Raw genomic sequence first — 72,089 nt, forward strand, 5'->3', positions numbered from 1 at the left:
AAGGTTCCTTTGAGTACTGACTTGATATTTGGCCACAATCCTCAGCCAATATGAAAAGATTCCATCACATAAATCTTCAGTTTCACAAGAAACTTTATGTTAACTCGCTGTTCACTCTCGCATGCTGACGTTTTCCAAATGAGGATTAGAAAACATCTCTATTTAAATGTCTGTCTACTCATACTGAGTGAAGTGATTGAGTTAAGCTTTGTCTCACTGTGACAGGTCAGAACATGTTCTATAACCATCTCTTTGTCTGTCCCCTCCCAATCTTGATTCCCAAGTTATAGGGTTAGTCTTGAATTTTTTGTGTCAGACCTCATACAGCTCACACTACAGAGCTCTTCAAAGAGACTCTGAATCAAACAGTTCCTTATAAGAAGTTATTGTTCTGCCTAACAGATTTATTACTATTGCTCAAGTGTGTGCCCATTGTGATCTCTTTCTGAAGTTTATTTTTTTTGCCCTCTCAAGTAATATCTGACTGAATGTTATTTTGTTTGGTTTTAGTTAGCATAGAAGTGGAGACTGAGCTCATTCCCATACTCATGGGTGAGTTCCAATTTTGTTCATGATTCTGCATCAGGGATTGATACTATTAGCAGAAGAAGCTTCTCTGACAAGAAATAAATACTTGTTCATAAACGTGGAGGTCTAAGACTAAGCTGAAGTATCACATTTTAGCTGCCATGTGCTTATCTTCAGTTTGTGCTCACTCTTCTATACAAATGCATTTCATCAAACTATGTTAGTGTTTTGACTTCTGTCATCATGCTTAGCAGGCTAAGGGCACATGGCAGTAAGGGTATAGAAGTCAACTAGGTGTAAGGTAATGAGTTGGGCAAGATGTTAGTTATTCATTTCACGTGTTTTGTTATCCTAATTGTGGCCACTACATTATGGTAGCCAGTCACAGACCAAGGCCTTAATGATCCAGTGGCTGGATACACTAACTGGTTAGCTGAAAAGAATTGAACCTAAGTGTATGTCCCACTGAATGCAGCTGACTGCAGCAGAGGCAGTATTTTGCCTTTAAAGCAAATCAGCTTTTGAACGTGTGGGAAACATGGATTTGCAAATTCTCTGTACTTTATGGAGGAAGTGTGAGGAACTGTAAATGTTTACAGCACTGCTTTTACTGTATAGTCAAAGACATGCAAATATTAAAGAAGAAACTATATCTGTAGCAACACGCGCTGCAAACCCCTGACAGATGGTAGTCACTTGTGTAATTTAATGAAGGCACATCATCATTTAGTCAAATAACATTTAAATTACAGAGTGGGATCAACTGGAAGCTGTATTTCTGTTCTAATGCTTTATGTTGTTCCTTGTAGAGTATCTCCTTCAGAACTTTGCCACTGCTGGCTATTAAATAATTCAGTTGTCACTGTTGGAGCCATTTGCAAAGCTAAGTACTGCTTAGCTTGAGACATGGTGAAACTTGTGTTGTAAGTGTGTGACTTAAATGTACACAGGTGCTTTATTTTTCCATGGACTTCTGTCTACTAATTCGTTATTAGGTGTTGCAGGTGAAATGAAACAGCAATTATCACACAATTTCTTTGAAAACGTTGATAGCATAGCATTATTGCAATATTGTTTCATTTCAAGGTGCTTTCTTTATTAATTTAATTTCAATCAAGTTTATATCAGCAAAATTAGAAAAAGACATTCTTTTTAAGAGCCAAATCAGCAATGATCCATTAGTAATTGCTATTAACAGTAGGAATTACATTGCAGAAAACAACAGACCTTTCATATAGTTACATAAACGCTACTTGTAGGAAACTGAGTACTGATTAATTTCATTGTGAAAATTTACTTTGCTTCTTATCACCATGGTTTACTTAGTACATTAGAGGGAATCTGCAGATTCATTAAAATATTTAAAGCACATTTCGCTGTTAAAAGTCATGCATTAAAACCCATTAGTTGTCTACCACAAGAAGGAAATGGATTAATTCCAGCTGAATGCCACTGTGAATTACATCTTCTGGCAGGACAGATATATTGCAGCTAAAAACACACACAAGTTCTTATTTCCATGGTCTTTTTTTGGATGTGTTGCTCTTGATGAGCAGACTATGCTCCAGATTTGCTTTGGTTGTCTGGAATTAGCCTCTCACCACTCTGCCTTTCAGTGGTTGGGGTTGCCGGTGATTGGTCAGTATGGGACAAGGTGCTTCCCCTTCAGCAGAAGACAGGATTGTGCGGAATTGAGCCAACTAAATGGATAAGGAAGGAAGGAATATATGTATCTTTACACTTTTATAGTGCATGTCAGTGAGAAATTGTTATATTTCCCAACTAACTTTTTATTGAAAAAAAGTATCATAATATTGAATTAATCCAGTGGTGAATCAGAATTTGTGATGCCACATAAGTCCTGGAATGTACAACAATCTTTGAATATCCTATTAACCCCTATATCCAACTTCAGACGCTGGTTCCATTGTGCTATCAGCTATGTAAATACATGAGGTATGAGAAATTAAAAATATCACTATTTGCAAAAGTAAAAAACAATGCCTTCAAACTAATTCAACTTCACGTTAAACATTGCTGTTTATGTTAAACTATTTGTACCTAATTTATGTGACCTATCTGTTGAATAGCCCAATTAATAACACCTTGTATGAATATTAAGGATCCTTGTAATACCCAATTCATTTCTACAAGCGTGCTTTTTATTTTCAAGGATTCAAAGCACAGAGCACTTAACTAGACTTATATGGAAAGATATTAATTCAAACACCTTTGGAAGGACAAGTGGCAATAATTAAACTGAATAAATTTCATAAGAGTGTAGAACAGAAAGCTACTTACCTTGGTAAAGCCAGTAAGGAATATTTAGCTTTTCCTACAGACCTTATTAGGAAATAGTGCAATAATAAAACAATTGGTACAACTCCTACCCAATCTACAATAATGCTGAATGGAAAACTGTATTCTGCCTCTTTGGTTTTGTGACACATCACAGAACTCCCTGCACAGGCAGGATTTTTGCTGAGATTTAATGAGAATATGAATTTTGAGGGGGAGTCTTGTAGGAATGAAGATGAGAAGAACTCAGCTTTCTGCTGGGCTTCTGCTTTGGGAAACGTGGAAGCACAAGAAAGTTCATATAAGCAAATCACCTTTCCTAGAGAAATGGAAGCACCTCCAACAATCTGAAGTCATCTTATCTTAGTTCCCACAAGACTTTGTAGGATGTGAGTGGCTTAACCTGGATGAGGCAGGATCATAATTGTTTATTAAGAGCAATAATGTGGCATAAAGGTAGATCTCATTTTACAGTAAAAATTAGACAAATAAAGCTAGTAAGTTGCAGTAATACAATGTAAAGTGAGAATTCCCCTGAAACTAAAAGACAAGATGGGTCTTGTTCCTCGTAATACTGTACCTGCTCTGAGCTTATAGTAATTGGCTCTTTTAGGATAATCCAAATGACACTCTCATGGAGGGGAGGATGAGTCAGTGAGCCGTTGTATGTCCAGTAATCCAATGATTTAGGCAGTAGGCTTGAAGGATCAAAATTAGAAAAGGGAGCTTGTTTACCCTGTGGAAGATGAGCTGGGTTAATGAAACTGATGAGTTAGACAGGATTTACATCTCAGGCTATAAGAGAGTGTGTCCTAAATCAGAGGAGGTAATTTCAAACACTGATGTTTCCTCCTAGCATCAGAGGAGAGCTGCTTGCCCTGGTGATAAGTTTGACATAGATACATCTAGGCTGGCACCACCAACAATGAGCAGAGTTATAGTTAAAAAAAAGCGAACAAAAACCAGATACCGAAGAGTACAGTCATCACTGACTGAAGAGTTATTTTGGTTTTGTTTACTTTCAAAACACTGAACTCTGTGCTCCTGAGCAAGCAAACCAGTATATGACTAACTTTTAGCTCTGTGTTAAGGCTAAAGGGAGGATGTACATGGGTGGACAATATTTGCATGTTCAGAATCAAAGTCTACATTCCTATTTAAATCCTGTGGGAGATGCTATATTGTTTTTTTAACATGCTTCACTAAAATTCAGGTTTTCAAATTCTATCTCTGCTTAGCTTGTGCCTTTGGTGGGAACAGTCACTGCTCTACAGGACAGCTGAAGAAATATGCAGTTGTCATCTTATTTCTTCTCACCTTTTCCCCCTCCTTTTACTGACGGGAACTTCAGTTTTGTTATTCTGAGGCTTGTGCTGGTGGACACCAGGGATAATTTTAAATAGACAGATAGATGGAAGCATGGGATCAGGTAGAATCAGGAACTGTGTACCCTTTGAACTTTGTAGACAAAGAGCCCATAGCTGCCTTCAGAGTAGAGCTCCAAAAATGCAAATATATCTTATGGGATCCCATAAACCCATGTCCAGGAACATGCTTTCAGCTCCCATGTCTCAACAGCTTCCTTCAGCTGAACCCTGACATTATTATGAAGTCTTCAAACATGTGGATGAGAGACCATGGAGATTTAAATTTAGCTACTCTGTATATTATCATGATCAGGCTGTGATGATGTTTACCTTAGTCTTTACTGAATCCAAGGCCTTCAAGACACTCTTCAGGTTTTCATTGCATAAGCCAAGCTATAAATAAAAAAATACATTAAAATCCAAAATACATAACAATAATTTTATTCTAACAGAGTCATGAATAGGAATTTGCTTTATAAATGTTGATTAGTTTAGCTCTGCAAACCTATTATGAATAAGACAAAAGTTAGAGCTCTTGAACAAAGAACAAGAAGTTTTGCTTCTGCTTTCCAGAGTAATGTGAACATTCATGTGAATAATCTGTGGTTCGGAAGTGTGTGATTGTTTTGATCATATGTAGTTATCACTGAAATTTGCTTTGAAAGCATTCAGAGAGATAGTGTTGCTGGTATTTTGGTTTTGGTTTTTTTGCAATGTAAATTATAAGCAGTTATATTTTATCAGTGTATAATAATACATATTCTTATTATATCTCCTTAATATAAAAAGTCCTTTAATAATGAATTCTTCTTCCTCTCCTAGATGGTTCTAAAAGGCTAAATATGTGATGTGCATGGAATCAAGATTTCTTGGAGTTCTGATTCAGAATTTTCTTTTCTGATTGATAGACAGTAATAGTACATGTGACTCAAACTGTCTTTCTGTGAAAGTTCACATTGTTGTAAATGGAGTGGAAAGCAAACACAAAAAGATGTGAGCATTTCCTGTTACAAAGGTGGATGAAACACCACAAGCTCACTGGCACTCATGCCTCTAACATACAGCTCTTCTTGAGACGTCTGTGGATTTGGGTAAAACGTCGATGTAGAAGCATGTAGGACAAAGCTGGCAACATGGGCTAAATCAGAATAAGAGACAGTTAACTCCACCAATTTAACACAGAGACATGTTTTTCCTAGTCCTCATCCACTAACTGCAGTTTTGACAAGGAAAGCGAAGAGACACACGTGTTTTCAGTATGTCAGTAACTGACCTTCAGGAAAACAGTGACAATTGCCAAGCCATCCGGCTTGTCAAAAGCCTCAGCTACATTTGAATACTTGTCCGCATTCCAGTGAACGAGATGAAGCTGAAAAGCAATTGAGAGAATCATTTTGGCTGGTTCTATTGCAAAGAAATGACACAAAAAGAGTAAAATAGTTAGAAATGCCACTCTGCATTCTTAGGGTCTGATTGCGAAAATGAGAACTTGCTTATGAATGCAAGATTTATGGTGCTCTGCTGGATTGCCCTGGCATAATCAGGACTCATACTCAGGCTTTATCTTGGGGTAGGCAGAACTGCACATATTTCTGAAAGCAGTTTAGGGGTAAATACACAGGGATGTGGAAAATCACAATTTACAAGTGACATATATTTTTCTAACTCTACTGCTAACGGTCTCCTGAGCATGCCTTCATTTCCATGTCTTTGAAAATGTAATACATTAAATAGTATTTTGAGGAGTGCAATCACTGTATTACACATGCTGCAATATTTACTCACAATAGTCCCATTTACTGCAAAAGATTGATGGTGTGGCCATGAATGTCATGGCTGTAGAGGGTTTATATTCAATACATATATATCAATAACTTTTCTTTTTTGACAGTATTTGCTTTAATAGAGTCCTGAGGAGATTTTTTTTCATCCTAGTGTGTTGCTTATTATATCTTAAGCTATTTTCTTGTGAAAGAGAAATTTCAAAAAACTTGCAGAACTTGGAAATCATTATTTTTTAAAATGTTGTCTCACCTATGAATACACTTAGCAATTCTTCAACAACTATGTGACACTATGGCAATAGCCTAGTCCAGGATGATTTGTATAATATTTCAGCAACACAGTCACAGAAAATATAAAAACAGCTTAAAACATCATGAGGAGATTCTAAATTACAGAGACGGAACATGGAAATTACAAAATAATGCACAGAATTTTACAATTCTGTTTTAAATCAGATTTTTTTTTAAAAGTTCTGTTACTTTTTAAAGTCGAATTTCTGTCTTTTTAACTTATTTAAATTATTGATTCAAAGTAGAGCAATAAACAATCATTTGCTGCTTAAACACAACATACAATCTCTTTACAGCAGAAAGCAATTCTAAAGGGACAACCCTTTTTCATCTTGGCTGTATCAAATGAGATAACTACAGCACTCTCAACAGCAGAAAATTTTGTATCAGGAACACACTTCTGGCTGTGTGTTTCTAATGCCTAAATTAAAAACACATTATCCATCTCATTAGATTGTCATGTTGTAATGTTCCTAAAATCTAAAAAGCTGCCAAAGACAACATTACATGGATTGAACATGAATTGTTTGTTGGCATGTTGATGACTACTAGCAGGACACTAAGACACCGGAAACCAAATAAAATCTTTAGAGATGAATTTTAATTTTTGTAAAACAGACTTTGTTTCATTATCTGAAGACATTTAATGTATTTGAGAGCTGCTAGGGCCCTTACTAGATAACTTTTTAACCTGTTTCTCTTCATTAATTCTCCTCTCCTCTCCTCTCCTCTCCTCTCCTCTCCTCTCCTCTCCTCTCCTCTCCTCTCCTCTCCTCTCCTCTCCTCTCCTCTCCTCTCCTCTCCTCTCCTCTCCTCTCCTCTCCTCTCCTCTCCTCTCCTCTCCTCTCCTCTCCTCTCCTCTCCTCTCCTCTCCTCTCCTCTCCTCTCCTCTCCTCTCCTCTCCTCTCCTCTCCTCTCCTCTCCTCTCCTCTCCTCTCCTCTCCTCTCCTCTCCTCTCCTCTCCTCTCCTCTCCTCTCCTCTCCTCTCCTCTCCTCTCCTCTCCTCTCCTCTCCTCTCCTCTCCTCTCCTCTCCTCTCCTCTCCTCTCCTCTCCTCTCCTCTCCTCTCCTCTCCTCTCCTCTCCTCTCCAAAAAACCACCCTACAGTGATCAGCATGCTTAGAGATTTGAGGAGCACTGACCACAACTGCCAAAATAATTATCAAAGCTATCTACATATGATTCTTTTATGTTCTAGGAATAATATATGTGACTAGACTTTGAAAACTTGACTTTGACTTTTCTCTCATTGACTCTACCTCTGAGGCATATTTCCTTCCATCCACTGTGTGCTCTGAACCTTGCTCATCCATTTGGCCCCAGTGGAAATGGAACTGCTGCAATCTGTATGTTCCAGTGAGAGGCCCACCTGTCAGCACTGAAAATGCATGAAGTAAAGTAAAAAAAAAATCAATAAAGTTTTCCCAATAGACAAGTTATACATTTCAAAGATGTTATAACTTGTAAGCAGTTTTCTCCATGTTAACATGCTCTGAAATTAAAGTATTTTTAAACATTTAAGTTAAGCTGAAGTCATTGAGCATTTTAATTGTGGGTATATAGGTGTATATATATATGACTATATTAGTTATAGGATATCTGCATGACTCCACAATATGGTTCCAAAATTCAGGTGAAATATATGTGAATACACCATCTACTCAAAAAAAAAAAAAAGAAAGAAAAAGTAATGCATAAAAAAGAGCAGTTAGACAGAATCAGTAATTGGATTTTAACAACGGCAGAAGAAATAGCCCTACCTCATGGAATTCTCTTCCCACTAAAATTTTTATTATTTATGACAGTGTTTTAAAGGTCTCTTTCTTCACAGAACTAACAGTTATAGGTACTTGACATTTTCTGAATATAGATTGTGATGCCACAGGTGTACAGAGATGTTATTGACACTGTTTATTGGTAATCATCATTAATTCTTTGCTTACAAGCACTTAAATGTGTATTGATTCCTGCTGCAGTGATAGGCGCTTGTAATTGCATGTTATGTGTAGAACTATGTGCCTGGAGTTCTCACAGCATTTGCAATATTGTACATCAGCACAGAGAAAACTCCTCCTCTGCTATCAAGGTAATACGACTCTCTGAAGAAGAAAAAAACAACTTAGTAAACGTATATGTAAATCTCCCAATGTATGTTGATCAAAAAAAGAACAATTTAATTGTGTTTAAAAACTTTCCTTCTACCTTTCTCTCTCCAAATAAGTGACCATCCTGGAGGTTTCCTACTGGGAAATTACCTGTTCATTTGCCGTTAACGCAAGAACGCTTGCCAGCAACTCCTAATTTCAAAGAACATAATTTGGCTCTTCTGTGACACTCTGAGTGTTGCCAACTAGTACAACAAAATTAGCAAGCCTCCCCTCATCTATAGAAATATTCCTGAATGGCAACTAGTCTTGTTTTCTACACAAATTAGACAAAAAGAGAATGAAAAAATACCAAACCATCTCACACCCTCCCCTCCAGATTCCCTTTTTACCAACCTGATTGACTGTCCTTATCCTCAAACTTCACATGGAATGAATGGCCAACATTGACAATCTCTTTGCACGTGGAAGGCTTCCAAGTGATCTGAAGAACCCCCAGAGATGCATCTTTTTTTACTTCCTTAGTGTTGATATCAATAGGAGATTGACGGTCTCCAGTGGCAATAGGGTACAACTTGTGCCAGTGCTCAGGTCCTAAGCAAAATAAATAATTGAATTTTTCAGTTTCTGTACCAATACTGAATTCACAACACTTCCTCTTGGAACCAACTGTATACATAACACGGGTACTTGATATGTTAATAATCCATATAATTCTGAAGAATTTTTATAAGAGAAAGAAAGAAATGCTTAATATATTATAAATAAATCTCATTTTCTATTAAAGATAGCTTTTACCATTGTTGCCTTGATAACTCCAGTTCAAACTTGCCATTTTTTTCTCCTTGCAAGGTACTGTCTTCTTTAAAAAGAAACTGCTGATGAAAGCTGTTAAGACAAGATCTCTGATCTGGTGCTCTGAATTTCTAACTTTCACCTGGGCTTTTATATGCCTGCTTAAACACTACAGACAGAAATATTTTCTAACCACCCTTTATTGATTTTAGGTGATTTGAGAATGGCATGAGAAACTATGATAAGAGAAAGGCTTGTAATAAGGAAACAGTGTGGCCTGCAATCTGTTTACTTTTTCATTCGGTGCATATATTAAGACAGATATGAGTTAGATGCCAAATTAAAATATGCATCATTCTAACTCTTCAAATGTTCTCCAAAGACCTTTGCACTAAATCTTCACATGTCAAAGGATAATTATGATATAAAAGTGCAGACTACAATGAAAGCAATGGATTCTCAGCCTTTTTGAAAGCCTCTGTGAACGATTTAAGACATCTGTGTGTGGATTTTAGAATATTAATTTTGACAGTGACTAAAAATAATTGATCTCAGTAACTTTTAATGGTGAAAAATGAATAACAACACCACTGTACAACTAAATGGTCAATAGATTATTATACATTACATTAATATGACTAGCAATGATCTCATTGATAAAAGAAGAGATCTTTTGGGAAAGATCTCAAGCCTTTCTTTGTACTGCTGGGAATCTTCAAAGCAATCTTCTTAGGGACTGATACTCAATTAAGTGCATGATTGAAGTTCAGCTTCCAAACCTTTCTCCTGAAGTAGATTCTATCTCGTAGTTCAAGAATATTTATACACAATCACCTATTTAGTCAGTAATAAATTACCATGCCCTGACCTGACACTTTGTTTTAAAGCCAAGTTCTACCAACATACAGGATTTGGTTGGCTTCAGCTCTGTCTCATACCTGCTTAAAAGCAGGATTGTATTTTTTGGTCCACATGCTCAACACGTACAGTGACATAGTTAAATAGTTGTGGTATTACCTATTTTTGTAACCATTTGAACGGAGTGTAGGGAGTAATTATTTCTATATAAAATAAAGTTCATCATAGGCTATGTAAACATTGCCTTGTCATCCTGCGTTGCAAAAATGGAACCTGTTGACATTTTCCTGTTTTTCACAGACTATTCTCAGTAATAGGAAACTACTGATATCTGCCTTTGCAGATGTCCACAGCTGACGTCAGGATTTTCAGATACCCTTGTGCGAGTAATGTTATAACCTGTAAAATTTGTGGCATTGATGCCTAGGAATATGAAAGCTTTTAGGTGTGTCTTATCTATAAGCAAATTGCAGTTTTATCTTTTTTTTTTAATTGAAAAATTAAGCTTTATCAGAATGGAAAATGTTCAAAGCAAAATTGCCACCACAAACTTCTGCTGTAAGACAGACAGTTTCACCTGCTTAGTCCCTGACCAATTTCCTGGTTGGATTACTAAGATGATATCAGTGTTTCGCTACATCATGAAATTTCTGCTTGAAGTAAAGGGTGCACAATTTATGGTCCTTGGGCAACATTGCTGTGTAAACTATGTGAGAAATGAAGATAGTAAAAGTAATAGATCAGTTAGAAATATTAGGTATGCTGGACCTAGCCAGTTATTAACTTGCTTTCCAGCAGGGAGTCTGAAGACCTCAGTAACCCGGCTTGCATCAAGCCTTCAAGCACCCTGTTGGGGCAAGGGGAACCAAGAGGCCTACCGCTGTCTTGGCTGCTACGGTCTGGAATGACTGTGGCAAATTACTGCCACATTTAGCACAGAAACAGATGCAACCTGACGTTAGAGACTAAATTTTGAAGTTCCAGAAACCAAAGCTGGCACCAGATACTAAAAAGATGCAGCCCTCTGCTGTGGAGAACAAAGTTGTATGGCAGGCAATCCACAAGCATCACAAAAAGCCACCTTTGTCCTGGGTGCTCAGGTCTTGCAGCATCTATCCTGCTGCAGGTGAAGGTTCAGGGTATGAGTCCAAGTTAAAAGGTTATTAGTTACATGGAAATGGCCCAGCTTCCTGCCTGTCTCCTAGGACAGAGGTGCCCTGGAGGGACAGATAAGCCTGGTACATTGGGGCAAAGTTGTTTATGGCTCAAGAGTTTTTCACTTTGAGAATCAGAACTGATTTGAATGTATTTGAGGGGGGATTTAGCAGCCATCCACAAAATTTATAAATTCTTTAAAGAACTGTTTTGACAAAGAATGTGTTTCTTGAAGAACAGGAATCCTGACTTTTGACCAGATCTGATGTCAATTATTATCGTTCCTTTGGAATAATATAGGATAAGTTTCTTCACTCCTACAAGAACCACAGCACCAAATCTACTGCAGTTCTTTACACTCTTTACACAGTTCTTTTCACAGGGTGAAAAAGCCAGAGACCACTCCATTCCTTGTCTGCTATCAGTCAACTGTAGACAGTGTTGGTCACTGTGAGTTATATAGACAATATCAAAGAACTATCAGCTGGACCACTTTGAAATACAAGTGATCAGTTAGATGAGACTAATTCAGAGAGATGTGAAATCGGGTTTGTGGTTTGGGTGAAACAGAGAGTGTGTTCCAGCATGATACGGGGACAATAGAATATAAAGAAATTCAATGATGGAGAATACAGAAGAGTGGGGCAAGATAATTTTGAATTTTCTATGAAAGAAAGGAATGAAGTTTTAGGAAAAATAGCCAAAGGAATTATAAATCTTGTCTTGTTAGACGGATGCAATGGGAATATAATGTGGAAAAATTGCCACAGTATCATTTGCTTGATCAGATAATGAATGTCAATTTTCTGACTATGAAAAATATTCTTTCTGTGCGAGGTGAGCATGGCAGAGATTCAGTAAAATGATCTCTTGGAAGAGGAGCCAAAATTTCAGAATTGTGACCTTTTTACTACCTCATCAGCCAGGCTCTAAAGTAATTCTAGAGGTTCGATTTAAAAGCAGCAGACTGTGTGTGACTGACACAACAACTGGTTTGCTTCTTGAAACCCAACACAACTGGCTTATGATTCCTCCCATTACATCCTTTTATACCTCCCTAAGTGCACTTCAGCTTTTAACTACAACTCTATTACTGTTTCTAAAACATAATTGCTAGTTTTTTGAATTAAAGTCTAAGCTGCTGGCTCTTACAACTTCAAACTGAAACTCTTAAAAACAATTTTAATTTTTGGTTTTTTCTACATGAATGTAAACGTAAGTTTAATGTTATGAAAGAGCTCTTGGGCTCACAAAGAAATCATGAACCAGGATTCAAATGAAAAGAGACCATTATTTCTTCAAATAGACTACTTAACCACTTTTTTAAATTCCTGAAGTTATGCTATGGCTGTAGAATCAGCCTTTCTCCAGATAAGAAAGAAATTAGATTTGACTTTAAACAAAGTCCCAGGAAATAAGGTGATGCAACTTTGGAAGGGTGGCTTATATTTTAATGCTTATTGCACAGCACTTGCCATTTACACAACTTCTTTCAGTTCTCTATTGTGTTTGACAAAATCCATTTCAAGGCTTTTTACAACTTCATGCAAGGAGGAAAGACTTCTGAACTCAAAGAGCACTGCATTTTTTTTCCAAAATCAAAGCTTTTTACAAGTTGTAGTGGGAATTGAAGTAAATTATCTATAAATGTAAATTAAATAAAATTATTTAAAGCATTTTATAATTGTATTTGTTGCTCCTGTGCATTTCTCCAGAATATTTGAAGTCCAGATGTTGTCACATTATACTAATGCATTAGAGTTACAGGAATAAAATGATGACATAGCATTCACAAAAAATGCCCCAGCAGCACAGGGCATAAGAAGGCTGAGGCTCATAGATGGCAACAGGCTTCTTAAAACAGTTTTATTTCATCAACCATGGATCATTGCCTCCACATTTTGGGCCATCCACACTCTGGAGGGCAAGCATTAGCATCTTTCCAGGAAACTGAGATTAAAGAAACATGATATCCTTGGCAAAACATTCACATTATAAATAGAAGTGGATCCCTGGTTTTCCAGATGAGCGTGGATGAAGTTTTAGTGTCTGAAGCTCTGAACATGGAAACCCCTATAGATGTATTTAACTTTATGCATGGCAGGACTTCTGTTGACCTTGTTTGCTCATAGGAAATTAAAAATAAACATGATATAGAGAGAAAAACAAAATAGTCTTATTTTAAGGACACTGGACAGAAAAAAACAGAAAGCATTTCTGGAAAATTTTAAATTACAGGAACATTCACAAGAAATTATTCATTTTTTAGGTGTCAAACACAACATAACTTGATGGTGAACTTCTTTGTGAAAAAAATACAAGTATTCAAAAATATTTCACTAGCTCTTATAGTGATCCTTTTCAGTTAATGTTTACAGAGAATCAATATATTGTTATTTGCAATACTCTAATCAAAGTTAAATAAGATGTACTATATAACCTTCCCCTATAGCTATTGTAAATAAACTAGTCAGAGGAACATTGCAGTTATGAAAGTTTTGGAGTGAACTAGAAGGAGAGCAATTCCAAGCCATTAAGCACCATTTGATCTGAGGAAGTTAAGACTCTGTTTGTATGAAGTATTGCACAGGGTGCAAGAGTTAAGGGTTGCCTTAAAAATAAAAGAATAAATAGTAAATATTGGCCTGTGGCATAAAAGCAGGAGAAAATAGGACCCCAATGGCTGTGAAAGAGCTATTGTCTCATATTACCTCTTGCCTGCTTCTTGCACTGGGCTCTACTAATGGGAGAAAGACAGCTCAGTTTGTCCATGCATGGCTGGCTATTGCGGACAAGACCAAGCCTGGCCCCTCTCTGTGATTGTGAAAAGGTCAGCTTAATTGGAGAGTTTTATCTGCTCTGGGCTACAGCTTCAGGCTTTTAATACTAACTGGGCATTTAATTTCAATTGATGAAAGGTAATACATCTCTATTTTTACTTGCAGTCAGGCCTATAAAATATAAAATGATCTATTCTATAATTCCCAGTCCCCATTACGAGAACAGCTATACTCTGAAGCAAGAAAAAAGGCTGTGTCCAAATAATAAAGTATCCATAATCTCTTCTTGCTACCAGGTGTTCTGTGAGCCTATGTAACCCATATTTTCTAGCAAATGCCAACAAAATACTACAAATGTCATCATGCACCTCATATTCAGGGAATGTATTGAACTAGAACTTACAGATTTAAATACAGGAACAGACTTGAGGGGGCAAACGAAAATCAACCTCAAATGGTGGACATGGCATGGTAATAGATATAAATTGTATTATTTGCAGCTATGCTGATACAACATTAAACAGACGTTATTTCAGAAATGATGAGGTAGTTCTGTGGGAGATTTTTCCCTTTTAATTCTGTATCTTAGTATGAAAGATGCATACACAGCTGCCACAGACTTAATTTGGTTTATAGATACAACATATGAAAGAGGACTGCTTTAATGGTATGTTTTAGTTGCCCTACATGAGGGCGTTTCAGCCCTTTCATTTCCAGGTGCTTAAACATTTACTGGCAAAGACAGAAATAATCAAAGCCCATTGAAAGCAGACTTGCCCTTCACAGTTGCCTTTCACCTTGAAATGAATCCAGGACTTGAGGGTGGAAGTTGAAAATCACATTTCTGCGCCATGAGAGAGCTGTAAATTGTTACCTGCATGACATATTTTCAGGATTTGGACCCTTAGCTGGAGCTGCTGATTAATTTGAATATAGCTTTGCCAAGAGCTATTGCTATTGCTTGTGAAGAAGTTTAAGCAGTATGTATGGAGTGACCAGTCTTCCTTGTTTCAAAGCTATTTAATGTTCAGAGTTCTGTAGAAAACAGTATGTAAATAACTATTTGAATGGTCTGTGGTAATACCTGTATACTGGAAGTTACCTCAGGCATACATAAATCTCATGATTTTGTACAAAACAGACTGGTGGATAAATAAATAAAGAAAAGTTCTTCTTTCTGAGATATTACTATCTGTGGAAAGTGCATTGTTTTAGGCAAAACATTTTAAGTAGAACGAGGCACAATCGCACAATCTCTTGCTCTGAAAGCTTTCAGCAGAGAGCTGTGCCCTCTGCTGCTTGCTTGAGTACAGTGAAGAAACAGCAGTAAGGAACTTAGCCAGTATACCTCTGACCTGAAAACTGGCTGAAATGGGACAATTCAAAGACATATGATAGAATCATAGATTCACCAGATTGGAAAAGATCTCTTGGATCATCGAGTCCAACCATTCCTATCTGACACTAAACTATGCCCCCTGAGCACCTCGTCTACTCACCTTGTGAACACCTCCAGGGATGGTGACTGCCTGGGCTCCCTGGGCATCCTGTGCCAGTGCCCAGTGACCATTTCTGTGACAAATTTTTTTCTGGTGTCCAGTCTGAACCTCCCCTGGTGCCGCTTGAGGCTATTCCCCCTTGTCCTGTCCCCTGTCACTTATAGAGCAAGGTTGTTGTCCAAAACCAATTTCTGATATTAGGATTTTTGTCAAAATGCAACAAAACATTTTGTGTTTGATTGTAAGCTGCATTGGATGGCTGGGCATATTTTTTGTTTCTAGTCTCCTGAGCAGTGAAAAAGAGGAGCAGCAAAACTTTTGCAAAGCTTTTTTTTTTTTGTTAGTGAGAAAGCATTAAAATTTATGCTTTCTTAAGAAAGAGGAGGTAAAAAAGTGCTACCTCTTCTGTCAAAACAGCAGTAGAAACACAAATGGTGTATGGCTACTGAAAAGGTTATTGTTCTTTTTATGATCGCTGAACCATTTTTCATCAAATACTGCTTAAAACATGACTCAAGACTTATTTGGTATTATTGCTGGCTGGCTATTCTGGCTTTGATTCACCATACCTTTTAATTTTACTCTTCACATCCATGATAGTCATGAGGAACAATGTCTGTGAGCCAGTTAAGCATGCAGGACTTCTGTCGCAGTTTCTCAAAACAAGTTCCTAACAAATAGATGGGGAAAAAAATTATAATTTCAGCATCAGCAGTTTTGCAAATATATTTCTCTTTCTGAGCTACTGAGCTGCTGAAAAAACACCTGCACAAATACTACATGCAAGTTCTGTTGCAAATGTGAAGCCCATACATGTACCTATGCAAATAAGCATATTTATTTACCATAGATGTAGTTTCACTGATTTCCTTTCTAAATATATTGTTATGCTAGCAATGTTCTCTCTTTTTATATTCCATGTTAAACTCTACAAGCATAGTGCAAGTTGTAGAAGTATCTAAACATATCCAGCTGTTTGATGGCACCTGGGCAGCCCAGCCAGTACACAGTGCAACTTGTCAGTATCTTTCCTTTCTCATCAGGGTGTGTTGAAACCTACTTCCACTTAACAATTGCACCTAATAGGCATATTTGTAAAGAAACAGAAGTAGATAGATACCACAGAATTCAGGAGTAAGGCAGAACTGTTAGATCAACTCTGCCACCTACAGACATGCCATTTGTGTATTTGCACTGAAAAAACCTCTACCTTAGCCCTATGTAGAGCTCTTACAGAAGTGAAACTAGCAGGCATCCCAGTTGGGACTTCCCAGTGTGTAAACCAGAAGCACAGGAATGTGATGAATGATCAAGATTTAATGCAAATTGTACAGAAATTGAGCAAGGTTTTTGCAAGAAACCATGCTTATACTCCATAACCACCTTCACCACTGGACCTTCCACTGGGCCGAAACTGAGACCTGTTATGCTAACAGGGACTAAGAGGAATTAGTTGTTTTAATAGATAAATCATTATATCTTTTCTATTCTTACATGAACAGCAGTTTTCCCATATTTCTGATAAAAGCCTGATATGCCTGAAAAGGATATGTTTGCCCTGTTTCCCCCAGTTTCTGTTGCAGTTTAGATTAAGCTCATGTTCCATGCTCCCTGACATCCTGGATTCAAATGTTGCTACCTAGTTATCCCACTCCTCTCACAGAGGCAACAAAAAAATACTCTAGTGTACTGGCAAAGGATCAGAGAGAACTGTCTGAGTGCTAGGTCAACAGAGCAGACTGCAGGTCTCTTCTCAGTTTAAAAAAACAAAAGTCTTCCAACCCTTTTCTGTGCAGAGATGGCTTTGAAAGCCTGAAACAATGTAAACAGACTGAGACAGAGGAAGGGAGCCAGGGCGTTGATCTCAATGTGACAGCACACAGAAAGCATGAGTATTACTAAGAGGAGGGAAGTGCACTATGGCACACCATGCGTTCATGCTTTCACCTCTGAAACATTAAGAAACAAAACTGAAAAACTCTCCCTATCCCTTACCATTTTCTAGCTGTTGCCCGTCTTATTGCATGTTGACAGAGAAAGGAAGTGAGATACCGTTGAAAGAGTCGCCCAGCTCTTTCACGTCAGCTCTGAAGAACATCTTTACCTGGCAGAATAGATAGCCAAATATTGCAATTATTACTTCTATGAAGAATTCATATTATGTATATTTTTTTGCAGTTTTCTCCAATTTCTCACTACTCATCAGTAGTGTCTTAAAATATTCCTACCCTTATTCAAACTGACTGTACCGTTGTAATGAAGGATTCAAACTCCTCAGATGAGCTCAATAAACAACACTATTTTTCCAAAGTGACAAGGAATTAGTTTTAAATAAAGATATCTTGGGTTCTGTGACTTAGAAACTGAACAAGAAATTGTGAAGAGCGTTGGGGGAGGCTTTAAGATGCCAACAGAAAATGGAAGACCTGCAGAAGTATTAGGGACATAGAAAAAAATCAGAGAGAAGCAGAATAAAAAGGGGCCAAACTGGAAATGAAGGCATTGGAAGATGGATAGGAAATATATGTGCTGGTGAACCTGGTGGGATAAAGGTTTTGGCCTGTGGCTCCTTCACTTACAGCCCTTGAGCATCTTTAATGCAACTGCGTAGAACAAAGCTATCTTAGCATTGCTTGATGCTAACAATAAAACATTTCTGTCCTTTATAATAATAATTCTGTACTTTGATGGAAACACTAATGTGAAGTGAAGGTTGGTCCTTCTTTTAATTTGTATTGCTTTCTGCCAAACACAGCGACCATGGACTTTCTGTTACCAGCTTTTCTTACAGATGTAATGCTCTGGATTTTCTTAATTGTCCACAAGATGCTGTTGTTACATTTGCCCTAAATTCTGCTGTCCTTGTTGGAAGGTTAATCTCACCTAATGTGAGACTTTGGACTTCAGGTATCTTATTTTCCCATGTTGTTTCACTACTAATTTATTGAACATCAGCATACAGTGCAACTGGATAGCCCTTGTACATTAACTTCACACATTTTTTTACATGGCCAAAAATGCTGAAAGTATATTTATTTAATCCAGAGACTACTGGGCCTACTAGTTCTTTTACCTTTTTCCAAAATTTGTATCAGTAAGTGAAATGAAATTTTAGCAACCGTCTTAAGAATAAATTTTGCAAGCAGATTATGTGCTAAGTGAAACTAACATATATAACTTTAATATATATTCTGAAAGATACGTAAGATACTTTGTGGAATTTGTGTAGGTGATTGGGCTAGATGACTGCCTGAAATCCTTTTGAGCATGACTGTTTTTATGGTTCTGCAACTGAAGTTTTTTCTGGAATGTTATGAAATGTTTCCCTGTCACTGTGAAAAACACTGGAACACTACATAAGAATTACACCGAGTTTCGGCAAAGATTGTTTATTTTCTGGGGTTTTTTTTATGATCAGATATAGAAATCAAAGAATGTGTTGTATAGAGAATATGTCCAGAATCAAAGATATAAAGAATCAATCAGAGACGTGGGCATTGCCTAGGGAATTTTGAACACTGTTGTGCAATGATTTTTATAATTCATTACATTTGGATTAAGATAGACATAAAAATGTGTGTTCTCTGAATATTTTCTGTGGGGAAACCAGCCATGTGAATAAAGTAAAATATTGAACAGTCCAAAACGTATTATTTTGTTAAGATAAACTAACAGAACTGGGAGTTCAGAGATGCATCTTTATAGGAAAAGCAGCGTATCCAACAAGTGACCGGGTGGGATGTTGCAAGATGGCGATAATCTCAGCTATTACAAACAGGACACTAGTTCAAAATGAAGAGGATTATAAAAGCTATAATTAGCTAATGCTTCCTAAAAGCCTATCTAAACTGCTGGGTTTTTCTTCATTCCAAAGTGCAATACCATAGTGAGATCAAGTGTCATGTAGTAAATGCAGGCAAGAGGAACAAATCTTATAAACAATATCATTTGCCATCACTTCAGGATATTGTTGTAAGCTCTTGGAAACAGATACCTTCCTTTTAATGATGCAGTGATTGCTGAAGGATTGTTTACTCACTATTTTGTAATGTAATAAGCACATCACAATTAATTGTCACCAATTTATGTTAATTTTATTTACATATCTACAGGTGATTCTTCTTTAATCTCTAATCTGTGCTGCAAATTCTGAAGAAAACAGATGGATTACTGAGACAACAGAATCCCTCATTTCTTAAAAGCAAGCTTACTTTCCTCAGAAGTGGTTTCATAGCTGTTTTATTTATGGTTTACAAGTATTCATGATATGAACTTAATAAACTGATGAAGGATGACTGTGTCTGTTCTGTATGAATCTTATTCTCTGCCCCTTTGTTATGTTGGTCTTGTGTGCTGGATGGCTTAGTTGGCCAGCAGCAGTCCCTCTCCCCAGTTTTGGAGGCGGAGGAAGGTCTGAGACTATCTTGCAACCGTCTTGACCTCCATAGCACTAATCCATCACTGTGACAGTGTATCAACGGTCCATTGAACTCCTGTGTTACTCATTTGTGTTACATAATTGAAAGTTTTAGTTATTACACGATAGAAGCAAATGGCTCACCAAATATCTGATCCTCAGGTAACCTTTACCTTTCTTTTAACATAGCAGGAAGATGTAAGACAAACAATGGGTGCAGTCAGACATTCTCCTTTCTTGACCTCCCCTCAGAAATATCTTATTTTATTACATTTTATTAGGTCTTAGTCTCTGGAGTTTAATTAAAAGTAATTACTTAGGTTAAACTGCTTTGAGGAAGGACTTAATCATGCCAAGTATTCTGCCAGTCCCAATAGAAGACCATAACCTACAGCATCTCAGAATTTATAGCTGAACAAATGCTACTGGTCCTGGAATACACAAACAAAAACCATTGGCCTATTGCCCAATGGTGTGTGTAAGATCTATAATTGAAACACTGGGTTCATTGCCTTTGCTAATGAAAGGTATAGTGATGCAAGGCTGTAATAATACTTTCCATGTCTAATGCCTTAAAACACTTTGCTGTCATTTCTGTGGAGAACTTTTGCAAAAAGCATGTAGTTAAAATTGGGAAAATGCCCAGTCAGACCAAGACAGAAGAGGATTGAAGACTGAAACCAGCTTTGCAAACAATAATATTTAGAAATGGAAACTGAGAAATACTAACGTACATTTCAGGTTGCTGTGGGTGTTCAATCTGCTGTTCTTTCCACACAGCCAACCATGGCTCCAGAAGAAAACAATGAAATAGATGATCATGCTGTGCAGTACAGACATCCAGAAGAGATCAGATTTCACTCCTTCAGTAGAGGTGTTCCTGTAACAAGTAGATGGCTAAGGTAGCACTTGACTGGCTGTTATGATGAATAAAAGAGTTTGCAGTAATGTTGTTATTTAGCTTTAAAACACTCCTGTGAGATTAGGGAGTAGGGTGCTGTACTCTGCATAGTTACAATGATATGAACGTTTGTTGGGGAGTGACACCCACAGGTCCTCAAAGGACATCAGCGTTAGAGACTGGACTAGATTTAATGGCTTCTCATTTATTGGCATGTGCTTTTCTCCTCTTTCAAAAGGAATTTGATTTCTGAATAGCTGGGAAATCTTTGCTGTGTCCCCATGGGGTGTTTGAGAAGAACAGGTACTGCTTGGTAATCTAAACTGTTACTACTAACTGGTTTCAGATCCGTTATAGGTATTTCCTGATCTGTGAGCCTTCATTATCATATATTTAATCCTCATTCCCTCATTTCAGCCTTGCATATTTCTTAAAACTCAACAATAAGATTGACTAAGGAATTAGGTTGTTTACTTTTCGTATCCAAGTTTTGCAGTAATGAACTCGTGCATCATTCACCATCCTCAGAGAATGAGTCTCAGAGTGCATCCCAAAACCATAAGTTTCATCGATTTTAACTCTGAACAAATCAAAAACATTTCTGAAGTCTAGAATTATTGCTTGATTATATAGAAAGGAGAGTTTCTTGAAATCACTAGAATTGAGAGAATGACAGCAACTCAGCACACAGCAAATGTAAAGAATTGAAGAGAATTGTGTTCTTAACCAATATTCACAGTCAAAATTCTGTTCTCCCATGATGTTAGTGATCAGGATCTGCACCTGTGACAATCTGGGGAGGATATACAATCACCATTGTTGGGAGGGCCAACGTTTGCAGTTTCAGATTGCACATGTGGCTACCAGTGGACAGTGCCTGCATTTTCTGGCTCAGAGATCCCAAGGTAGGATAACAAGAAGAGATTTAGTGCTCACTGTTACTGTGTTCCTTATATGTTGATCATAAGCTGTGACCATTAACGTAGTGGCAGAAGCAGCAAATACCAGAGGGCATCTCTCAGTGCTGCTCCTTGGTGTGATGCTGTTGCTCCTTCCAAAAAATCATGAAGTGCAGCACAACATAATGGTAGTCATTACACTAATTGCAAACATGAAGCATAATTACCTTATTTAATTCTAGCATATTACATCAAAGCCCTTACTAGTCTTTGCACACAAGCTGGGAAGATGTGTAGTGCCTGTGCCTGAAAATATTCTGTCCTTGTCTAGGAAGAAGAGTTCCATAATGACATGTAGGGTTTACTAATAAACATCCCCTCAACCGAAATATCCAGAAGGTAAATATTACATTGATATTTTTTACTGCTTTTATAGCTAGTACTGAACCATCATGAGGTCAAGAGTGAAGAGCTTAGTTCTTAAAGGGTCTAGATACTTCAGCTGCATATCTCAAATGTATTTCTGCACCTCAGCACTACCGTGGCAGTGTAAATAAGGTCACTGAAAGGCTATGAATTTTGAATGGCAGATTTTAATTGAATTACATAAAATATGTCTAGCATCAATTGTCAAAACCAATCATGAAGTCTTGCATAAATTCAGAAGGAAAAAAAGTGGGGGGTTTGTTTCAAAATACATAATGTAAAGATGCATTGGACAAACAGAATATTTGCAGAGTAACACCACACAGAAAGCTAAAGAAATTTGAAGGAAGAGGAGGAATAGAAAGACACAGAAAGGAATGGAGGGAGCTAAGCTAGCAAAGTCTTTTGTGCTAGACAGACCACTGTACTGGATCATGTGGAACTGCCAGAACAACAGCATTACACAGTTAGTTGTACTGACACCTTTAAAGAGCAGATGTGTTACAGAATCCACAACGCAAGCTTGTAAACCGTCATGCTAGAGGAAGCTGTATATTGCAGGAACCCATAGAGATGCAGCAGCGGAAATTCATAGAAATTAGCTTTACAGTGCACAGAATAGAATCTGAGGGGTTTTTCCCAAGAGACTGTAATGTGCTACCAACTGCAAAATAATGTACTGCTCCATGACTGTATTCTTAGACAGATTTTTAAAGATTACATCTTAGGATCACTCCATATTATTCTTCAAGTCTGCTTCTGTGGGCTTTGTTAAAAAAAAAAATCAACACACTTCATATTCTGAGGAGAACATTAAAACTTCCAGCCAATATAATTTCTCAGTTCATGACAGCTTTTTATTATGTATTCCCCCCCTCTCTTCTAGTAATACCTGCTCTTCAATAAATGTTGCTGAAATTTGTGTATTTGACAAGCATGATGTTCCTTATACTGTCTCCTTTATAATTATGCACTCTTTACACTTGCTATAGAATGTATAAATGATTATACTTCCACACATCAATTTCTCTTTTTATGACTTACAGGTGCTGCCTTCAAAAGTGCTTTGTGGTCTCAGAGCGAAATCTTGACTCCATTAAAGTGAAGAGAAGAATAGGTGTTGATCAAAATAGGATGCTATGCGCTGATCTTTCGAGGTGCATAAACAGTATGGATTCATAAGCAGTGACTTTCTCAGGGCTTTGGGAGACAGGCATCTCAAGGGTATTTCTGGATAATTAAAATCTGAAATATCTGCTGCCTGCAGAGGGCGTATTTCAAGGACCGGAAACATCCAATAATTTTCTTTCCCAATAATTCTCTTTTAGGAGGATGTGTCTCACTGGAAAATATGTATGAAGTATTTCTGATTTGCTGTGTCATAAACTATGTGACATATATTATTGGGATGTCTTTTTTAAAGCTCTCATTAATTCCCCAGCCTCATCTTAGCCTTTCTGTAGTCTGGTTAGGACTGTTCCCAGGGAGAAGTTACTGCCTGAGTATCACACAAGATGAAGGTCATACATAAAACTCTACCTTGATATAGAAGAGTTGCCAGTCTGCTGGAATTTCCAAACACACGTGTCCAAAGCTTATAAAAGCAAACTGTATAGGTCAGATTCTCATACTTGGATTATTTCAAGTCAGACTGTGCCAGAGCATATAAAAGTAGACAGCCCAGCTCAGATTTGGATTTCAATGTGAGTGCCGTACAAGAAAATTCCTATGGGAAGAAGAGAAGAGTCATCTTCCTGCAGAGTTTATCTGTCTAGATTTTCAGATCTGGAGGACACATCTTAAAGAGGCAGTGTGTTTTGGTTGTATCAGATCTGCATGTGATATATCAATAGATTGCCGGAAGGAAAACTTGCATAACTTTTAGTTCCTTTTGCTAACTATGAAGTCTGGCTTATTGTTTCCGTGTTTATTTTATCTCATGGACTAAATATTAAGTTCTGCAAATGGTATGTAGGTTCTAAGCCATAACAGGAGGATGATGGGATTTTGCAAGTGAGGTTCTAGAGACCAAACTGCACACTGCTGAGTTATATGCCTTCTGAAATGGAAAGATGCATTAAAAGTCTGCCTAATATTTGTCTAGATATGCTACATCCTGCTTTTCGTCAAATAAAGTAAACAGAGCTAAAGAACTCATCATATATAAACCCAACAAAATTGACCTAATATGCTTCTCTTTTTCCTTTGGCAGAACTTACAACATAGATCTGGCCGTCAGTGGGGATTTCCATTCATACCTACAATGTTTTCCGTGTCACGGCCTCTCGGCAAAGTGGAAGGCATATGACAATTTGGCTTTTTGGCTATGTCATGCCACCATGGCATCCCTCAATCAAAGTACTGAGTGACGTGCCTTTCTTGTACTGCCTGGCATGCAATATGTCAAAACACAGTGCTGCCCCTTCTATATTGTGTGTTATCAGATTCCTTTCTGTTGTATTGTTTTCTTCCACAAGCTATTAAATATAGTGGAAGAAATTTTATATTTAGATTGGCCACAGGCATTGAGTAAATGCTTTTGCTCGTTTAACAATGTGCTCACTGTGGGCATGTTCTATGCTCCAGTAAAGCCGTCTGCATGAAATCACCCGTGGGAAATAGCCCTGAGCATGGTGGAACCTGGAAAGCTTAGCTTCAAGCAGGGGAATACTTGAATTACATCGTGCTAGCATATTTACTTCTGTATCCCGTCAGTGTCAGCCATTCCTAGCTGTCATGCTGGCCCCTGGAGACCAATGGAAATTGTCAAGCTGAAGTGGACCAGCACTTTGGTTGTTCTAGTTATGTCAAGTTATAGGCCAAGCCAGTCATGGTTGGCAGAGCCCACAGCTGCTCTAAGTCACTTTTCCACACATTACTCTTCTGCAAATGCTTTGTATGTTCTGGATAAAACCATGGCTCTGAGCCATTTTCCAGACTGCTTATTCCTGGTTTCCATTCTCAAAGAAAGTGTCTATGATTTCAGATAATGTATTTTTGTAAGCAAGGTGAGGATGATTCTGCCTTTTGTTTGTTTAGCAGAAGCAAAAACTGCAGCTGAACTGAAGTCCAACAGAAAGTGTCCCGTAGCTATAGCATGTTAATTAGTACTCATCCCTCTGTTTCCATCTCTCATTTAGGTAACAAATGTACAGAACCCTTTTTGGGATGAAGAGCACCTGATTGGTTAGGTATCCAACAGGACCACTAAGTTTTATTTGTTCTGACAAGCTTTTGAAGCAAACTGTTGTCACCAGACACTCAGCTGTGACCGTGTGACTGAGAACTGTTCCAGACAAGAAAGTGTCTGCAATTATCGTGTAGGATAATACCTCTCACTTTCAGTCTCATTTCATCCAGTCATTTCAGTCACATTTCTCTTCAGTTACAGGCATGTGTGATGCATGAACCTGTATGTATGCTTTACATGGGTAGTTTTATTATTGTAACAAAGAAGTGGTTTATCATGAAGATTGCTGTTTTATATCCACAGAGATTAGATTATACCACATTTTGACATTACATTTTTATATACAGCAGTGACAGGAAGTTGCCTGGCAACATCTCTCAAAGCTGAAGCATCAGCTGTGTTCTTTAGTGACATCACTTTCCATGTTACATCACTTGCTTTTTACTTGAGTCCTTACATTACATGTGCTGTATTGTTCAATCTCTCTAAAAGGACAGTCTGAGAAAAGCCAGATTTAGAATTTATTCAGCGTGCACTTCACCTAGCAATCTCCAGTTTGTGCTCAGATTGCTTCTGTATTTAAAGGCAAAATCAGAACACTATGAACAAATGTACAGCTCTCCTTCTGTACCTAAAATCACACATAGTGACTTTATTAATACGTTTTAGCCCCAGACATGAACAATGCTGCTGAAATCCACCATTTTCTTTAGTCAGTTTGATTCAGTTCATTGATTTTCCTCTTACTTTTCCTTCTCTGATTTCCCAAACCTGATCTTCCTGATGAAATAGATGTCAACTTGCTATGTCTTATAGTGCTACCAAGTATCACTGCATGCAAATGTGTTCTTGAGTGAGCGCAACCTAACTAAAGCACAGAGTAAGGAATGCCTGCTGTTTTGCAGTCTTCTCACATGCTCAGAGGTAAACAATTTCAGCTAGGAATTTTTGAAATGTATGAGAGATGTTATAAATTGATAAAAGAATTTATTTCTTAGATTTCATAGAAGTCATTCTTAAAAATATTGTACATCAACTCCTCAACTCTCCATCTGAATAATGGATAAAATATTTCTTTTCAAAAGATGTTGTGAAGATGCATTCTTTAGTGGCATACTGCAGTACTGTGGATGAAGGTACTGCAGCTGGCTTATAGAAAGCCTGAAGTTTTTCATTAATTGAATAGGTTGACCTTGTTATACTCACACTTTTGCTATTTCAGATGGCTGTAGGCTTTCTAAACATGTTAGAGGTTTAGAAAATACAAACAAATCACTTTAATGCGTCTACAAATGGGTAACACCACTTTTCTTACATTTTTAAAACTGTGGCCTTTTCTTAGTTATACTGAATTTTCCATGACAGAAGAATTTACTTCCTAGAGAAAGCATTGTTATGCAAGTGAGATGATTATGAATTTCCAGGCCAATATCAGAGGAAAAAGATAAATGCAAATGTGGCTTCTAAGGGATGCAAAAATAATTTTGTTTTGGTATCTCTTAATGCAGATAAAGCTACTCCGTTTTCTCTTTGATGATGAAAGCAAGAGGAAAAGAATACCATTGCCACAAAGTCAGTGAGACACTATGATATGACTCACTGCCTGGGGCTGACTCCAAGTACCTTCACTGTTGATCCCTGCATTTGTAGTTTACATGTAAGTCAATGCCTAGAAACCCTGATATGCAGAAGCTGACGAAGAGCTGTTTCTCTGGCTATAAAAGGACCACTGGAAAGCTGAAATATGAGGACTTTTTCTGTAAACATAGTGCTCATTAGTAGAGAAGATTGTGTAAATTGTCATGTGGAGCAATAAATTGAAATACATGGGAAAGAACTGACTTGTACCTTTTTCTGTGTGATACAAATCACGTCCCTTACCTCAATCAATGGCTCCAACAAGCAGTCTTTGGATACATGAAGTATACAAAAATTTCTCTGAGACTTCAGTAATCAAGCCCGCTAACATTCTCTGTTTATTAAGACAGAAAATGAGCTGCCCCAATTAGAACTTCATGAGCTCACAACTGTTTCTCTCTAGGAAGAAGAGGTAGAAACCATTTCAAAAGGATTAATGTCTAAGCTTTTTGAATTAAAATGGCAACAGGTGTCAGTTTTACATGCCTGTTCATGCAACAAATGTGACAGTATTAATTTGATCAATGAGAGTAACAGATTGCTTTTTCTTTTGTTTCAGAGTTCTCTTCTGAAAGTGAAAAGATGTAATTTTCTATGCCATTGTATCTAGATCACCTTCTAGCATTTTCTTTATTGACTTCTGCCTAAGGAGGATATGAGGAACTACATAAACAATACAAAAAGTTTACAGCCTTTCAAAGCAGCAGTTTTATTTCCCTACTATTTTTCAGTGCTGATGGGTACATGGAGTATTTGAACCAGTTCGCTCCAACTATGTTGGAAATATCCGTGGTTCACAATGGTTTTTGGCTGACTCCCAAACATTTAGCTTGTGATATTATTTAGCAGGAGGTATGTACTTTGAGGTAGTGTTTAGCAGGAGGTAGATACAGTTGCAGCAGTGATAACAAAGCCAAGGGACACTGCAGGGAAGCTGGCATCTGAAAGAAAAGCTCTGAGTATTCAACACAGATGTAGGAAGAAAGCCAACTATCACAACCACAGCAACCACTAACTCTCCCTCGTCTGAAAAACAGCTGTTTTCCTGACTTAGATATTGACTGCTGAGTTGCCTAATGTGAGAAAAACTTTGGAAAGATGCAAAGCTCCCCGTTCGAAGGAGAACGCTCAAACCCGAATTTAGCAAGGAACAGCCTCATTTCGGGCTGGCAGAGGGTAGCTTTGCACACCAGCCTGGGTTTGCAGGCTACGAGATTTCCCTTCGGGCATCTTTGGGAACTGAGTATTTGTGAGAGAAGCAAAGCTCTGAAGCCCGTAACGCATCGGGGTCTCGCTCGGAGTCCTTGGGGCAGATTTCACTGCCTGCACCGGGCCAAGCCAGCCGGGCTGGGGGGCTGTGCCCCCCTTCTCCCCGTGCCCGTGGGGCAGGTCAGCGATCCAGCCCGCGGCTCCCGCTGCCCCCGCTCGCCGGGGATGCTCGCACCGCTCCTGCCGCAGGTCCCGCTCGAGTCCCCGCCGGGGAGCGCAGCCCGGGCAGGGCTGGCCGGGGAGGGACCGGCGAGAGCGGGGCGATAGGAGGTCCCGCCGGCACCTCTGACTCCACCAGGGCGGATAAAATGCCTCCACCCGCCCCTGCCCGCCTCGCAGCCTCCCCTGCCCACCCCCCGGGGGAGGACGCGGAGCCACAGGGGTCTATAAAAAGCCCCTCGGGGCAGGAGGGAAAAAGGGGAGGGCAGGGGGCACCGCGGTGCCAGAGCTGCCGCGGAGGGTGGGGTAGGGGCACGAGTGGGACCATCACCACCATCACCACCACCATGGCCCAGTCCGTGTGGGGCTACGACAGCGACAACGGTGAGTGGGGGCGCAGGGCTGTCAGGGGCGCCGAGTCTGAGCCAAGGTGACATTTCTTGCCTTCCCCTCCCTCCCAGGACCCGAGCGCTGGCACGAGAACTACCCCATGGCCAAGGGAGAGAAGCAGTCGCCCATTGAGATCAACAGCAAAGATGTGCGGCACGACAGTTCGCTCGCCCCTTGGCACGCCAGCTACGATCCCGGGGCGGCGAAAACCATCCTGAACAATGGGCGCACCTGCCGAGTAGTCTTCGATGACACTTTTGATCGATCAGGTTGGGTTTGGGTTCAGCTCTTGGGCTTTGTTGGGAATTGAGGTTTGCAAAGCACTGGGAATCAAAACACATCCCGTGGTGCCTGGCCTAGGTGGGCTGGCAGAGAAAAATAATTTGGGTACATAAAGAAGGCACTCCTAGAGTTTGTTCTGGTGGATCCAGCTGTGTTTAGGTCCACCACAGGTGAGACAGAGAGCCTGTGGCTGCAGGGGCAGCCCTGGTATGCAGACTCAGCTGGAGGGTGGGCTTCTCTTCCCTAGGTCACCTCCTTCAATGTGGACACTGCATTCTCAGGCTTTGTGTAAGGGAAGAAACTGGCACGAGTTTAATGTGTGCTCTGAAGCACTTGTAAACACAAAAGTCATGTTTCCACCCACTGGGATCTTGATTTTTTCCATTTGTATGAGAAGTATTAATATCCTTCACAGCCTGGAAAAGCTATAAATTTATGAAAATAGCATTTATAAAAAAACAGCATTTCAAAGCTTCTGGAAAGCTGTGAAGTGACGTTGTTATTTAATTGAGAGAAAGCAGTCTCGGATCTGTAAGTTAAGTTGTTCAGAACTTTATTCCAGAGCTGTATCAGTGTGTAGCTCTGAATGCAGACAGGCAACAGCAGTCAAAATGAATAATACGTTCACAATCCCATATAACAAGAAGACATCTCAAGAGCATTTAATATTGATCAGACCTTTATCAAGAAGGAATGCAATCTAATTAATGGCAAGTGGAGTTACTTTCCATTGTATTTCTCTGCATCTACTTTGATGTCATTTGTATTGAGATTTTCTTCTTAGTAAGCCATACAATTAACAAAATATATCTGCAGTGCCTTGAAAGATCACTTTCTTTCTTATCTGGATGAGCTCATTGTTTCCTTGGACTCCTTTCTTTACCATTATATCTACCTGTTGTTATACTACATCATGCAAATGGAATCTAAGCTATTTAGGACTATTAGCTATTTATTATTTGTTATGTATTTGTATGGTGTTTTAGTATTTATTACTCCAGTTCCTACACAGTGGTCCCAGATGAAACTTTCGTTATAACATGAAATGCTCTTCCACAAGCACTGCATAAAATCAATGCCATGCCCCAAAGCATGGGTAGTAAATTGATTATCATAGAATCATAGAATAACCAGGTTGGAAGAGACCCACCAGATCATCGAGTCCAACCATTCCTATCAAACACTAACCATGTGGTTCTGCTCTATCTTTGCAGCTTCCTAAAGGCTGAAATGTTTAGGCAGAGGCTGCTCAAGAGCATGTCTGTCCAGGGAACTGTATTGGAGAGAAAGATCCTGACTGACCAAGCAAAGTGCAGTACTTCCTCTGAAATATCTTCCCTCCATACCCTCCCTGCCTCTCCCTTCCCCATCATCTCTTTTTTTCCCGTGTGGACATTCACTCCTTGCTCCTATAGCTAACTTTCTGCAGACTGCTGGATAGTAGTTTGGGGCCCAAGCTTTTCACAGGGGTGTGTCTGATTGGAATCAAATACAATGTTTGACAGCTCTGAAAAACCATATAAGAGAGCATTTCATAAACATTATCTAAATTTGTTGGCTTCTCTGGTGGCAGCAGCTGAGGATAAGTAGTAGTCACAGATGTAGTTTTAACTAGAAAAAGAAATCTAGCTTGAAGATAGCCTTATTTTAATCTAATCACATGGAAAACATGTAGTGTTAAAAAAATTTATGCTAGAGGGATCCTGCTTGCTATTACAAAGTGCTGTTTCCAAGTGCTTCGTGGTACTTGAGCTTTGGAAAGGGCCACTTGTAAGAAATGACTGCTAAATGAATTCCAGCTCTGATTTGGCTTGTAAGCATAGGTAGATCACATAAATTCATCTTCTGCAAGTTCCTGCCTCCCAGTGATTATACTGTGAAATGGCAAGCAAGTAATTGGGAGTATTTGGGCCTTGGAGTCTATGCCTTATTTGTCCTACATTCAAAAGTGAAACAATAGTAATAATAGTAATAATAATGTGGCATATTGTCCTTAAAATGCTTCTACAGAAGGATTAATAGGTGCTATATTGAGCTAGTTATAATTTATTTGTGGAGAACAAACTCAAAACCTAAGAGGAACTGCATGCCTAGAACTCAACAGAGGGCTTTGTTTCTGCCCCCCAGTGACACCTACCAACTAAAAAAAGAAACTGCAAAGTTAACTCCTGCTATGTGTAGGTATTCCAGCACATATGATATCAAGAATTAATTTGAGACCATTGGGCACAGGAGGATTTAAATTTTATTTCAATGTTAACTTTGAACTTCAAAGCTACTGGTAGAAGTTCAAACTTGAATGCTATTTAAACCAGGTCTTTTGGCACTGCAGTTGTGAACTGCATTATCAGCTTTCTGTGTAAGGAAACACGTCTCGTTCCTGCCTTAGGTAATGAACGAAAAATATATTTGAGAGCTTGTCCCCTTAGCAATCCCTGCTCGAAAGAATTCCCGAACTGAAAGAGCAGGTGTGATGTTTGGAAAGTCAGAGTTGATGAAAACTGTCAGACTGATGCGTGGTCAGCATTATTTGGCTAAGAACAGCAGAAATAATGGCTTCTTAATTTGTTTGATTGATAGCAATGTTAAATTTGGACTATACCTTTTGCTTGCTCAAGATCACTTAAAACACATTTGACCTAAACTTTCTTCTTTTCCACAACTTTCAAGAAGCAGATCCTTTGAGTTTCATTTTAGAGGCAGCAAACTATGCTGTAACCATTGTCTAGTCATTTGAGCTGTAAAAAGTATGCCAGTCGTGCACTGGAGGGACGCTTTAAAGCACCTTTGAGTTAATTTTACAGTGCTATCCCCAACCATTTCACAACAGACCATTTCTTGACAAGAATCAGCTCTGAATACCTTCCTTCTCTGTCCACATCAGGAACTATAGGGCATCCACTTGCCAAGAGAAAAGGGGCTTGTTTGGCAACTGGGGTTTAATTCTGTGCTTGACTCACAGCAGTTTCTACAGTTTCCACATGAAACAGAACTAATTCCTGAGTGATAAGAGAATTGAACCCCAGTCTTGTAAACTGTTGAGTGTTGTGATCCCTGCTGCAGTCAGCTGGACACTTCTAAAATACGGGTCCCTGTTCAGTAAACATATATGTCAGTGTTTTGTAAGCTGGTGTTGATGTAGATTATCAATTGCAGTACTGAGAGGTGGGCCGCTCACAGGAGCCTACAGGCTGCGTCAGCTTCACTTGCATTGGGGTTCCTCTGATGACCATGGCTCTGAGCATGTTATAGATGGAGAGAAATATGCAGCGGAGGTAGGACTTTTAATAGTAGTATTCAGTACTAACTGGAATTTGACTAATTATGCATCTCAACAAATTAACCATTCACCCTTTTGCAAGTATTTAGCTGTGGACTTTTCCTCTAAAATCTTCCTATGAAACTTGTGAATATTCATCAATGTGCCGTGTTATAAATTGCATCTTCCAACAAATGTGTCTTTGCAAGTATACACTAACATGAAAATTGCTTCTTCAAGCAAAAATTTTTGCTAGCATTTTAGAGGGTTTTAAAAATATTTGAGACAAAATGATTTGTTATTTCCAAATAGGAAGATCTGTTTTCTGCTGAGGGTTTTAGCTTTTAGCCATTTCTGGTATAGCTTGAATTATTAAGTTAGTTTCAGAAAGCATTGCTAATGAATAGATAAACTCACTAAAAGCACCTTTGATAAACTGACATTCAAAATCAGATCCACCTTAAAACCAATTCAGAATGGTAAAAAGTGTCTTCAAGTCTCTGAACATGTGTGCTCTAAAATATCTATGTTTTCTTTTGAGAACTGGAGAACAGATGTTAGAGGTTTGTTTTTTTTGATGTGAGCTGCTGCACTGTTGACTAAATTTGCTAAAATTAATGGCTGCTCTACACTCCGAAGGCTTCTTCAAATTAATACATGTATTTATGCAAGTGAATTACTAGCAAATGTTACTTCCTTCCTCCATCTTAATTGAGAATCAGTTCAAAATATATACCTATGCCCACAAAAATCTGCAGTTTTTCTGCCTTTCATCTATACCCTCCATGAGCAGATCTTACAGGATTTTGCCCACCTATCACAGGAGAAAAATTCAGGCAGATAATTTGCAGGGTCAACGTGAACGAACATGTCAGAGATGACTGTGGACAATGGTTTGGTTTTTTTCCATATTCGTTCACCCCAGCCAAACTATGTCAGTGTTCTACTTTCTGTGGCCAACTAAACAGACAAATTCCGCATCCTCAAGCTTTTTACTTTGCTTTGTTTGTGATACTTAGGTATTTATTTACAGGAGAAGAAAGCCTGGAATGTGTGAATTTTTGCTAGAATGCAACCAAAGAGTTATGGCTACTCCACCTTTATCCTCAGCAATAATACCCTTATCGTCAGGAGAAAAAAAAAACAGAGAACAATACATTAATTTATATTTAGGACAATTTTTTTTGTTGTTATTTTAAATAAACATTATGGTGTCAGAAAAAAATGTGCATTCAAAATGTACACCAGACTCCTGGGTTTTTTTCATACGGCTCTGTGTTCCAGATGCTACTTACTCTGAGATTCCACGCTGCTGGTTGCAGCATTTGTAGCTGTTACAGAAGCCAGAGATTTTCTTGAAGAATATGGAAAAACTTGAAATACATCCAGAAAATAGAGCATTGTTGAAAGTAAAAATGAGAAAGAAATGCCAGGTTACTACTCTTATAGCTACTCAGTTCCAGCACAGTGAGCTGAAAGCAGTAAGACACAGACCAATAGTGTATGCAGTATATATAACTCAGTGTAAATCCTCAAGCTGACATCTGCATAACCTGAAGATCTAAAAATCTACTGGAGATGCCATGCATGTCAGTACGTGTTTTATACACTGCATATGTGCATGTTGTGCTTGGGCTAAACTGTTTATAGTTGCATTGTCTGATTTATTTTTGAGTGTATTGTGTAGAAAACTCAGTTTCCTTTCCTTTATGCTTCAATTAAATGCAAGGAGATTCTTTATAGAAACTGTAAGTGCATGGAAACATGGGAACAGCACAGGAAATACAGACAGTTTTTTTTTCAATTTCCATTCCTTTACTTACAGTGTACTGGAAAATTTTCATGATTTAATTTAAAAGATTGTAAGATTGTGCATTTGGCAATTTCATGCATTTATAACGGAGGTTTCATTCATTTTTAGTTACATATGGTGCACTGGAATCCGAAACATGGCAATTTTGCTGGAGCTTTGAAGCAACCTGATGGTGTGGCTGTTGTAGGCATTTTTCTGAAAGTAAGTGGCAAATATTCAGTGTTTATATTCTCTCTTTTTCATCTTTCTTTAGTGCCAGGGAAAAAGTTTCCATCATTTTTTGCCTGCACTGCATAATTTTACAGGAATACATTCAAAGCGATGTACAAATTGAAGTTGCATATGCCCTTGGGCCCGCCAAGTTCCATGCATTAACCCATTCAGAGCTGACTTCTGACACCATTTGTGACACCAGTGGCACATATCATGGGTGGTATTGAACAAGAGACACACAACTTCAAGTCTGGGACAGTTGCTAATGTTGAGTATGGTAGCTGGCCAGCTCTTTGCTGTGGGGTGTACTGAGTGAGAAGGACAGTCTACATAGGAAGCGTGTTTCTTCCTGCCTTTTGTCTTCTAGCAGGTATTGTATCAGCCTGGCAGCAAAATTATGTTGATTGATTCCTTTCCTTGGTCACTTACTGATCTCCACATAAGCTGGGAATTAAAACAAGTTTGACAAATCTACTCCAAAAAGAAAGAATTGATGGTAAAAGTATTTGACTGAGTGTCTTAACTTTGAAATACCACAGCTTCATGAGAAAATAATGCTGTACTGACATTTTCCAATTGATTTTTTTATAAACTTAACAGAAAGAAAGCAATCTTAGTATCAAATCAGCGTATGGTCCAGGACATTGAGAAACACTAACAGGCAGACAACCTAATGGTGATAAAGTATGCAAACTTCAGCTATGTGGCTGTCATTTTACCTGCTGGTGGGAATTTCAGCTTCAGCACAGCATCAGAGAATCGCCTTCCTTCTATTCATTTATCACTAGTAAGCTGCATTTGTTCAAGCAACAGCTAGTGGATGTAATTAATTTTGCCACAGTGTCCTTGGACAGGCTAGATCCAATGTCATTTTAATTCTGTTATACTGTGAGCCAGCCTGACCTTTTTTCTTGTGGTTAACATAAGCTGAAGGTCAGCACCTGTCCAGATCTCCCCTATGACCATGTCCCTCAATCATTCTCCCTTTATCATTACTTTTGTTCTATTTTAGCTTAAAGCTTTATCTTGTAAAACAAAACTTACAAAAGCACAACATTATATTCCTATTAACCATTCTAAGATCAGCTAAAAGGTGTAGAAAAGTTAGAATCACTCTATCTTCTCTGGCCTTTTTTCCCTGTTTCCTCATTGTTCTTGGGCTTAGGAGCTGTTGTTTTGCTCTGAGTGTGTCATGTTCCATGAGCAGGGATTTTGATATTGCTGAAATAGAGGTTGAATTATCTCCTGAAGAACTGAATTTTATCTGTTTTGGAACAAGGAACAAGATGTGGCCATAACAGCATAACATAGGCATATTGTCTTTACTCCGCTGGGATGCAGAAATATGTCAAAGCTTTTGGAGACGCTGAACATCATGAACACAAGCAATAAAGTGACCCCACAGCTCAAGGAGGTCATGACATGAATCTCATCATATATCTTACATGAAATCTGACCTGACTGCGTACGTGTGCATGTACTGCAGAATATTTGAAGTCTCAACAGAAACTCCGGCTCTTAGAGTGGTTGTGGGTTGCTTTCAAACCAGGAACCAAGAGCTAGGCCCTGGAGGATGTAGAAGATGCTGTCTCACTGCACAGTTTGTTTCTCAGAGAGTGGGAAATAACCTTGTAGGGTCTTACAATGCATTTTTCAATTGCAAAGCCAGTTTAGAGTCTGGTATTCCAGATGTTCTTTTAACACACACAGTTTTGTGTTAGTTTGTACTGGATGCTCTGAAAGTACTGCTGCCTAGCTTGACAGATGGGATGTACTCCATTTCTTTCAGATCTTGTGGAATGTGATGAAAAAATACAGTGCTTGTGCTTTGCATTACAGGTTGGAAAAACTCCCAAACCAGAGATGAAGAGAATTCTTGAAGAAATTGATAACATTAAGACCAAGGTATGAAAACCATTTTTGTGATATAATGTGGTATAAAAGCAGCACAAGCAGAAATCTTAAGTTCACATTAATTTTTTTGGCACCATTCTGACACCTAACAGTAGCACCAGAGGTGATACATTAGACTTTGGAGCAGGATACTTCTTTGACATAAACATATAACACCTCACTTCTGTAAATATTCTTCTTGTAGAGAATTTTCTGTTAATACTTGCATGCACAATTGGTAGTGTTATTGATACTGCTTTGTAAAAGTATGCTAGTTTGCAAATATCAAGAACAAATGAAGAGCTCTTTGAACTTGAGGACACCAGTGGCCGAAAGAAATGCTTATAATTGAGTCAGAAAATTAGTAAACACGAAATGGGAAGAAACTAGTAGGAAAGATGGAGCAAGCTCAGTGTAAGGGAGACTAAAAACTTGATTAATTTTAAGTTGGAACTGAATTAATTTTTTAAAAGGGAATACACAGTACAGTTTCTGCACCAGTCCTCGTTCTGTCTTCCTATACTACTAGCACAAGTAGCACTGCAAACCTATTGTAAATTTTTTCAGTTTAAATGCTGGCCTAAGTCCATACCTATTGCATGAATAGTTACTTCAACATTTACTCTCCTTTCAAAGGATTTCCACCACCCCACCCTGCAGTTCTTGATAGCCAGAAGCTGCAAACAACCCCACAGAATCACTAGGTTGGAAAAGACCCACAGGATCATCAAGTCCAACCATTCCTATCAAATACTAATCCATGACCCTCAGCACCTCATCCACCTGTCCCTTAAACACCTCCAGGGAAGGTGAATCAACCACCTCCCTGGGCAGCCTGCTCCAGTGCCCAATGGCCCTTTCTGTGAAAAAAAATTTTCTCATGTCCAGCCTGAACCTCCCCTGGCGGAGCTTGACGCCATTTCCTCTTTTCCAGTCCCCTGTCACTTGGGAATAAAACTGCAGAAGGCTGTTAAGGGGCTTAGGTAAACTTTAGAAATTCTATATTTTTGTAAGCTCTTTCTTTCAACTTTATTGCTATTGATGTGTATGGGTCTGAGTTTGAAATATGTTTCCTGTTCACTCAGAGTAATATTTTTTCAATCTTTTCTTAGTCTTCAGGTACAATTAAGTTCTTTCTGCTGGGTAACCAAATGCCATTTTTTTGCCTTACCCATTGCTCCCCTGTCTTAATACAGATTCAGCTTTCTCTCATAATCCCTATTTTTTTCTTTTTTTTTGCTATTTATAGGCAGAAGAGCTTTGCCACAGTTAATAAAAAGTTGATCAATCACCCTATGAGACATTGTGTCATGTAGTGAAGACAAGATGGCAGTGATATCCACTCCATTACATTCTATCTAAGACTGCCTAACTGGAGATTTTATGACTTCTAACAGCTGAAAATATAGAAATCTGATTTCCCACGTGCAGATATTCTCTCTAGTGGTTCTGGAAAAAGCAATAAGTGAAAGAAAGCAGAGAAATATAGGTGCATATGCAAACAATCATATCTTGTGTTTTATCTTTTATGGGTCTTTTTTCTGTGATCACATACATTTTACCAAGATTACTTTTTTTCTTCAGGAAGGAGTAACAGATGGTATCACCAGTGTATTTATCACACATGCAGTTTCATTTGCTATGATACATTACAGACAAAGGGGTTTCTCAGACACTGAGAAATTACTGTAAATAATTTCAGTATTTACTGAAAATGCACAATTTTGTTTGTGAAGTTATTTGCAAATTCACATTGAATTTACAGAATAATTTTGTCAGGAAGATATATTTGGAGTCTCAATGTTATTCTTTCTACCCATATTTTGTTAAAGGATGTGTGGAAAAGATTTCGGCTCCTCCCATTGCTCTTTGTAAGGCAATATTCTGTTTCTACCTAGAGGAAATTCTTCATGATGGGAGAAGGAATTAAGAATAATAGGTTTCACTTTCCAGAATTGTATCCTAAATGTCAGTAGAAAACTGAGCTTTCTTGTTTTGTTCTTGTCATTCTGAGAGGATAAGAAAATCTCATCACAATCCTGTGGAGATATTCTCTCGAGTATCCCATTTAGTGGAAAAGAAAAACTTTCCTGGAAATGTTGTCTGGTGTCTGCTATTCTCCCTTGTCCGGTGATAAACAGCTTCAGCTGTAAGATGTTTAGGATCCAGCATCCTTCTAGGAAATATTTTATTTTTTCTGCATTAAGTGTAATATTACCAACAAGAAGATTGAGTGTCGGCATGATTAGAGCATGATTTGGGGAGGAGAGGGATACACAGATTTAAAATCCTTCAGAGAGAGTAGAACACTGTAATGAATCTAGTATAAATGTCTGGCCACTGTTCTATGGGATAAAAAGGTATCAGTACCTGCATTGCCACAGCCTTTAACTTTCATCCCAGGTGACCCAAAATAAAATCAAATTTTGATAATTTGAGAATATTAAAAATTAACAATGAATTTGCTTTTGTCCCACACATATATGTTTGTAATTTCTTTTAATTTATTAATGGAATCAAAATGACAATTATTATGAATGGCAGGGCAAATGCTTGACAGGAAGAAAAGGAGATTTATCTAGTGCATGAATCTTGAGATTTAATTCCTTCTTTATAGGAAGATACTGATGGCTTTTAAGATGCACATCCCTAGAGTTACTGCAGAGAATTGTTGTTGGTTTTTTTTATTTCCCTAAGGGGAAAGAGGCTCCTTTTCTCCACTTTGATCCTTCAATTCTTTTCCCCAAATCTCGGGACTACTGGACTTACCACGGTTCATTCACTACCCCTCCTTGTGAAGAGTGCATCACTTGGATTCTCCTGAGGGAGCCGATTGAAGTCAGCCCAGACCAGGTAAACTCAAGACACTTCTGCTACTTTACCTTTACCAGTTTTCAACAGCGTCTCAGTATGTGAGTGTGATAATTTACAAGCTTTACGTTACTTTGCATTTTTTGATATGGAAAACTTTAGCTGAGGACTGTGAGAAACTGCCTGGCAGAACCGACTGTTGAACTGCGCTGTAAAACTGACCTCTCAGGCTCTCTTCCTAGACACCTCCTGTAGGATCTTCAGCAGGAGTGCTTTTGGGATCCTGAAAACCTGTGTACAGGAATTGCTCCTGAGCCACAAAAATCAGCTATCACAGCAGACTCAGGTCATTCTCCGTGCGTCAGCATTGAGTAGCAAATCAGACTAACAGCTGGTTTCCCAGTTTAAGAACTTGCTAGTCCAGATGTTGACTTTCTAAAAGTCATCAGCGAGAAGGATTAAACTAGCTAGGCTATCTGAACCTGGGTATTCATACAAATTAATTTACTAATTGTATTCACATAGCTCAAATGTGCATTTGCACAGGAAAAAGGATAGAGAACCAGTCTGGATAAGGTGACCTTCTTTTTACTTCTTGCATTAAAATTTTCTGGTTATTTATACTATTTTCTGCTTCTGCAGTCAAAGTCAGAATATAGCCTTTTACTGATTTGGCTGTTTTCAGAACAGAGTTGTTGCACATTCTGATGCAAGATAAATAATTAACAAAGTAACATTGATATTAAATTAATTTGGAAAACAACAGCTACATGCTGAATTAATGACTCAACTCAATAACCCAGTTGGCACTTCCTGCCTTACAGAACAAAGTATGAACTTTTGCAGACCAGCTTTTTTTATCAGACTACCTTGCATAGACTTTTCCTTCACAGATAGCCATATTTTCACAAATTATTTGACTGCAATCCAGCTCCAGCAGAGGAGGCCCCTAGTCTTTTTCCACTTTTGAGTGTGGATCAGGGAAAAATCCAAAAGAAGCCCAGGCAAGGGTCAGATGATGCACTGTTCTGTGCATAAAGAGTGCAAAGCTCCACAGAAACAGTGCTTGCCATTGGGCTGCAGTGACTTTACCAACAATTTCTGTTGGCTGCTTGTCTTATGTAAGAAAATTCCTTTTCTGTCTCAGGGTTTGTTCTAGGCATCAAGGTCCACACTGGTTTCAGGTTAATTCACATAGACACTTTAATTTTTCTTCCTTGCAGATGGCGAAGCTCCGTAGCCTTTCCAAGAATGGTGAGAATGAGCCTGTGAACCCACTTGTTGATAACTGGCGCCCACCTCAGCCTCTGAAGGGCAGGATAGTGAGAGCCTCATTCAAGTGAAGTTTCAAGTCTCACTCTGCTGAACCTGAGTGAGAAAACCCCTGCAGCCCAAAGTGTAGTTAGCTTTTGCTGTCTACTGCTTTTCCTCTGGTTCCAGATCTGTGTTTCTCAGCTTGAAATTCTGAGTGGTAAAACTGAAGCTCATTTTGAAAGCAGAAACAATACTGTATGCAAATACTAACCATAATAAGGAAATGTGATATGTATGTGATTCTTGACCCCAAACGCCTCAGCATTTGTGGTAGGGTCAATTCTCTGCCATGTGGTCTCAGAAGAAAAATGGACTCCATTTCAACATTTAAAATGATTTTCAAAGGAAATGTAGTAAAGGCAGAAAAATGAACCAGAAGTTCAGGAATGAAGAAATCACAGTGGGTCAACAGTATATGAACAGGAGGAATATGAACAGTATATGAACAGGTGCTGCTCCTACAGCACCTCTACTAGTGATTTTTCTCAGATATCCCACCTCCAGCATGAACATCCAAAGAATAAGTTCCTCTTTAACATACCAGAGTTTTCTTTCCCTCTCTTGTTCCTAGTTTGTTTTTCAAGATTAGATTCGTATTTTGAGCATGCAATCAGGCATACTCAGCTTCTGTGTGAGAAGAATAAAAGACACCTTGCTGTCATCTCAGCATTTGCTGTCTTGCTGCTGCCCATTGATCTTTTCTTCTAGCTATAGAGTGCTGCTTATATCACGTTGCCTTGCATTTAGTATAGAAGCTTTAGAACTGCTGAGGGGGAAGTGCTTTTCTTCTGGTGCTCTGACTATGTTACCTCCCAGGATGATGGTTTTGTTGCTCTGCCTCAGTTTTATTTTTGACATCTTAGTCTGCATATTAATGATTTCATCTATTGTGGATGACTCATATGTGTCATTTGTCTTCCCCACTACTGAAAAATCCAGGTTAAATCACCTAAGTGTTCATTTATTGTGTCTCTGTGTAGTTAGAGACTATAACTGGAGTCTGTTTAGCTCTGTTACTTTCTGGGGAGATGTATCAGCTCACACATATAATCTGAGCAAAGAATCACTGGCAGACAGAAGCTTCTAAATCATCTTCTCTGGTCCTTCATCATGTAAACACTATCTATTTCAGTATGCTTCCTAAACAGCACAATACAAGTACCATCTACGTTGAACCCTCATGCAGACTATGTGAGTAAAGATCTACTATGCTATATTTACTCTCAGGGTGATTACAAAGTAGTGTACATATAGGAGATTGGGTGGTCATAGTGCAGAAATGGTGCAGAAATCCTTCAGCAAATGAAGCTTCTAGATTCTCTATATTCCTCTATCTCCTCAGTAGGTGGAGTTCTTCTGGAGATGTTGCCACAAACATGCTCACAGCAATGTTTATAAGGGATATGTCAAAGTCTGAAAAAAGCAGGGTTACATATGGCTAGAATAGGCATTTCCCAGTTTTCCTTCACTATTCCACGTCTCACCTTTACTATAAAAATCATGCTCCAACAGGAAAATAATGATTGGCCAACACTGGACAAATTCTGCTGTTACTTCTAGTACAATTCAGTGAGAATTTGGGAAGGAAACTGAGGGCAGAGTTTGATCCTCAATAATCATTTTGAAATGTTCAAAGAATTGCTGAATTCCTATTGAAAATTACTGTTTCATTTTATTAGAAGCATATTTTGCTTAGTGTAAGGCAGTTTTATTTGAAAAAAAACCCGAGCTCATGGTAGCAGAAGTTGATTGAATCTTGTTTACATACATTTTGGCATTGGCTTAATCTTATCAGAAGATCAGCTTTTGATATTACCATTGTAGCACCTGCAACTTGATTTTAAGAGTCTCTTAGATCTTCTTTAAACTCCTGATTCTGTACATCTTCTCAACACATAAAAATGTTTCTACAGGAAGCTCATAAGCAACATTTTTTACTACTGTTCCATGTCTTACATGTAAAGTTTTTTCTCATATCCATATGCAGTTGATCATGGTGTTGAGAAAATTTCAACACAAATGACATGAAAGTTTGAGCCTTTCTACCTAAAAGCCATTGACTGTGATGTTTTAATCTCTTGTTACTGGGGCAATAAAACAGGATTAGTTGCCTGCATTTAAAATAACAGCTTTTGTGTCTTCAGAGGAACAATAAATAGACTTAAATAAAAAATTGATTTCTGGTGTTATTTCTAATGCTATGTGATAATTGAAAATAACAGGAAGTTAGTAGAATACCTTACTACTCTCTTCTTTGATACATATGCTTGTAATAAGGGTGGACAGGCACTCTAGTAGTCGCCTTTTTAGCTGTTGGAGTTTACTAGAATATCTCATCCTGGTTTCTGTGTATTCAATCAAATAGGTCCTAAAAAATATGAGATATCAGGACAGTATCACTTGTTCTCTATTTTCAGGTACAGAAAAACTTTTTATTTCTTGCCTGGAAACAAACATTCTCTTAGATCTTCCCAAATTCATACATTCATGTACGATTGTCAGTATTTCTAAATTGGATCTGAATTTTTGTTTCTTGTAAGAAGCACATGGATCATTTTGTTGAAGTGCTACATCATTCTAAACTTTCCTGATTAATTTAGACTTTTTAAGCCCATGAATTAAACTTGTTAAAATGAATTAATATATTAATTGTCCACAAAGTCAGATAATGAGGGCACTTTGCTTTATTTGCATGTTTCTTCTGCTGCTTTTTGAAAGGCAGAATAAGCAGTTCATCAACTACTGACATAGTTGGTTCCAATAGTAAACGTATGCTTTGCATGTTGGCACAAGAGAAAATAAAGTCCAAAATTTATATTATTCCCTCAGGCATTTGATCTGATTCCATTCTGTCTTCAAACTATTGCTACACAAAAGCATTAACCTCATTGCAAATAGTCTTCACACTTTTATTTTTCTTGAAGAACAAAGCATATGCAGTTTTGTTCCACTGCCTTTTTTGCTTTGAACAGTGTTGCTTAGTATTGATTACCTTGGTAACAAACTTGTGAACTTTAATCCTGCTGCCTCATCTATCTTAACCAGAGAAAAAAGCCTCTGGGCAGTGATGAAGTAAAAAAAAAAAAGTAAAAATTACCCTAAATCCTTGGTTACTTTAATGTATGTAATGTGTATATTAATTGCAGCAGCTGCAGGCAAATGATTGAAATGAATCATCACCTCTTAGGTTTTGACTAAAATCTCTCGGCTTCCCACACATCACAAGTCCAATTACTGTAAAAGTAAAAGCTTATTCCTATGATTTCAAAGCTTTTTGTATTAATTGCAACAATTTCCCACCATCTGAATTTGGGTGCAAATTCATAATTGAATTGTGAGTGGCTGGTTTGACCCTCGCTATACAGTCAGCCTGTGGTTATGCATTTCTACTACAAAATGAAAAGAATAGATATTATTTTAAATGTATCTGAGAGAAAGACACTCCTGCATCAGCTTGTTGGTGTTTATCTGCTGAGTAATCAGAGTTAAAGAATGTTCATGCTGTTGGCGAGTTTAGCAAAATGGAACAATATTTATTTCTTCCTGAGTTTTTTTGTCCCGTGCATCAGCAAAGGAAGCAGCTATAAACTATGTGTTCCACCTCATCTATCTGCCTTTCATCTCAATGAATTCTGGCATTTATCTTTGTCAACATTGTAGCACAAAGCCTGTATTCAGGAATCATCTTATTTCCAAATCCAAGAATTTGGAATAACTTATTATAACATTTTCCCCCCAAAACCAGTACAGCTAATGATGAATTACAGATCAAATCAGACTCATTCGTTCTTTAAGAACTTACTTTTCAGCTTGGGGCTGCTGTACGTGTTGATTCGCAAAACAGTGTAATAAAATGAGATGGACCAGTTCAGGGTTATTTGTGAGGGAGAGACAGGAAGACTGTGAAGTTTTATGTTCATTAAAACATAGAAAGAGATTTATATACAGATGGAGACCTTGTGATATTACTAGGAAAATAAACACCAACAGAGTATTGCTATTATAGAAAATTGTAACGTTCTGTATCTGGACTGGGCAGCAAAATAATTGCAAGAATGTGTACCATCCACTTAATCCTGTATGTAATAAATGCCAGATATCTTTATCAGTTAATCATGAATCCAACAGGAGATTATGTTCTATGCTATTGTAACTTGGATTTCAATGTGTAAGTGTGCTCATCCTTGAAATGGATTTGGCATTGATTGTAGCGAATTGCTTCCATTTAAGTCAAAAGAACAGATAAAAATGCTTCAAAGCTTTTAATTTCAAGAAGATTAGGATTTGGTATTTGTGTAAATACAAGTTAACTGAACTGAAGAAGTCCATACACTTAAATGAGGGAAACACTTGCTGTTCTTTATAACAAAAAAAAAATTCCCTGGAATTTACATTGCAAACCACTGAAAAGGAATGCTGCGCTTAGTGATGAATAATGACCAAAAAGGCTGTTGAGAGTAAGTGACAGTAAGAAATGGAAATGTATCTTTGATGTCAGACATTATGTAAGTAAAGTGGACTTGGTCAGAAGTCATGTCAATTTTGAGTTTTGAAAAAAATACATAACGAATGGGAAAATCAGCCATGAAAAAGGAAGATGGAGAAGAAATGCAGCTTCTGTGCAATCAGGATAAGGCAGAGATAATCTAAATCCGTGGTCTAAATTAATATTTCACCTTCCATAAGAATGACTCTGAAGAACATAGGTGCAAATGAAGGATTGTTAAGAATATATAAGAGGATTAGAATTATCATTAAGATGGTAAATAAGTAGGATGGTAGAGCAAACTTCATCTAGTTAAAGGAATTGTTTCTACTTCAGAAAACTGAAAAGATTGGAATAATAAATCATAATGCTTCTGTTAAGAACTCTGTTTAACAAGATCTCCCTGGAAATGGCATCCTGTTTTTCTAGGAGAGAATTCAACAAGAAGTTTGGAAGTGCTGATTGCATCAAATATGCAAAAGAAGTGGCTGCACTACTGAATGATACCTAGACGTAGCACAAGCAAATGCTCTTACACACAATGGTACCTGAATGGGAGTTCTTAAAGTCTCACTGATTGCATCACTAATTCTCACAGCCAGAGGTTTACACTAATTCATGCTTTTGCAATTCTCTCATGCCACTGGTAAGCAGAACATATACCAGGTGTCAGGAAAAAAATATGCCTTTGGTGAATTTGAGTAGCACATTGGCACTCTTATTGTTATTAACGTCTTGCAGAAGATCTGTCAGAAAACTCAAAATTCCTTCCTGGAGTTAGACCAGTTTCATCATGGGACTAGCCCAGGGACACCATGGGCCAGTGCTCTCAGACCTATATGGTGGCAATAGTAAAGCTTTAATGGATTAAGATTTTTAATTCTTCCAATTCCCCGTGGGTTTTGTTTTGGTTTGTTTTTCTTTTTGCTGACATTCCCACTGTTCATCCTACCTTTATCCTATAAACAATGCAAGCATTCTTACTGAAAACTGGGGTAAAGACTTACTGCTGGACTTGTAGTGTTCATTTTCCATAATCCACACGGTGGAGCCAGTTCCTCAACATGCACACTTCTGACACCACTTGAAGCTAACAGGAGGCCAGAGCTGCCAGACAGTGCAGACTCCTCTGGTCTAGCAGGAGTAACTAAATAAGTATTGAAACAAGTACGATATATCCAAGTTATTCTTGAGCTATAAGACCCTGTGTTTAAATAAATGTTAATAGTAATGGGCTGCTATCCATTTCTATGTAAAAAACTTTCATATTTTGCCTGCATGTCTATGTGTGCAAAGCCTCTGTGTAAAAGTACTTTTGCTTCTACAGGCTGAGAAAAGTCCACCTAGGATCTCTAATCCCATTCCTAAAGTTAAGAGAAGTTACAGATGAAAAATCTCTCACTAATGCACCAAAATGACTGCTGCTTTGAGCAATTACGAGATCAGGACTGCAGGACAAGTTGCCCTGCCTACCAGTGATAGCCTGTCTGATCGATTTTTTCAGTCTACATAGCCTTTTCTCTCTGCACATGATGTCTCAATCATCCTTACTGGTTATGATATTTTAACTGCAGAATTAAAAAACAAAGACATTTCCTTTGCTTCCATAAAATTCACTTCTTTTAGAGAACAGTGATTTTTTTTTTTCTTTAACACTGCAGGCTGTCAGCCATTAAGTCCCAATTTAGGAGCTCCCACAGTGTTGTGCATTGTCTGTGTAATAAATCTCTGATGGAGAAAAGAGTATAATCCAGGAATAATTTTTCTTGTCAGATCTCATTGAGCAATGGATGGCATCAGTGTCTGCACCTTACCTAAATTTATAGCTAAACAAATGCTACTGACCCTTGAATAAACAGACAAAAGTTGATTTGTTGCCCAACTGTGTGTAAGATCTATAATTGAAACACTGATTTCATTGTCTCTGTTGGGAAAGGTAGGGGATGCAAGTTTAGAAACAATACTTCCCATGCCTAATGTCTTAGAGCACTTCGCTGTAAATTCCACTGCTGAAAAATTCTGAAAAAGGCGTGGAGTCACTGTAATTTAAATAAAATTGAGGATATGGAACATGAGTTCTGCCTCTAAAGTAGTAGTTGTGCTAGGACTTAGTTTAAAAAGCTTATGATACAGTATTAATTAAGAGTGAAACTAATTATGTTCTTATACTGGTGTCTATCATAAGACAATTTCTATGTCACTGTAAGAAAATTCATAAAATATTTTGAACATTTCCAACCAGAGTTTATATATGTGCTTCCAATAGCCTTAAAAACTAAAAATCATATTTGCTGTGGATGCAGGCACCTCATCCTCCTCTTAGAGGCAATGAGGAGCAAAGTGAACCTTGCCTGGCAGTTCTTTATAAAAGCAACTTCTTTACACAAGCAACTTCTTTACACATTGTTATGATCTGATGTACACTGAGTTTTGACTTCTATTGTTTCATATTCCAATGAATCTGGATTTTTAATGATTAATACTACTAATAGTACAAAACAATTAAAATTGCACTACTTAAATTCAATAAAAGACTGGGTTGCCAGTCAATAGTCATTGTTGGAAACCTGACAAAATCTACTCTTCATGCTACTTTGCTGAGCTCTACTGTCCTAGTTACTTTACAACATGCATGCTGGAAAGAAAAGTGTTCACTTGTGACAGGATCTGACTGAAAAGTTAGCCAGTTTTGAATATGTTTTTGGTATTCTCTTGCTCTCTAATTCTTTAAATGCTGAACAAAAAGCAACAGTACACTAGAGATGCCTTTTTTTAAATTCTTTTCCTTCTTGCATTTAAAGGTTTCTAATCAGGACACAAACTCCCATGATTCAGATTTGCCTAGAACAGCCTCACGGTAACATTTGGACAACACTACACATAGAACCATAAAATTCCGAATTAAATGGTGGATCCATTTCTTAATACTTGCCTTTGTACCTCTGTATTATAGAATTATAAGATCCAGTTCATATAGAGTCATAGAATCGCCAGGTTGGAAAAGACCCACAGGATCATCGAGGACAAGCATTCCTGTCTGTCACTAAACCATGTCCCTGAGCAGCCCATCTACCCGTCTTTTATATACCTCCAGGGATGGTGACTCAACCCCCTCCCTGGGCAGCCTCTGCCAGTGCCCAATGACCCTTTCTGTGAAAATTTTTACCTGATATCCACTCTGAACCTCCCCTGGTGTAGCTTGAGGCCATTCCCTCTTGTCCTGACCCCCGTTGCTTGAGAGAAGAAGCCAGCTCCCTCCTCTCCACAACCTCCTTTCAGGTAGTTGTAGAGAGCAATAAGGTCTCACCTCAACCTCCTCTTCTCAAGGATAAACTACCCCAGCTCTCTCAGCTGCCCCTCGTAAGGCCTGTTCTCCAGCCCTTTCACCAGCTTCGTTGCTCTTCTCTGGACTCGCTCCAGAGCCTCAACATCCTTCTTGCAGTGAGGGGCCCAGAACCGAACACAGTAGCGAGGGGCAGTCTCAGCAGTGCTGAGTACAGAAGAAGAATAACCTCCCTGGTCCTGCTGGCCACGGGCCACGCCATTTCTGATACAAGCCACGATGCCATTGGCTTCTTGGCCACCTGGGCACACTGCTGGCTCATGTTCAGTCGGCTGTCAGTCAACATCCCCAGGTCCTTCTCCTCTGGGCAGCTTCCTAGCCACTCTTCCCCTAGTCTGTAGCACTGCACAGGTTGTTGTGCTTCAAGTGCAGTACCTGGCATTTGGTGTTTTCAAACCTCGTCCCATTGGTCTCAGCTCAGTGGTCAAACCTGTTCAGATCCCTACCCTCAAGCATATCGAACCCCTGTACAGAGCCTCTCTACCCTCAAGCACATTGACACTTCCTCCCAGCAAACTTGCTAAGGGTGCACTCAATGCCTTTATCCAGGTCATTGATAAAGACATTGAACAGGGCTGGACCCAGCACTGAGCCCTGTGGGACACAACTTGTGACCGGCCTCCACATGTTCAAGGTACCAGGCTATGCCTGCACCTGTTCAAGCCAGTGGCTGAGTCACTTAGTAATACTTACTGTGACTGAGCTGTTGAATAAAAGACAACCTTTAAAGTTTGTTGCCTGGTTACACATGATGAATGTAAGTGCACATATTTCCATGTCAGCAAGGAAACGGTAAAATATCTTATGTGGCATGAAAAAAGTGGATTCATTTCATCTATACATACACATACTAAAATTCACAACAGTAAATAAGCATCGTAGTGATGCTTGGTTATAACCAGTCAGAAGAAGACAAGGTGTTGAATATCTCCTTGACTCAGCTTCTGACTCACTGGCTGGTCTGTTTGATGCATAAAAATGTCAAGCTTCCCTAGTTGGAACCGGCAGAGGGAATATGTGAGAATATTCACATGATCATAAAGTAGGATGAGGAGTTTTGCCAAACAGCCCAGATGGAGAGGGCACAAGGCAGAATTACCTGTAGAAAGCTTTCCCATCTACTCCTTGTCACTGGGAACCTCTGTATAATACATCTCTCCGATTAGTGTTTCCCAGAATTTCTGTTCTGATTCTAAGATCATAATGCTGGTGAAGGGTCTGGAGCACAAGCCTTATAAGGAGCAGCTGAAGGAATTGGGGTTGCTTAGTCTGGAAAAAAAGAGGCTCAGAGGAGACCTTATCATTCCCTACAGCTACCTGAAAGGAGGTAATGGCAAAGTGAGTATTAGTCTCTTCTCCCAAGTAACGAGCAATAGCTGGCCTCTTCTCCCAAGTGACAGGGGACAGGACGAGAGGGAATGGCCTCAAGCTGCACCATGGGAGGTTCAGGCTGGACATCAGAAAAAAAATTTTCACAGAAAGGGTCATTGGGCACTGGAACAGGCTACCCAGGGAGGGGGTTGAGTCTCCATCCCTGGAGGTATATAAAAGATGGGTGGATGAGGTGCTCAGGGACATGGTTTAGTGGCAGATCAGAATGGTTGGACTCGATGATCCAAAAGGTCTTTTCCAACCTGGTGATTCTATGATTCTGTGATTCTGTGACGAGAGGAAATGGCTTCAAGTTGCACCAGGGGAGATTTAGATTGGATATTAAGAAAAAATTACTCCACCAAAGGGGTTGTCAAGCATTGAAACAAGCCACCACAGAAGTGGTTGAATCACCATTCCTAGAGATATTTAAAAGACATGTAGATGTGGTGTTTACGGATGTGATTTAGTGGTGGACCTGGCAGTGTAAGGTTAAAGGTTGGACTTGCTGATCTTAGAGACCTTTTCCAACCTAAATGATTCTATGATTCTATTTTTTCTGTCACTGTATGGACATTTTGTAAAAGCATACAAATGACTTCGTTATTTACTATGACTCTATTTGGAACTTGCAGTGGGTTGCACCTGGAGAAGGAAATGGAACAACTTCCAACATTACAGAAGCTAAATCCAACATCATAAATATAATCACACTGACTGCAGCCCAGAAATCCCTCCCTTATGTTTCCAAAATAATCCATGTCTCAGTGGTATGCATCCAGCATCAGGTCTTGCTGTGGACAAGGTTCCTCCTAGTGCTTTTCTGTGTCTATGTACTCAATAAGACCCACAGAGTATTTCACTACACTGTCTCATTGGTCATCTATCTTACTGTTTAATTGTCTCCAGCAGCAGTCTATGGTCCAGAGCTTACTCTCCTTACGTTTTTTATTTAAATTTTGGAGGAATTTTGAGAGGCCTTTCCACCATCAGTCTTACTCCTTACTTACCTATGTCTGGTTTAAAAAAACATTCTTCTCTTTGCACAGGAGATGGTCACAGCAGGCTGCAAATTGTAGTGGCGTAGCAAATACGGACTTCTTGGATTTTTTTGTACAAGCAGGCTGACAAAGGATTGCCAGGCTTATTAGAGCATTATTATGAGCTCCTTGCACTAGGCAGCAGTCTAGAGATCCATCTCATCAGCACATGGTAGACCTTAGTAGATGAGCTCTTTCTACAGAAACACATATTTCTGGTTTATCTTGCACTACCATTGCCACGATTGCAGTGATACAAGCTGTTATCTTGAACTAAATGTGGTCCTCTGCTCATCTAGTAATATATCTCTTGAGCATGCTTTCGTTGTTCAACATAGCCTACTGTATATTCAATGGTGCAAACCTGTTAGCTCTGACTATTAAACATGGGTGAAGCGTGTTTGTGAGTGTGTGTGTGTGCATGTGCGCGCATTAAGAATCAAATATTTTCCAGGGCTTTGAAAGAAATTGAAAGGTAGTAGGCTAAACAATACAGTCAACAGAAATGCCTGGATGGTGTTCAGAAAGTACCCAAATGAGCTCACAATTATGTGTTGTAGCTGCACTGTATTGCAAAGTGGGTAGATGGGAACATATGCTGAAATATGCAAGTGTTTTACCCAACGTTCCAGCCAAGAGTGCCAACACATCTTTAACATTCACCTAGATCTGTTTATTTGAGGTTTTTCTTTCTAGTTCATTCACATATAAAAATCCTTTACTTAAGAAGGTTACAAGATTACAGATGTTAATAAAATTTGCCTTTTTTCTTGTTTTAGTATAGATTTTTGTTTATGTCAACTCTAAGTAATGTAAGTTGCAGAGCAGAATGTGCCATAGCAGCTCTAGGATTCTGTAGATGAGTAGTAATAAAAATAGAATAAATCCTGGTAAAAGACATATAGAACTATCTACTCTTAGTCCACAAATTTCACATTCTGCCCTTTGACAATAGAAACTGGGGAAAAAAACAAGGATTGTGACATAATAGCAACATAATTCAAGTCAGCGTGTTGTTTATTTTTATTTTGCAGACAAAGATCTGGCTGTTGATAGATTTCCATTCATGCTTACCATGTTTTCCATAGCCTGGCACAAATTTCAGTGAAGTGGAAGGCATATGACAAACTGGCTTCTTTGCTGTGACATGTCACACCAACTATGGCATGCTCAATGAAATGCACTGTGTGAATGTCTTGCACCCTGCCAGGCGTGCCATGTGCAATCAGCTGCAGAAAATATGGTGCTTTCTGCAGCCATTTTTTTGTTGTTTTTTTTCCACAAATTCCTAATTAAAATGGAAGATATTTTATATTAATACTTGTACTAGGCACAGAACAATCATTCATGTTCTATAATATGGTGCAATCATTCTGCAGCCAGGCACTGAGGTGAAACAGAATTAAAGTAGGCATATCTTAGCCTGCTTTACTAGCTGAACAAGTCCAGTGCTGTAAGTTTCTCCTTGCCTGGCATGTTCTTCAACACACTAACTGCCTTTCTGGCTCTCAGCTGCCCTCACAACTCTTATTCTGTGTCTCTTTTGTACTAGCAGGCTCAAACTTGGACTCCAGAAGCAGCTGCATGAGTGTTGAAGACAGGGAAATTATCACTCCCATCAACCTGCTGGCTACACTCTTTGTTAGTGCAACTCAGTGTGTATCACAGCAAGTGCATACCACTGACTTGTGTTCCATTTGTTGTCCACCAGGACTTCCATGTCCTTTTTTGCAAAGCTGCCTGCTGGCTATTTGCCCCCCCAGTATATCCCAGTGCACCGGGGTTGTACCTACCCCAATGCAGGACATTTCACTGCCTTTGTGGAACTTCATGGCATTCGTGTCAGCACACTTCTCCAGCCTTTCTATGTTCCTCTGTACAGCAGTCCATGATTTCATCCTCGAACTTGCCAATGGTGTATTTTGTACCACTGTACAGGTCACTGAAGTTTTGCTAATAAATAGAACAAATGAAATTTCACTCTAGGACAACAATGGGTATGCTACTGTACCATATCTGAGTAATTAGCTACCTTAATTTCATTTAAATTAGTAATAACTCTTGGACTTGCCCCTTTCTTTTTGATCATAGATGTACAAAAGTTGAAGAATGAAGACTCTGTGTATGCTGGAGGATTGTGCCAATGCAATACTGCTTTTACAGGATGTATTTATTGACCTTGCTGTTGTGTCTTTTCACTTCTCCACTCACAGACATTGTAAGCTGCCTTCCTTTTCTCCATTCTGTTTTAGGGAGTCCTGGCAACCAGCCTATCTTCTATCACACAAATAATTATTGTGCTACAAATCTTTTTCCATCATTTTCTTCACTGCTGCCCCTTCCTAACCAGTCCTTTTCCCATATTCATCTTCCATTCTCCCTATAGCAAGGGCTCTGTGTGTCCCTTGCTCAGCCTATTCTCTCTGTCACACAATAGAGGCTTCACATCCCTCTTCTTCCTTTTATTTCCCTCTTTTTCCTTTTATTTCCCTCTTTCTTTTCCTTTTTTTTTCCTTCTCAGCCAATAAATCACTCAGTGATTCATAAGCAAATGTGCCTAATTGGGAAGATGAATAGGGAAAAGGCTCAGTTTATAGCTGAGCAGTATGTCATTAAGTGGTGTGACCAGCTGGCTGTTTATTTGATCTGCAGAAAACTGCAGAGGTATTTAAGCTGCTAGAATGCTACAGTGCTACCTGTTCCATAGTTATCCCATGACTTCTCAGCAGACAGACAGAGAAATGTCATCAAGATGATGTCATAATGATTGGCCAACTGGCTTATATGATGCTGATCCCAACACATTTTTTAAATACGTTGCAGTTCTGAGGTTGGATATTTCCAAGCTAGTTTCAGGCAAGTTAATATATATAAAGTAGCATGTACTACAATGCCTCCCTTTTGTCAGCATGGCATTTTCGTCATAGTATTATTCTATTGCACATGTGCATTTTTCAGATTTACTGAAGAACATACCTATAGCACTGTAGATGACCAGCAATCCTCTAAGAGGGCTTTCCTAGTAACTAATAATACTGGGATTTTGTCCCTTTTGGATGCTTTTCATGTATAGATACAAGACTAAGATGATGCTTTCTGACTATATTCTTCTGAACAGCAGTGCTTCATTGGCTCCCTTAAAAGATCTCATCATTGCCAGCAGCAGTATTTTTGATTTTTTTTTAAGATAAAATATGAAATCCTTATGGTATCATTTCTAACTATATTTTCTCATCAATACACTACTGTGTTGAATTGCAGTAATGAAATGACAAATGGGAAAATATTGTCAACTTCTTATTTCTTAAGCAAATTACTTCTCTGGGTGTGATCAGCTGATTTTCGAGTTGGAGGTGTGTTTATGTTCTACAAAGGTCAAACAGTTAAAATGATCTTCCTTTCTTCAAGTAAAATTAGGGATGTTTTTGCTAACTTTCTTTAGAAGCAGCTGATACCCATTCTTGTGAAGTATGAGTTCAGTGTTCTTTTTTGATGATTCACAAAATATCCAGAGGACCTTCAGCTCTCACATTCTCTCTGCTTAAGGTGTTATGTATACTTTCCACCAAACCTCACATTTAAAGGCTCGGGATGCAATCTCTGAAGATGGTGTTAAACAGCTACCATAGTCTCATGGCTTACAATGTGGGATGGGTAGGACAACTGTCCCACATATCTCCTATTTATTCCTTCTTCTCTATATTCCACTTTGTAAATACTATATTAAAAGTTTATTTGGGGGGTGAAACAGATGTAAATGGAGAATGGGTGAGTTAGCATTCCCAGCCTCTTGCAGAAGCAATTCACTATTAGAAATACAGCTATAACCCTAGAGAAACAGGCACAGTTTTAGTAAGCATAGCTTTTTGGCAAATGCTCATCTCTTAAGAGCAATACTCTTCTACTGCCCTGTCCTCCCTCATACAAACAATGTAGAGATGAGGAGGAAGAGACAAAGAGAAAAAAAAAGAACTACTGTCTAGGAAAAAAATGCTTAAATTAAAGATGCAGTATGTATCAGTGCTGATACAAATAAACTAAAACTGTGGTTAAAACTGTTATATAAATCACAGCATGTGATGAAAGAGAAGTCCGATCTTGTAATTACTATTGATCTGCCTCGTAATGGAAGAAGGAATTTTTCTGTTTTAATAGTGGACTTCCTGAATCACTTTTTAGATTTCTTTTTTCACTTAGTTCTGAAAAGAAAATATGCAGGGAACAAGATTCTTTGGATGAGAATCCTGTAATAACCTAATGCAGCAGGAGCTGATTCTTCACAGACCTCATAATAAGAATGACAAAAGTACCACAGAAATTTCCCAAGCTTTACACTTATGTTATGAAAGAAGGCTGGCAGTTGCATTAGTTTCTATGATATACATTCTAAGTCTTTTTACTGGATTTATAATCTGACTCCCTGTGTGGCTGGGTAGTGCCATAGCTTCGTAGCTTCTTTCTCATGTGCTCAGCAAAATGTCAACATGGGAAATTTCTGTAGTTAGAAATGAAAGTATCTTAGTTGCTGAGATTTCTGTGAAACGTGAATAATTTGGAAGAGCAAATATACCTTTATACTTATAATGAAAGCAAAATCTATATATTCTGATTTGAAGCGTTCTGGAAATGCATTTGTCTAGACCCAAAAATGAAAAAACCAATTATGCTACAGAGAAATAAGGACTTTTTAGACTGATACTTTGAATGTACACAGCTTTTCATTGAAACAGTTTTATGCAGGCCCTGGATTTAAATACAGAATAATCTTCAAATAATTTCTTCATCCCTCTTGACAAAGCCCTAGTTTTAATGGTGATGAGAAAAATATCACGGAAAAATATCTAGGTGAGGTATAAAGTCCAAGCATATGTATGAGAAGTAAATATAACTGCCCAAACTAAATCTCTTGGCTGACTTTGCCTCTTTGAACTGAAATTATTCTTACACTTGTTCAAAATGAGGCTACACACTCTTGAGTTAACAATTTTTTGTCTCATGCATCTAAATGGAGAAATGAATAATTACCAGGGATGGAAACAATATCTAGAGGTGATAGTTTGCAAATCAGTCAAGGATGCTGCACTAATTCCTAGTCACTTGAGCAAAGCCTAAATAAAGTCACTTGGGAGGAATCGCTATGTCAGGATTGCTAGAAATAGCCACCTCCTCCACTCTCTGGAAACGGTTTATGAAACATGAGTAAACACAACCTCTTATCTATTTCTGGAAGTTGATTTTGTACCTTTGTCCCCACCACCATCAGTAGCATCAAGGCTTTGACTGATTGATCCTCACAATTGCAGATCTAACCTCCCACCATGTTCCTCAGAGTTTTTAGTTTACTACACAGAAGATGCTTTTGTTGAGAATTTCTCCATGACGTGTAAGGAACGTGAATTCCCAATGTGCTTTTTTGCCTTTCATTAGCCCTATTGCAGAACTACTTAAGTTCTGATATATCTCAGTCCTTCTAAAAAGGAAGGCAAAGAGCAGGATATGGACCATAATTCTAAAAGTGTTAATTTTAGTCTTACATCTAAACCATTTAATAGCATATTTAAAGGCATTTGAACCATTTCTTCTGATAAAGACGTGCTACAGCAAACATGGTCAGAGAAAGAGTGAGAGTTGGGGCATTTTAGACTAGGAAGTGGGACTGCTGTTTCAGTTTACAAAATGTGTGGATTTCTCTTCCAGATTTTCTCTTTGTGTGTTTGGATGCTAAGACTGAGATTTTTATCAAATCAGATAATATCAAAGGTAGAGAATAAATGGTTCGTATTAGCTATCCTGGTAAACTTAATCACCTGTTTAACATTTGACTAGTTGTCACCTCTTTAGCCTTACAGTGGAGAGGAGCCACCAAATTGGGGGAATTTCACAGTAAACATACTCAGATTTTTCTTTTATGAAGAGATGAGGTAAAAGTCTTACTGTTCTAAGCCTCAGCACCAGAGCACACATGAGCAGATTGCTCCACTCTTGAATGGATACTTACATTTCAGCGTGTATACTATCTGGATAATACTTACAGTAACATCATAATGGCAATCTAACTAGGAAGTTTATAGAATTCTGTGTGTTGAATTTGCCTGTTTATTTTTTAATGGATAGATGTTATCTGAATATTATCCTCATTTCTTGACTGCTTTTCATCTCTGAACTTGACTATTATTGTTAAAATTGATTTTAAATTAGAGAACAAATCTGTCTTACATTTTTTTGTAAATCTGGGTTTGCCTTTACAGCAGCAGTAGATATACTAGTTACAATGCACAGATGAGATCCATCAAATTGTGACCTGTGATCCAGCCTGAAATAAATTTCTGTATCTCATCATGAAATTAGGACAACAAAACCTTTTGAAAGTCAGGCTTCTAGAATCCTCAGGACTCCTGGAATCCTATTTCAAACTGTATCATTATTTTGCTTCATATTTACTAGCTACTCTCAGTGCTCCTGACTGCCTACCTGCTTCCCATCTCTCTCATAGGCATTTGAAGACGGCCTTATTAAATATTTGTGCAATATCTAACATGATAGGTCCTCTGATTGCTACTGTTATATAAAGAGTAAATATCAACAAGAATGACTCTACAATGTAATATGACTTATAAATGTGGATAATACACATTTTGAAATAAAGAGGTCTCACTCAGTTTTGTTGTCAAATTAAAAAGCATCCTCTTCAATACTTCTGACAAACTGTTAGCCTTATCACCACACACAGAGAAAATCCATGGTAAAGGAATAAAACCCTGAATGACTAATGAGAATTTCACAGGAAAGACATATCTGAGCATTTTGCACATTGAAACATCAGTATTTGGGGAGAAAACACTTGTTCAAGTGCCTTAGAGATCACATAGAAAACATGTTAATGTATAAAATATATCTGCTTATTTTTCTTCCTTAACTTATTCATACTTTAAAAGCATTTTTTCACATAATGCCTGAAAACGCTTTTACTGAATCCAGCAGTGTCCAAATTGGAAACATAGCTGAGTATATTGTGATGTGGTTTGTAGCAGACTGGGATATGTTATTGTCCAGTGTTGAATATCACATTACTTTCTGTAAGCTTTTTTATTCCAGCATCCACATGAGACCAAATTTAATTTTGACTGTTGTCTTCTATGTGATCTGTATATTTGCTCAAAACACTCCTCCTGTCTGTAGCACAAAGGGAACTTAGGCCATGTTGATAACTACAAGCCCCACAAAGACTTTTAAAGGCTTTCTTTTACTGAAAGGGAAGATCTCTCACTGGTAAGGCCAGTGTTCTTAAGGTTTTTCTAAGAAGGAAGCAAGTATTTCATCTGGACAGAGGTGCTAAGGAACCCAGTGTACTTGGGCTGAGGCAAAGGAGGGAAATCCTGAAGGAAAGGGTAAGAACTCTATCTGGAAAAAGGAAGAGAATCAGAGAGGAATAAGACAGGGGAAAGTCTCCTGTCTAATTTTGTACTCCTGGTGACCCTCAAGTCCCACAGAAAAAGAGGTCAGTGAAAACAGATGCACACAGAATATCTTTCCCCTCGTCTCAGAAGTAACTTGCTTATTTGATTTAGAAATCTCAGTTAAAGTGTTAAAATTAAGGTTAAAACTTATTCTTAGACTGCCTCTTCCTTCCTTCCACAGTTCCTTTTAGGCTGACTAAATGCCAAATAGTTCAGAATAGAGACTCTGGTAAAATGCTATATGTGTCTTAGAGATTGGGACAGAAATTTCAGTATCTACTGAATCTTCCTATCTAGGCAGCAAAGTACAACCTCAAATTTGTTTATTTAAGTAGGCCTGAAAGATGCAATGCTTTATATTACATGTGACTATTTATTAAGACAACTGGGTAAGGCTACAGCTTTTTCCTTAGGAATTACTAACAGCTTTTCAACCTAATGGCTCTTCTTTCTCTAACAATGAAAGAAAATACCTGTTCAAGGTGGGTTTGGGTTTTTTCCTTCTTTCTTTACTGTTATCCTTATAATCAAAAAATATTTGTATTCAAATGTGGGTAAGCAACCATCAATGAAGAGTATTAATTGTTACTCTGAGTGCAATTACAGATAGAGAGAGGAGTCTTAAAGGAGACTAGTTCTAAACGAACTAGCACTGATACTGAAAACAATCTCAGTACCTGAAGTAGCATGTTAAAATTGTCCATGCTGAGCTTCAGCTTAGTTAATATCATTCATTATTTTTCTTTCAAAGTATTCTAATTCCTGTCTTTGCTTACCTGTGACATTTCCTAGTTTCCATATTCCCTCCATTGCTGATTTTGTTGGTACTGATGTCTCCTCTTCATGTGGGAATCTTCCAGGTTTTGGCACACATAAGTGATGTCTTTATGCATGAAACTGTCTTCTGTCCTGCCAGGTTTATAAACTACCTGCCTAGTGGTAGATTATGTAACTGCTGTGATTTCTGTCCTGAGATGGATGTGAAATTGTGATAAACCTTCAAATTTTGTTTGGGGGATGATTTTGTGACATATTAATAAAATATTTTTCAGAAAATCATTCTGGAAGGAGCTTCCCTAGAACAACTCCTGTTTAAAGCAGAGTGAATTTAAAAGATAAAATCAGATTAGTTTAGTTTAGCTTAGTTTAGTTTAACTCATCTTGATTGCCCAGGGCTTTGTCTTCTTGCCATCCTCCTCCTGGGTGGGCAGAGAAGTCCTTCTAGTGGGTGCAGGGCACATATTGGAAAAATTGGGAAGGTAAGGAAGCTTTGTATGTGGCAAGTGAGACCAAACGGATCAACTTCAATGCTTGAATAGAGGAGGCACCAAAACTCCATTTCTTATTTCCTTTCCTCTCCTCTTCTCAGAGTAATTTTCTCATTATGATTTCCCTGACTAAACATTAATTAGGTTTTCGGGAGCAAAATAAAGCTGTTTTTATAAAAATAAACCGAGAAACTGGAAAAAGTGATGAGAGCTGTGTTCCATCTGAGCAAATACTGGATTGGAAATAGAGACGCATATTCCTGGGCTACTACAGATAGGCTATGGTTATCTTTGCAATATAGCTTCATCTGGCAGACTAGCAAGTGTATTGAGTCACTGGGACATGCTCTGGAGATTTTCCTGTGGGTCATGGCAGTGACAAGATGGTGGGAAATGGAAGTGAAAGTTGAGGAAGAGGTAGGAAATAGTATGTACTCTGTAGGTTGTAAATACATAGCTCCTGTGTACCTTATTCATGCCTCCACATCTAATAATGCGAAGTTACTGGAATACCGTGGGTGGTTCCAAGCCTTCATCTGTTATCTTGCCTCAAACTGTTCATAGCACATGTACATGCAATTGTTCCTTGGCTGACATTGCTCTTTAGCTTCAATAACTCTTCTCATTTCTTAGTGTTTACCTCTCTGATGATGTGTATATACAGACAGCTGTCACTTCCCCTCTTACCATTTGTTCGTTATGCAAAGCACACTAAGCTTTTATAGTCTCCTCCTGTAAAAGAGGCTCTTTAGTTCCCTTGTCTCCCCTGCACCTGCTCAAATTAATCTTAATTTAGCTTTATGAGGATGACAGACCTATTTCAGAGGCCATCATACCAGAGTCTCTCCAGCTCCAGCAACATGCCCCTCAATTATGCCTGCTTTCTGTGAGCAGTTTCTGCCTAGTAATATTTATTGACATTTTATGACCAATAAGTCCCATTCTTCCTCCTTTTCACTTCCATCTCAGATCAGAAAAAACGTATCAGCCAAGATCGTGATTCAGGACCACTGTGTCACATTTGCTGCTGTAGATTACACAATGTTCAAGGGTACCAGATTTCTGTGCAACAACTCCCCACTTTAAAGACAGTCATTTACATTTTTCTATAACTAACTAGTATTTTTGTTCCCATCTCATTATTATCAAATAAAATCATCTCACTACTTTTTATTCATAAAGTGTACTACAATTTAAATGACAACAATTCGCCTTTCAGTCCAATGTCTTGTCTCTGCCTTGTCAGTCACTCATCCCTTTACACCGCTGGCGCTAACATTTGTCTTCTCTAACTTGCCGGATGACTCCCTATGTGTCAGAATAATAAATATTTTTTAGGAGTCATTTGATTTCTGTGCATCACATGCAACTCACATAAGGAATGAGTGCACACTAACAAGTATGCTTACAATTTTAAGTGCAACTTGGTTCTGCTAATTGAAAGAAGTATTAGAGCCAAAGAAAAAGAAATGGATCCTATGCTTAATTTGATAATAAAGATTTTATCTGGAGCTGGTGGGAGCTAGTTTAATGATTTCCAGTTTCCAAGAACCCTTGCAGTAGGAAGCAGCATCTTTTTAAAGGCCAGGGGCAATTAATGATACTGGATTTTTGCAGGGAAGTTGTTTATGAAGGCAGTGGGACACAGCACAGCAGGGAGCAGTTCTGGAACCCAGCAGTCTATGTGGGAATTTCATATGGAAGGGTGAGAACCTGTGATAGCCATTAACACACAGAAGCTGTTGGAATTCATCTCCTCATCCACAGCTGATCTCCAGATCAGGGTTATGCTGCACACCAAGTGGTAAACATCACCAGTGATCTCCTCAGGAGGGACACTGCCTCTCCTGATCTGATGTGGTCTTACAGCAAATAGACTTTTTAGAAACAACCATAAAAAGTCTAGGCATGCCGCCTGTAACCAATGCACTTAGTTGCAGAAAACAGACAATTTAAGCTTCCTCTTTTATGATTCTGTCTGGATTTGAAAAATCATAGAATCATAGACTGGTTTGGGTTGGAAGGAACTGTAAAAATCATCCCGTTCCAACCCCTGCCATGGGCAGGGACACATTCCACTGGGTCAGGTTGCTCAAAGTAAATCCTTGCCATCTCCAGGGATGGGACAACCATGACTCCTCTGGGAAACCTGTTCCAGCGTAGCTCCAACCTCACAGTAAAGCATTTCTTCCTAATAATTAATGTAAATCTCCCCTCTTTCACCTTAAAACCATCTCCCCTATTTCTGTCCCCGCACTATCCAATAAAAAGCTTCTCTCCAACTTTTCTCATCTTCCAACAGTCCTGGAAGACTGGGGAAGTTTCACTGGACTGGAGGCTGGCTGATGTTGTGCCCGTCTACAAGAAGGGTTGCAAGGAGGATCCAGGGAACTACAGGCCTGTGAGTCTGACCTCAGTGCCAGGGAAAGTCATGGAACAGGTGATCTTGAGTGCTATCATGAAACACATGCAAGAGAACTGGGTGATCACGCCCAGACAACACGGGTTCACAAAAGGCAGGTCTTGCCAAACTAACCTGATCGCCTTCTATGACAAAGTGACTTGGCTGCTGGATGAGGGAAAGGCTGTGGATGTATCTTCCTGGACTTCCGTAAAGCCTTTGACACAGTTTCTCACAGCATTCTGCTTCGGAAACTGTCAGCCTCTGGCCTGGACAGGCGCACACTCTCCTGGGTGGAAAACTGGTTGGATGGCCGGGCCCAGAGAGTGGTGGGAAATGGTGTGAAATCCAGCTGGAGGCCAGTGACAAGTGGGGTTCCCCAGGGCTCAGGGCTGGGTCCAGCCCTGTTCAATGTCTTTATCAACAACCTGGATGAAGGCATCGAGTGCTCCCTTAGCAAGTTTGTGGATGACACTAAGCTGGGTGGAAGTGTTGATCTGCTGGAGGGTCGGGAGGCTCTGCAAAGGGATCTGAACAGGCTGGACTGCTGGGCAGAGTCCAATGAGATTTAACAAGACCAAGTGCCAGGTCCTGCACTTGGGGCACAACAACCCTATGCAGTGCTACAGACTGGGAGAAGTCTGTCTAGAAAGCTGCCTGGAGGAGAGGGACCTGGGCGTGTTGGTTGACAGCCGACTGAACATGAGCCAGCAGTGTGCCCAGGTGGCCTAGAAGGCCAATAGCATCTTGGCTTGTGTCAGAAATGGCGTGACCAGCAGGTCCAGGGAGGTTATTCTCCCTCTGTACTCGGCACTGGTGAGACCGCTCCTCGAATCCTGTGTTCAGTTCTGGGCCCCTCACCACAAGAAGGATGTTGAGGCTCTGGAACAAGTCCAGAGAAGAGCAACGAAGCTGGTGAAGGGGCTGGAGAACAGGCCTTATGAGGAGTGGCTGAGGGAACTGGGGTTGTTTAGCCTGGAGAAGAGGAGGCTGAGGGTAGACCTCATTGCTCTCTACAACTACCTGAAAGGAGGTTGTAGAGAGGAGGGTGCTGGCCTCTTCTCCCAAGTGACAGGGGACAGGACAAGAGGGAATGGCCTCAAGCTGCACCAGGGGAGTTTCAGACTGGACATCAGGAAAAAAATTCTTCACAGAAAGGGTCATTGGGCACTGGAACCGGCTGCCTAGGGAGGTGGTTGAGTCACCATCCCTGGAAGTGTTTAAAAGGTGTGTGGATGAGGTGCAGAGGGACATGGTTTAGTGTTTGATAGGAATGGTTGGACTTGATGGTCCAAGAGGTCTTTTCCAGCCTTATGATTCTATGATTCTATGATTCTATGATTCTATGATTCTATGACTATCCAGTTGTTATTAAGTTATTATCTCGGAGCCCTTGCCCAGCCGCACCCGGCCTCCCACTCCAGCGAGGAGTGCCCGATGCAAGGGGGCTAAGCTCGGTTCCTCCCCCCCGCAGCCCATCCCGCGGTCTCTCCCCGCCCCGGGGCCGCTGTCCCGCTCCGGGGGAGGGCGGGGGGTTGGCGGGACTTTATAAAAAGCCGCAGCGACACGAAGTCACCGTCGTGTCGGAGCCGCCGGGGGAGGCAGCGCTACCATGATCAATCCCAACTATTTCCCGTGGGGTTATGACGGCGACAACGGTGAGCGGGGACCCCGCGGGCAGCCGAGCCCCGGGGAGAGGGGGGTCCCCGCGCCGAGACGCGGAGCGTGGGATGCGGGCGGGCGAGGAAGGAGCGGAGATGGTGGAAGGCGAGGCCGTGGCGGAGGTTAAACGGCGTCGGGTTTCCTGCTGCTAATACGATCTAGAACTCGACACAGCTTTAAAATCCAGCTGTAGGTAACCTTGATGAAGGAGGAGCAAGTGCCAGCCTGCAGAGCATCCCTTCGCCTGCTGGGGCAGGGAGGGCTGCTCCTTCTCTCTTCTCCATCACGGTGTGAGAATTAATTGATAAGTTTTGCTGCAGCTGGTTTGTATGTTTATTTACCCTGTCGTATAAACCTGTCTTGTATCAAGAGATAATATGCAGACAATCTCCAGACATGGATAAATAACCTGAGAGAATAAACATGCTCTTACTGTTGCAAGAATTTGTTGAGGTACTTAGGTGTCTAGTAAGATGTAGCTGGTTTAGGTCAAGAGATAAACTGTCTTAGATCTGCGAGAATTTATTGATATTCTTAGTTTTCTTGTAAGAGAGAGCTGTTTTAGGTCAGGAGATAACCTGAAGTGAGTCTCCAGACATGGCTGGATAACCTAGAATAATAAACATTCTTTGGGGACTTACACGGTTGTTTGTCTAGAACTAGTATGTATATCCAGTGCTTTTGTAAGATGGGATGCCTTTTTTTTAGAAGGGCATCTGATACAGTGCTGAATTGTAATATAAAAATATTATTGTCTTTGCTTCAAAGACTTTGTCCTTTTCAATATTTTACCAGTGAATAAGCGTTTCTCACAGTGGGAAGAGCAGCATAGCCTCGATCAGGCTTTTTCCAGAAGTTCTTGATAAGACCACAACAGTAATTAAATCCACCTCTCAAATTCCCACCTTCTTCAGATATCCATGGCCTTTTCTCTCACCAGATGGGTACCTGGTGCCACAATTGAATCATTTAGGTGTATCTCATCATATTTCTAGCCACTGCTGGACTTGGGAGTACACACCTCTAGTTTCCTTTCTTGGTGTACTTTAAGTCTTCTAATAAAGAAAGACCCAAGGCTGCCGTGAGAGTTTAGGTTCAACCAAATAACTTGCAGTGTCTAATGTTCCAACTACAACACTCTCATTGCTTTTTACAGAACCACAGAACCATTCAGGTTGGAAAAGAGCTTTCTTGGCATGTCATGATTAACAAACAGGTGATTAGAAACATGCTTATTAACACATTTTATTGGTGTTCTATAGCTAAGCAAAGCCAAGCTTCCATTTATTGTAATACAAATATAATTCACACCTAGCTGGAAAAGGTTTTCAAGATATTTCTCTGTTTTTTCTAGGACCGGATCACTGGCACAAAAATTACCCAATTGCCAAAGGGCGCCATCAGTCACCTATCGAAATCAATAACAAAGATGTGCATTACGATCGTTCCTTGCTACCATGGTTTGCTAGCTACGATCCTGGTGCAGCTAAGACCATCCTCAATAATGGGAAGACCTGCAGAGTTGTATTTGATGATTCTTTTGATAGATCAGGTTAGTTTTGTTTTCATATATGAGTGGCTATTTCTCAAGTTCCTTGGAAGACAGGGTGTGCTTGGAATGCTCATGGCTTTCAGAAGGTCTCTGTGTACTGCCTGTGTGCAACATAGAAGTTTCTGTGACTGCAGTGCCCTACACAATTACCAAGGAAGGCCTGGGATTACTTTGAAAGTCTGTAGGTAAAATCAGAGGATGCCGAGAGCTGCAAAGAAGGTTGGTGCAGGATCAATTAAGTTGTTAAGTAAATATCTGAGCTTGCAAAAGCCATTGTAGTTGTGTTGCTTTCCAGGAGCAAGGAGTCCAGGCTTTATCTATGAGGACTGAATTTCTCCATTAAAGGCTATTTGAGATGCCCGACAGAACATCTTTAACTGTGTATATGGCGGAAGTTACAATATTTGAAAACTGTACCCATGTAATTTCTGATAAATGAAATAATGAACCAGATGTTGCCTCAAAGTCATGGTATTTAATAAATCAAAACTCTCTTTGGCATTCCTCAGATTTTGTCTTAATGAAGATTTTAGGGCTAAGAAATTCCAGTGTTTCAGGTTTAGTGTCCAAAATCTTTTATCCATTCTTATTTATGACAACGTGAAATGCGCTGCATGTATAAAGTAAAGCTTTTAAGGGTTACTGGGTTATATATTTTGAAAAGATATGTCTGTTCTAACAGGTGCTAGAAATATTTAGTTTATGTTGGCAGAACCACTGAGGTTTCATGTTAATACTGTTGGCTGTATTTCAAAGGAAAAACATTACTGAAAGTAGTGTGAAATTGCATCAGTACTGAGATAAAAAGGAAAAATCAAATGCATACCTCACTCTTTATTCTTGTATCAAGGTCAACAGAATTGTGTTGTTATTCACAGTAAATGAGTTGGTAAGAAAAGGAAAAAGAAATGTCAATTTCACTAAAATACTGAAAAGTCTGTTTTCCACAGTGTACAGATTTATTTCTTAACTGCATTAAAAGTTCTAATCTCCATTACAACGTAACTAGGATCGACAGCTATAATTATGAGGAGGAATTTTGCTAATAGGTTGATTGATCTCAAATATCTATGGGCATGGAATTGCTGTAACAAATTTTTTAGTGAATGACTTGGGCTTCATGAACACTGAGGATCAAAGTGTATGTAACCTGGACTAGTTAATATTCTATCAAAACTCACAAATGACTTTGAAGTCAAGAGTTTGATTACTTTTCTGGCAAAGTGGGAATCTTTAGTGTTATTTGAATAAAACTGTTATCGATGTCAAATAACATAAGTCAACAAAGAGATGTAGCTGTGGCATATGAGAAGAACTCCATGACCATTATTTACCATTTTTACCATCTCTTTTATTTATTGGGACACCATCAAATATGTCAATGGTATCTTCTGCATAAACGTCAAACTGGTTATTGTTACAATTACTCAGATTTTGCTTGGGAGGGAGTATCAGGCATGCCAATCTACAGCATGGATGCAGCACCGTGGCTCCAAAGAGCAGAAAGTTTTGGAATGTTCTGAAGTTTTTTTCAGATTAATTGCTCAGTAAGTGTTCTGATCTCAATTGTGCTCTGATCTCAAAAATAAAAAGTGACTCACTGGAAAAAAAGTAGGTGTATTTCTCAACTCTTTGAAGGCAATAAACATTTAGTGTTTATTGTTATGCCTCCTTTGTTATATCATTGCCTGCAGAGTCTGTGGGTGGTGTTCCTTCTCATAATGCTAATTGCAGGACAAATTCCACTGTGCGTACTCCTACTGACTTAAGCATGTTTTAAGTTTTTTAGAACAGGTAGTGACTTATTTTTTGTATAAAGGAATCACCTGCTGCTCAATACGTACAAACGTCATAGCAGTCATATAGGAATGAAGGTTTTATTCCTTTGGAACAGAAATGTTCTATCTGTCTGTCTATCTGTGTAAGTATCTACCGCTCTGAATTATTTCTGAGTTAACTAGTTAACTTCCTTTATTTTCCTGACTTTTTTCACTTAGTCATATCTGTTTGTTATCTGTAGTTATATCTAGGTTTTCATTCATGATAGGTGAAATGGATTGCTGAATAAATTGCAAAAATGAGTGATAAAAGTAATTACTTTGGATGTCTCCAAGTTTTACTTTCGTTGTGGCTTCTCTGCCAGTAATGCTTTGAATATTCACTGTTGGGTCAGTTTCTTAAACTCAGATGATTAGAGAGAAGCTTCCAGAAAAAGTAAAATCCAATGTAATTCACATACTATGTTGAAAAAGGCCTTTTTGCTGTTCTCTTTGGCGTTAGTCTAGTGGAAGGAATTGGAAAAATTATCTGCAGCTATTTATAAAGTCTGGTTGACTGTAAGAATCTGCAATACAACTGAAAGCTTTGATGACAGATGCCTTCTTTAGGAGCTGTGTCATGCCTCTGCTGCCTATCTATGCAAGTTATTGGATTGTTGTGGACTCTGTTGCCTGTCTTACCATAGCTGTGTGGAAGAAGGACCTTAAGCACTGTAAAATCATTGCAGGTGGAGGCTGGAGTCTCAAAACACAGGAAACAGCTGGGAGCTGAAATAAAAATCTCCTAGGTAGTTGTGCTGCCTTGTGATGGTCTCAATAAAACACATTGTAGAAACTGGGTTATTTGGCAGCCTACCATTGCTATGGTTTTGGGCCTGAACAACAACTGAGATACTCTTTTAGATCCAGCAGTGATTCTGGTTTTGTTTTGTATTAGGGCTGCAATTTTATTTCTACTGGGAGAGGCGATTAGCTTTTAAAATTTCAAAAATGTTTATACTGGGGAAGTTTCCTGAGACCACCTAACTGGTGGGATCATTGTCATGATGTTGTGTGAGATTTGTAGCTTTTAACTTCCTTATAATTTATGACTGTTTGGCTTTCTTTGTAATACCTGTGGATAGAAGGTTAGATCAAAGCATTGAAATATTTAATAAACAATAATGATGAATATGTCTCACACTGGGACCTGGCCACAGCAACTGGGTAGAGAAGCACCAAGGCTATGTCAAATGGATGCCTGCCTTCATCTCCTCGCTTTGTCTGCTTTTATCTCCTTGATTCTTTATGGAAGTTCATCAGCCAAACTGATTCCTAGTTCTCTTTTTATTGACTTTCTGATTGATGACATTTAGGGGCTTAGAGTACAGACACGCTTTATTACAAGTTTACCTTGATGCTGTTTGGAGAATCTTTCAATTTGTTGTCAAAGGAATGTTTAACTTTGGAAATGGATAATAAATTAAAAAAAAAAATAATAGAGACCTTTACTGTAAGTAGTGAAAGCTTGTTGTTTATTTGTCTCTTTTAGCATGACTAGTGTTTCTGAACAGCATTTCCTAGTTTGCCAATTTGTGGTAAATCTCTTAACTTTGTAAATGAGGTTTAGATTATCAGCTTCTGGTGAATAAACATTTATTTGTTGACTGGTTCTGAAATAGTGACATATCCAGTAACTAATAAAAACTGGGGGAAGTTTGTGTATAGACACTCACATTGTGGTTGATTACTTCAAAAAGTTGCTTAATAGTTTGTGTACTGAATTTAAACTGGAACAAGTAAGTTGATTTTGCAAGAGTAGCACAGCTAAGTTTCAGTGCTTTTGTAGATGTGGTACGTACCACTTGATGGCTATACTGCATTGCGCTAAAACCAAGAAAAGATAAGTTCCTCCTTCAGTGTTTAACATGTCTATCATTTGTAGTATCTGCATGAGGGTATTGAGTGTTAATATGAGCACTGCAGAGCCTGAGTATGTGGATTTAGGAGCTGAGTTCTGTTAACTGGACCTCCATGCAATTGTTAAAAGATAAAAATGCTTGAACAGTCAAGGACCTGCTGATACTACAGTTACAAGATGGACTGTCAGTTTTCTGCCCATGGAGATGGAGATTTCACCCCTACCATAGATCAAAGATTTTGTGAGACCTCACTGATGAACAGGCTCTGATCAACAGGCATGAAGTGTGGCGGTGCAGGTGAGGGTGGGTAACACACTGATGGACTTCTAATGGGCACTTGTCTTTTTCCCAGTCTGTCCCCATCCGAGTATAAAGTTCAAATACAAACAAATTTAATTCTTCTGTGTGTCTATTCAAATATTTACTTAAAGAAAATGCCAGTGAGAACTATGTAAAATGTTCCAAAAGCTTTTAGGAAATACATTTTATCCCTGCAGCATATTTCATTACAGAAAAACTCTTTCGAGCAGAGCCTTCTTTATAGCATTTAAAATGTGACTCTGACATTAAAAAGCTGAGGGTTTTTTACTGCACTGCTAGATTCTGTAATAAAGCAGCATAGCAAAAGTAATGTATCTTTTTCAATTGTCAGGCAGTAATACCATACTAATTTAATTTCATTGTGGTTTACCAGTTCATTTTATGAATTTGGTAGGATGTGAGGATCATAAATCTTAGAAGAACAGTTGTTCTCGTGTTTATAAACCCAGCTCACCTCATGAGTCTATTTAGTGCTCCTTGTGTTTTTCCACTTGACTTTCACAGTATGCCTTCACAGCAAACAAGAAAGGCATTTGTAAGAGCATAACTAGGCCGCTTTTACTTTAGTGAGGATAGATGACTATTGACGTTAGTGCAGATTAATAACCAGACCCCTACCTAAACTGCTCAGCAAATGGGTGGACTTAGTTTAAAACCTTATTCTCACATTTCTTTCATTAAGGACACCCTGCTGACTAAGATAAAGTGGAGTGTCCATCTCCACTGAAACTGCATTGCACCCTCAATTTGCTGTGCACACCAGTGGAGTGAGATACAGAGTTTCTTCTCAGGTTGGTTACATCCTCTAGTGCAACACTTGCCCTCCTTGGGACAAATGTCTGCCCCAGTGCTTACAAGAATAGTGGAAAAAAACTATGCTTTTATTACCAGTTCTGTCTCATGCTGCTCAGTTTATGATGGATCAAATAAAAAGTGAGCTTTTTTTACCGAAGCTGACAGCCATGTGTGTCCATGTAGGATTACTTTGTGATGGATCGTTCTTCAACGTGGATGGAGGAACACAATTTGAGCAAGCACTTCAGACTGACATGACATTATTATGTCTGGTATAAGACATTGGGGCGGAGGAGGATGTCCAAACCCATGTAAGAGTCAGTCTCTGAGCAATGGGGTGGCAGTTTGCAATTATAAGGCACCAAAAAAAGGAGTGAATACTTTTCTCTCCTGTTTTTCTGGGCTGGTTTATGTATTCGTGCAGCTGGGCCATGTTACTTTAATGACTGCAAGTTTAAGGGAGTTAGTTTCCTAAGTCTGCTGTGGCCATCCTGTTACTTCCTGTAGAGCAGAAACAGGAACAGAAATGACACGTTTCAAATATTCAGAACTAAGTCCAGCCATTCCGCTAGCCATGTGAAAAGGACTGCAGTATTTCAGAGGACGAAGAGACAAACTGGCTGCCCGTATATCAATGGTTAAGCCTGCAGATTCCTCTTTAAAGCTTTTGCTTTTCTTTTCATGCAGTATCACAGGTAAAAGCTCAATTTGTATCATTTTATGGGCATTTGTTTATTGTCTAGAACTTCCATTCATCTTAGTCATGGCTGTTTTAGTGGGCTTTTATATAGGTAGATATTAGAAGGAATTTGGGGGAGATTAAGAAACTTACATTTAGGTTTTTAATCTCACCTTCTGGTCTACTGAGATGGAGTCACACTTAATCATTGGACTCCAAAAGAGCACTTTAGGTTATCATCTACCTTAAGGCAAGCGCAATTGCTCTAGAGGCTTGACAGTTCTAATTAGTGTCTTACTTAAGTTACCCAAACATAGGCATCTCATGCCATTTTTGATAACGTAATGTATTTCACCTTGCCTCCAGATACTGCTTTTAAAAAACCCCATGTTCTGCTACAGAGCTTGTATGCATCTTCCATTCCTGTTCAAGTGTCTTTGGCATATCCCAGAGGGTAGTATATGCACATTTATGAATGCACATATCTGAATTAAAGCAATGGTCTCGATCCACTGTAATGGAAGTCTAGAAACAAATAATTTTCATCTGCCTGTAAGTGTATGTAGCTGAAAATGATTGCCTGAAGTGTTGCTAAAATCAGTGCAGATTTCCAAGAGGTACTCAGTACTCTTAGAACGTAGAACATCTGTACAGTAAATATGCATGTAAATATTTTTAAAATACTTAGATTTCTTTTTTAAAAATTGGAAGATACCTGAGTTTAATGCTGATGCAGATTATCAATTGCAGTGCTGAGAGGTGGCCCACTTCAAGGAGTCTATAGGCTTCGTCAGCTTCACTTTCACTGGGGTTCATCTGATGACCATGGCTCTGAGCACGTTGTGAATGGAGTGAGATATGCAGGAGAGGTAAGACTCCTCACTTTTTACTTTAAAATACAGTGCGAAGAGGCTATTGTCATTATTGTTCAGGTAGGACAAAATTTTTTGTTTTTCTGCCTTACAATGAGTTCTCTATTTATCTGTGATGTTTTCTTCTTGTTTCTTATTAATGTGAATTAGGTTGAAATGATTCTTGCAGTATGAGAAAACAAACATACTATGTGAAACAAAAGTTTCCATGTTCTCAAGCCAGTGTCGCTTGAAAGATAGAACAACGTGACTGAATTACTGAAAAGCAGTACAAACTTACTAAAACAGTATTCTGAAAGTATAGAATAATAGCAGAAGTATAAAATTATAGTGACAGAAAGGAGGAAGAATGTGTTGCTTTGATTTTCTATCACTACAGGATTGAAAAAGATGAAAGCTGTAAACTGGTAGTATACAGAGCTCAAATTCAGATGGCTTGTCTTCTGGAATTGCTGTTGCTTGAAAGCCAAATGGAAATGAATTATGTATCAGTAGATGACTTTTGAACTGCATATTCTACCTGCTTATTTAAGCATGTTTTCTATGTTCTCTGGCTTTAGGATGTTCTTTTTTTTACAATTTCTGTATTAAGATGTTTAAAGTTTATTTTAAAGCAAACAGTATCATAAATGGTAATATATGGCTGATGTAACTCATGTATGAATCTCTGTTCCTTTTTTTTCCTTTTCTTTTTGGAAAGCCTTTGTTCTTAGTTGCTCCAAACTTGCTCACGTGTATGAAGAGTCCTAAATTCAGCCTCTGATGGCTTGTTATTGAATAATGGATTTTTTTACATGTTTTTCTTTGTTTCCAGCTGCATTTGTTACACT

General features: G+C 38.8%; 3 protein-coding genes across 4 annotated transcripts in view; 2 read left to right on the forward strand and 1 right to left on the reverse strand.

Annotated features, from left to right (window-relative positions):
• Window positions 1-1,140: 1,140 nt before the first annotated feature.
• On the reverse strand, window positions 1,141-10,189 carry LOC138718626 (carbonic anhydrase 1-like). Its single transcript, XM_069853124.1, has 8 exons — window positions 10,074-10,189; window positions 9,171-9,325; window positions 8,769-8,966; window positions 7,527-7,645; window positions 5,467-5,562; window positions 4,524-4,586; window positions 3,407-3,562; window positions 1,141-2,228 (listed from the first exon to the last, which is right to left on the reverse strand). The coding sequence occupies exons 2-8, from the start codon at window positions 9,205-9,207 to the stop codon at window positions 2,118-2,120; spliced, it is 780 nt and encodes a 259-aa protein (XP_069709225.1). The 5' UTR covers window positions 9,208-9,325; window positions 10,074-10,189; the 3' UTR covers window positions 1,141-2,117.
• Window positions 10,190-28,602: 18,413 nt separating this feature from the next.
• LOC138719232 (carbonic anhydrase 3-like) lies at window positions 28,603-43,153 on the forward strand. The gene is made up of 7 exons (XM_069854309.1): window positions 28,603-28,742; window positions 28,820-29,017; window positions 32,187-32,305; window positions 34,211-34,303; window positions 36,155-36,220; window positions 38,906-39,061; window positions 40,243-43,153. Exons 1-7 carry the CDS (start codon window positions 28,706-28,708, stop codon window positions 40,360-40,362), a joined length of 789 nt encoding a protein of 262 aa, XP_069710410.1. The 5' UTR covers window positions 28,603-28,705; the 3' UTR covers window positions 40,363-43,153.
• Window positions 43,154-63,295: 20,142 nt separating this feature from the next.
• The window catches only part of LOC138719240 (carbonic anhydrase 3-like), an 18,176-nt gene continuing 9,382 nt past the window's right edge, over window positions 63,296-72,089 (forward strand). For both annotated transcript variants that reach the window (XM_069854320.1, XM_069854321.1), the window contains exons 1-4: window positions 63,296-63,357; window positions 64,716-64,913; window positions 71,138-71,256; window positions 72,074-72,089. The exon at window positions 72,074-72,089 is cut by the window's right edge and continues 77 nt beyond it. In XM_069854320.1, coding sequence (XP_069710421.1) covers window positions 63,312-63,357; window positions 64,716-64,913; window positions 71,138-71,256; window positions 72,074-72,089 — 379 coding nt within the window. In that variant the 5' untranslated portion in view covers window positions 63,296-63,311. The remainder of the gene's footprint in view (window positions 63,358-64,715; window positions 64,914-71,137; window positions 71,257-72,073) is intronic.

This window comes from Phaenicophaeus curvirostris, chromosome 3, assembly GCF_032191515.1.
Source record: "Phaenicophaeus curvirostris isolate KB17595 chromosome 3, BPBGC_Pcur_1.0, whole genome shotgun sequence".
NCBI classification, from domain to species: Eukaryota; Metazoa; Chordata; class Aves; order Cuculiformes; family Cuculidae; genus Phaenicophaeus; species Phaenicophaeus curvirostris.

What these genes read in the sequence shown, in the direction of transcription:
- LOC138718626 (XM_069853124.1), bottom strand. Translation starts at nt 9,207, where the DNA reads ATGGCAAGTTTGAACTGGAGTTATCAAGGCAACAATG. An exon ending in GGATAAGGACAGTCAATCAG is followed by an intron (nt 7,646 to 8,768) that starts GTTGGTAAAAAG and finishes ATGCATTTTCAG; the next exon opens with TGCTGACAGGTGGGCCTCTC. An exon ending in TGGATTCAGTAAAGACTAAG is followed by an intron (nt 3,563 to 4,523) that starts GTAAACATCATC and finishes CATCTTCCACAG; the next exon opens with GGTAAACAAGCTCCCTTTTC.
- LOC138719232 (XM_069854309.1), top strand. Translation starts at nt 28,706, where the DNA reads ATGGCCCAGTCCGTGTGGGGCTACGACAGCGACAACG. An exon ending in TTGTAGGCATTTTTCTGAAA is followed by an intron (nt 34,304 to 36,154) that starts GTAAGTGGCAAA and finishes TTTGCATTACAG; the next exon opens with GTTGGAAAAACTCCCAAACC. An exon ending in TTGAAGTCAGCCCAGACCAG is followed by an intron (nt 39,062 to 40,242) that starts GTAAACTCAAGA and finishes TCTTCCTTGCAG; the next exon opens with ATGGCGAAGCTCCGTAGCCT.